The 71,545-nt window shown below is 36.2% G+C and overlaps 5 protein-coding genes and 2 long non-coding RNA genes across 11 annotated transcripts; 4 read left to right on the top strand and 3 right to left on the bottom strand.

The window, feature by feature from the left end:
* The first annotated feature begins 13,402 nt into the window (after positions 1–13,402).
* On the top strand, positions 13,403–16,241 carry LOC113329992 (terpene synthase 10-like). Its single transcript, XM_026576846.1, has 7 exons — positions 13,403–13,726; positions 13,826–14,090; positions 14,217–14,607; positions 14,690–14,908; positions 15,037–15,178; positions 15,303–15,557; positions 15,636–16,241. Exons 1-7 carry the CDS (start codon positions 13,469–13,471, stop codon positions 15,930–15,932), a joined length of 1,827 nt encoding a protein of 608 aa, XP_026432631.1. The 5' UTR covers positions 13,403–13,468; the 3' UTR covers positions 15,933–16,241.
* A 1,639-nt stretch (positions 16,242–17,880) lies between these two features.
* On the top strand, positions 17,881–20,829 carry LOC113329590 (terpene synthase 10-like). Of its 2 annotated transcripts, XM_026576450.1 has the most exons (7): positions 17,881–18,011; positions 18,157–18,421; positions 18,464–18,854; positions 18,949–19,167; positions 19,284–19,422; positions 20,092–20,349; positions 20,459–20,829. In XM_026576450.1, exons 1-7 carry the CDS (start codon positions 17,931–17,933, stop codon positions 20,753–20,755), a joined length of 1,650 nt encoding a protein of 549 aa, XP_026432235.1. In that variant the 5' UTR covers positions 17,881–17,930; the 3' UTR covers positions 20,756–20,829. The 2 variants fall into 2 exon arrangements, with proteins under 2 accessions (XP_026432235.1, XP_026432234.1); XM_026576449.1 differs by having other exon boundaries at positions 18,157–18,854.
* An 11,109-nt stretch (positions 20,830–31,938) lies between these two features.
* On the bottom strand, positions 31,939–34,737 carry LOC113329528. The gene is made up of 7 exons (XR_003349928.1): positions 34,679–34,737; positions 34,405–34,569; positions 33,228–34,278; positions 33,028–33,106; positions 32,808–32,868; positions 32,374–32,443; positions 31,939–32,221 (listed from the first exon to the last, which is right to left on the bottom strand). It is a non-coding gene; the product is annotated as an uncharacterized LOC113329528 (long non-coding RNA).
* Positions 34,738–35,320: 583 nt separating this feature from the next.
* Positions 35,321–35,783, bottom strand: LOC113329965. Its single transcript, XR_003350035.1, has 2 exons — positions 35,513–35,783; positions 35,321–35,391 (listed from the first exon to the last, which is right to left on the bottom strand). It is a non-coding gene; the product is annotated as an uncharacterized LOC113329965 (long non-coding RNA).
* A 1,669-nt stretch (positions 35,784–37,452) lies between these two features.
* LOC113330192 (tetratricopeptide repeat domain-containing protein PYG7, chloroplastic-like) lies at positions 37,453–41,430 on the top strand. Of its 2 annotated transcripts, XM_026577038.1 has the most exons (6): positions 37,453–37,795; positions 38,754–38,805; positions 39,687–39,973; positions 40,202–40,348; positions 40,519–40,825; positions 41,158–41,430. In XM_026577038.1, exons 1-5 carry the CDS (start codon positions 37,571–37,573, stop codon positions 40,801–40,803), a joined length of 996 nt encoding a protein of 331 aa, XP_026432823.1. In that variant the 5' UTR covers positions 37,453–37,570; the 3' UTR covers positions 40,804–40,825; positions 41,158–41,430. The 2 variants fall into 2 exon arrangements, with proteins under 2 accessions (XP_026432823.1, XP_026432822.1); XM_026577037.1 differs by lacking the exon at positions 41,158–41,430 and having other exon boundaries at positions 40,519–41,084.
* Positions 41,431–52,172: 10,742 nt separating this feature from the next.
* Positions 52,173–54,817, top strand: LOC113329548 (glutamate dehydrogenase 2-like). Its single transcript, XM_026576412.1, has 9 exons — positions 52,173–52,404; positions 52,496–52,609; positions 52,938–53,159; positions 53,270–53,344; positions 53,449–53,565; positions 53,670–53,920; positions 54,012–54,087; positions 54,178–54,264; positions 54,356–54,817. Exons 1-9 carry the CDS (start codon positions 52,297–52,299, stop codon positions 54,539–54,541), a joined length of 1,236 nt encoding a protein of 411 aa, XP_026432197.1. The 5' UTR covers positions 52,173–52,296; the 3' UTR covers positions 54,542–54,817.
* Positions 54,818–54,903: 86 nt separating this feature from the next.
* On the bottom strand, positions 54,904–59,290 carry LOC113329547 (putative disease resistance RPP13-like protein 1). 3 transcript variants are annotated; one of them, XM_026576409.1, is made up of 3 exons: positions 55,531–59,290; positions 55,281–55,344; positions 54,904–55,137 (listed from the first exon to the last, which is right to left on the bottom strand). In XM_026576409.1, exon 1 carries the CDS (start codon positions 59,138–59,140, stop codon positions 55,589–55,591), a length of 3,552 nt encoding a protein of 1,183 aa, XP_026432194.1. In that variant the 5' UTR covers positions 59,141–59,290; the 3' UTR covers positions 54,904–55,137; positions 55,281–55,344; positions 55,531–55,588. The 3 variants fall into 3 exon arrangements, with proteins under 3 accessions (XP_026432194.1, XP_026432195.1, XP_026432196.1); XM_026576410.1 differs by having other exon boundaries at positions 54,907–55,137; positions 55,281–55,347; XM_026576411.1 differs by having other exon boundaries at positions 54,907–55,137; positions 55,281–55,341.
* Positions 59,291–71,545: the final 12,255 nt, after the last annotated feature.

Below are 71,545 nucleotides of genomic sequence, written 5' to 3'. Positions count from 1 at the left end.
ACAAATCCGGATCAACTCTGGTCTTATTGCAGAAATTGCAATTCCTAAGGATTTGAGAAACTCCAGTTGTTCCTCTTTAAATAATAGTCGTAAATCAGATAGTAGTCAACGACCGGTTGTTGCGAAAACTGATATGACTTGGAACCACTCAGACAAACTTCAAGGTTTTGACCCGTATTGTTGTTGTGATTCTTCCAATCACCTTCAACAAGTTTGTATGTCGTTTCAAAAGAGTCTGAATGTTGCAAGTAATCTTTGTAAGAAAACTAAACAACTTTTTGATACTCTGAAAGGACATACAAAACTATCAGAAAACTCTAAACAGAGAAGTACAAATAGTATGGGTGCCTTTGCTTTAAGATCTACGTCTCCTTTTCACTGGTTTCTTGATAATGGATGTAGTAGACATATGACAGGTGATCTCACATGGTTTGTTACGTCTATTGACTATGAAGGAAGTCCTGTAACGTTTGGAGATGGGAGTTGTTGCTACATCAGCAAGAAGGGAACGATCAAACTTCCCGGTATTCCAAAAATCTATGATGTAGTATACGCAAAAGTTATGACTGTTAATCTTCTTTCTATTAGTCAAATTTGTGACAATGCCCATCGAGTTGTCTTCAATGAAAATGGATGTGACATTGTAGAAAAAACTGGGAAAGGAATTTTTCTAGGAACTCGTGCTAAAAACAATTGTTATCTACTTGATACTCAGTTTAGCAACCGTTGCAATTTGACTAAGGTGGAATCTACACATCTTTGGCATGAGTGTTTTGGTCACATCAATTATCGTCTTCTAACTAAGATCATTAACAAAGAACTTGTTAGAGGCATTCCCAAAATAATTGCAAAGATTGAAGGTGTATATGGTGCCTGTCAAAAGGGTAAGGAAACGAAAGTTTACCACAAATTATCACAAGATATTCTCACTAAAGCTCCACTTGATTTAATTCATACGGATCTCTTCGGACCAATTTAACAACCCACTGTTGCTGGTAAGAAGTATGCTTTAGTTATGTAGATGATTACACCAGATTCACTTGGGTTGCATTTTTATCTCATAAGAATGAAACTCTTGGTGAATTCAAGATTATTGTTAAAAGGATCCAAAATGAACAAGGTCGCAAACTAAACAAAATTAGAAGCGATTGGGGAACTGAATTCAAAGACACCAAGGTATTTGAATTCTGTGACGAACTGGGGATCATTCAACAATACTCACCACCTATCACTCCTTAAGCTAATAGAGTTGCTGAAAGAAAGAATAGGAATATTCAGGAAATGGCCAGGGTAATGCTCCATAAAAAAAACTTACCATTAAGATTTTGGGGAGAATCTGTTTTTACAGCATGTTACTTGATCAACCGTGTGTATTTACGGTCTAAAACCCTTAACACTCCTTATGATTTGTGGTACGGAAGGAAACCCAACCTACACTATCTCAGGGTGTTTGGGAGTAAGTGCTATATTCTGAAAGATCAAGAACAGAAAGGGAAATTCGACACCAAAAGTGATGAAGGTATCTTTCTTGGGTATGCTTCTGATAGTCGTTTTTTTCGAGTGTTTAATTTCAGAACACAAGTCATGATGGAATCTGCTAATGTTATCATCGACGACATTAGTAACTTTCCTCATGATAATCCTTCTGCTGAATTGCCTCCAATCGAGACAATTGAGAAAGTCAAAGATATTCCAGAATCAGTTGAAGTTATCCAAACGGTTACTGATCCTGACATTTCTAGTGACGAGGATAAGAGCACTAATCAATCTATTCCTGACGAACAAGAACGTGTCCCTCCATGACATCTCTGGGTTCAAAGGAATCATGATCCCAACAATATTATTGGAGGAAGAGATTTTACAGCCAAAACAAGAGGACAACTTCAAAATATGTACAATTTTGGTTGTTATCTTTCGCAAGTAGAACCAAGGAATATTGATGAAGCTCTGAACGATCCCTTTTTGATGAATGCAATGCATGAAGAGTTAAATCAATTTCAAAGACAAGATGTGTGGGAACTTGTACCTTGTCCCTCCAATATCAATATTGTTGGTACCAAATGGATATCAAGAATAAGTCTGATGAATTTGGCACGATTGTCAGAAACAAAGCTAGACTTTTCGCTCAAGGATATTCAAAGATTAAAGGGATTGACTTTGAAGAGACCTTTTCTCCTATGGCACGCCTTGAGTCCATTCGTCTTTTTTTAGCTCATGCTTGTTTTCTTAAGGTTAAGCTGTTTCAAATGGATATAAAATCCGCGTTCCTAAACGGAATTTTAAAGGAGGAAGTCTAGGTCGCTCAACCTAAGGGGTTCGAAAACCCTGATTTCCCCGATCATGTGCTAAAACCCAAAAAGGCATTGTATGGGTTGAAACAAGCACCTAGATCCTGGTTTGAAAAACTTACCACTTCTCTCATTAGAAAAGGATTTTCAAAAGGCGGAGCTGATAAGGCCATGTTTACCACATGGAGTGGGAAAGATGTGGTTATTTCTCAAATATATGTAAATGATATCATCTATGGATCAACTTCTGAAAAATTTGCGAAGGACTTCCAAGTCTCTCTTGGTAAGGAATTTGAAATGAACAATGTTGGTGAATTAAAATTCTTCTTAGGATTACAAATTCAACAACATAAGGATGGCATTTACTTATCTCAAGAGAAGTATGCTCGATACTTTGTGACATGGTTCGCTCTGGATAAGTCTTCCCCAAAATTGACACCTATGCCCACTACTGGTAAACTACATAGAGATGAGAAAGGAGCAAAAGTGGATCAAAAGTTGTATCGATCTATTATTGGAGGCCTTTTGTATCTTACAACTACTAGACCTGATATTTATTTCAGTGTTGGTTGTTGTGCCAGGTTTCAGGAAAATCCAAAGGAATCTCATCTTGCAGCTGCAAAAAGGATCATTCGATATATTAATCACACTGCCGGGTATGGTTTATCTTACGCTTTTGATACTAACACTAATTTATCTGCTTATTCAGATGCTGATTGGGTAGGATGTGTAGAACAAAGAAAAAGTACATCAGACATTGTATAACAATGATCAAGACTGATGCTTTCTCATTATTATAGCTACGGATCTTCAACAACAGTGATATTAAACTTACAAACTTTGGATCATTGGAGTACTTGGAAGTGACGAAGATTTAGAAGAATGTTGAATATTAGATATGTGGAATAGGAGCTACTAAAGTTTATTTATCTTTTTTGTATTCCATATGTATTGATAGTTTTGTCACTAAAATTGACAAAGGGGGAGATTGTTAGAGCATTGCTCGGTCGAACTCGCATGCGTTCTCAAGCATGTTTATCAATGTTAGTGACCAAAACTATAAGTCTTGATTTCAAGTCTATTATAGATAAGTCTTGGACTAGGATAGAAAGTGTAGTTGATCTCAAGGACTTCATGGCGATTCATCATACAAGTAGAAGAACTACTCAAGGAACCGGTGGAACTTCTCGACAAAAAAGTATGAGAAGACTTGAACTTATCTATCACTCAAAAGTCTATCTACTCTATCTCATACTCTTTGAGACAAGAAGTCATATGCTATAAATATAGACTTTGATTATACACATTTGGTATTTCGAGACGAGTATACCTCTCCTATCTATATCTCGAAATATGAGTTGGTAAGCTTTTCGCTTTAACCAAGTTTATCTTTACCATGTGACGAAAGTCATGATATGTTTCAGTCATCTTGAAAATTGCTTTGACGAGAAATGGTGTAACAACTGTATAACATCCTCTAAGAATGTCTCAATGATTGGAATGAGAGTTTAGATTACATAACCAATGGTGGACATAAGCATTTTTGTGGAAACACATTTATGTATAAGTCATATTCCTTGAACCAAAGTTTGCGAACTTTGTTGATCAAGAGAACCGGAAGAATGGCGTGATCCAAGTCCGCGAACTCAGTCCGGCCGAAGTTCTCAAACCCGAGAATTTCTGCTATAGTTGAAAAACTACTTGCGTGAAACTAAGTCCTCGAACTCAGTCCGCGAACCGGCGAAGTACTCATACCCGAGAATTTATGCTGGAGTTTGTAAACTCTTCCCGGTAACTTAAATCCGCAAACCTAGTCTGCGAATTTGAGAAGGTTATATATCTGAAGATGATTTTTGAACTTAAACTTAAAAAGACTAAGGAATGCAATGTGCAAACCGTGTCTATCAAAGTTCATGAACCGATTCAAGTGAATCAAATCATCTTTGCTTCAGTTATGACTTGTGTAGTACATGAGATTTCCTTGCAATTGAAAAACTCTCTAACTAGTTCATTTGAAGTCATTTGAACTAATTATGGTGAAGAAGAACATGGTTGATATTAAATTCTCATATGGCTAACCATTTGGTTAACTATTGTTGAACCACGTTTGGGTAAGGTTAACAAAGCTAGAAGCGTGCATTGTCAAGTGTGTGTAACAAGCTAAATTTTCAATCTAACGGTTGAGAAATATTAGCTTGAATCTAAATCAGGTTTTCATCTAACAGGGGATATTGATTGCTTTGTTACCAAGGTAACTTAATTGCAAACCCTGATTTGAAAGACTGTATAAGGATAACTCTATAATCTATGCAAAACTAATACCCACACCTCACGTGTGATACTAGTTTGCATACTAGAGTCGGTTCTCCTTTAACCTTTGGTTTTCTTCTTCTAAAACCAGGTTAACAACTTAAAGACTTCATAGGGATTGTAAAGCCAGACCGATACTACTTTTATCGTAGTTGTGTGATCTGATCTTGCATCTTCTATCGTACGAGTACAATCAGATTGATTGGCTTCAGATTGAAATCTCCGATAGGCAAGATATACAAAGTAATCACAAACATCTTCGTCTCATTGTTTGCGATTTTGCAACATCTTGTTTCGCTACCATACGATTAAGACTTGTCTGTGTGAGACATATTTGTTTATTGTCAAGTCTTCGACTTTGGGTCATAGCAACTGTTGGTTGTGGGTGAGATCATCTAAGGGAATCAAGTGCGAAATATCCTGATGGGATCAGAGGCATAGGGAGTACAACTGTACCTTGGATCAGTGAGAGACTGATTGGGGTTCAACTACATTCCAGTCCGAAGTTAGCTTGGAGTAGGCTAGTGTCTGTAGCGGCTTTATACAGTGTGTGTTCAATCTGGACTAGGTCCCGGGGTTTTTCTGCATTTGCGGTTTCCTCGGTAACAAAATTTCTGGTGTCTGTGTTATTTCAATTTCCGCATTATATTGTTTTATCTTTATAATTAAAATAATACAGGTTGTGCGTTAGATCATCAATTAGAGTAATCCAACCTTTGGTTGTTAATTGTCATTTATTGATCCGGATATTGGTCTTTGGTACCATTCAAGTTATTCCTTGTATTGGATTAGAACTTGCAGTTGTTGCTTGAGTAAATCAAATCAAGAAGAGAGATATAACAAATGTTGGGAAGTATTTCTTCATGTAGTTATAAAATCTTGGTAAACAAATGTTGAAATATTATATCACCAAAGCTGATGTAAAAAATTTAAAAAGGAAAGTAAACATTACTTAGTGTAACTTGCTAGATTTTCTGTAAACTGATTTATAACCAATAAAATGTATTCTCGGATTTACCTCAACGAGGCGTCATGACCTTCGATGTTTGGCGAACTTATGCATGCAATATAGCGGACCTCCGATCATAATCTGCAGCCTTTTCCATATCTTACAACGCCTCTTGCCATCCCGCTTGAGTATTTGCCCTTAAATTTGGAAAATACATGAACCAAGTACCATAAAATAAACACCCTTAGTAATTTTTATATCCTCTGTAAGGTCATATGTTGGCGACTCGGGAATTACCACCACGCAATTCGTTAATATATATGTCTTTAGACCAAAATTAGCAATTCCACCACTTCTTTAAATCCGTATGCTTTTGCTGTGTTGTTGCCTCAAAGTACAACAAAAATGAATTTTTGTATTGATCTTCTGCCAACCAACTTTCTTGGTTAAATGGAATATCATCTCCCACCCAGAAGGTATAGGAAGTACCAATCTAATGGTGTTATGCCTGTAAAAAAATTCAATTTTTAACTGAATTTGTAAATACTCGTATTGATTGCATAAAAAAAGATAAGTCAAAATAAATCACGTACCTATGTTGAAGTCATTGAAATGAAAGTGTGTCTAGTATACCCCAAGGTTCCATGAATATACCCCCACCAATTTGGGCGTATTTTTATGCGCTCACATTGTACCAACCACCTCTTCGTTTTTGATGAGTAATATCATGTTTTATTATTTTATATTGATGACCTTGACTTGATGTTAATTTTCGACCGGAAAGTAGAGTGGAATTGCTCTCTTCCATCCCCTAAGATTATTGAATTTTTGTTTAAAATATTTAGAGAGTAATAAAATTGTTGTGAGTAGAGAAGATTGAAATAGTGTTGAATTTATAAAGATAGACAAAATATGTTCGTTATTTTGCCGTTGAAATATTACTGTTTCTGCAACAACTTGGTACGGTCATATCAGATTGAGACGAGGCTCGACTTAGTTTGAGACGATGCTCGGCTCAATTCGATACGATCCCACCAATATGCAACGGTCGTCTCTGTTTGTCCCGGAAACCAATTTCTCCAATGCACAAAAGTGAGTTTGTACATCCACATGGCATGACAAACAATCAAATTAGGCTAGTCTCATTGGAGATGTTCTGAGGAAACATGGTTGCGTAAACTCTTCAGGTTCTCTTTCTATCTATCTTGATGTTGAGATTTATCTTGAGCTTAAGAAGAAATTGACCGAAGACAGTAATAATAGAGGGCGACAAGATAACTTGGAATTTTAGGCTGAAAATACCAAAATAATTGCACACAATCCTCCCAAAACTTAGTAACAAATACAAATTATTGCAATGATCTTCCAACATTACAAACTTAGTAACGTCGGCACGATGTTACAAGGAACATAACCATTACAAAGGCGACCATTATAATTTTCCTGATCTCGCATAATGAAAGGGGGTGCGTTTATTGTGAAGCACCGGTAAATAAGATGAACAAGAAGGAATGATCACTGCTCAACTTGTGTAGATGAAAAACAAATGACCAGTACTTTATCGTCTAAATCACGCGTGCTGTTTGTAGACGTATTTAACAGAAATTAACGGCCCTAGTTAAAGTAATTAATTTTTATGTTAATTTATGAATGGTCAAGCGATCAAACAATTGGTCAACCATTTGACTGGACCTAAAACCAACTCTGGTCAAAGTTGGGACTTAATCACTGAGAACATTTGGAATGCAAGGGGTCAAGGTTTTATAATTGAAGGACACATAGGATTTAAGATCTTTTTCACCAAAGTTTCATCTCCAATGCAAAGGTAAAGGTCATAAAAAAAATGACATGATTAATTGGGGGTAAAGAAAAAAGTTTTGATTAGATTTTCTTCATGATTCTGGTTAGATAAGAATTATTTTATCTAATTTTAAATAAAAACCGTTAGATAAGATTTTGGAGATTGGAAATGAACTTTAGATACAAAAATTTATCTCTAATCATTTTTGTCTTCTAGCAATGGCAACTAAAAAAAGGTGTTTATCAGATCATCGGATGACCTTGACCTCAAACATGTGGAAATGGGCTAATATAGCATTTCATGGGACCTTAAGTCAAAAAAAACCCTGGAGGAGGTAAGGGTTCGAACCCTGAATCTTGTAATTGCTAGTAGTATTTAGGGACCACTACTAATTACTGTACTAACCCATCAAAAACAAAAAAAAAAAAGTCAAAAAAAAAACCAAAAAAATTTTTACACGCAACAACGACGACCGTCATCAAGTATATACCATTAATTAGATTCATTTAAGTGACGCTTCAATCTTCAAAGGTTTAGGTGTAGTTGTTATCATTTGTACGAAATGAATCCAATTCCTAACGCAATAAACAAAATGAACGAGACAAGAAACATATTAGACCTACCAATGATAAAAGACATTCGTACCGCCTCCCACACAAAGATAAGAAAATTGTGGACGAAAGAGCTAAAGATGTGTGATACAATGCATTATTGGCCAGGGCATGTGAAGAGCTCTGATACGTCACTCCGACACTTTTGGTTGATTATGCGTAGCAACTAGCCAACTCCTACGTTACTAGTTACTTGAAGGTTTTGGCACATAGTGATGATGTGCTATGTCGTTCCTGTATTGATCCTTTCCTCTTCTTTTTTGGATTCAACTAATGTAAGTTTCACTAGAAAAATCGTGACACAATTGAAATGAATTAGTTTGTGTTTATGAAGAAAACCATGTTGGATTAACTTCAACATAGAAGTCACTAACAAGCTGGTTAGGACAAGATTAGGAAATTGATGTAATCCTAAGGAAATTAGAAGTCATCTAGTTCTAAGAAAAGGAAAGACATGTAATACGGTAATAGGACTAAGAAAAGGAATTCATAGTTCTATATATATATGATCACCAAAGTTGTGGTTGATCATATGAGCAAGATAAGAGCTTGTGTTTAGTTTTGAGAGATTTTCTAAACATCAATAAAGAGAGTTGTCTTTATATAAGCTAAGTTTCATCTTGCAGTTGCCATTAATTGGTATCAGATCTTGTTTCTGAGCCATGGAAAACGAAACCACCATTGTGGGTGCAAAACAGTTCACGCCACCATCAATACAAGTTCCAATCCTCAGCGCCACAAACTACACAGTATGGGCCATGAGAATGAAGGTACTGATGAAAATCTACAAGGTGTGGGATACAATTGATCCTGGTACATTGGACCCAGACAAAAACAATGTTGCCAATGGATTACTCTTTCAAGCAATCCCAGAATGTCTTGTTCTACAAGTTGGTGAACAAGAAACTTCAAAGAAAATTTGGGATGCAATAAAGGCACGTAATCTCGGAGCTGATCGAGTTAAAGAAGCTCGTCTGCAAAACTTAATGTCTGAATTTGAAAGAGTGAAGATGAAAGAAACAGATACCATTGATACTCTTGCTGGAAAGCTATCAGAGATAGCCTCAAAAGCTGCGTCACTTGGACAATCCATTGATGAAGATAAACTGGTAAAGAAGTTTCTCAATAGTTTACCAAGATCCAAGTATATTCATATCATAGCTTCTCTCGAACAAGTCTTAGATTTAAAGAAGACTAGTTATGAAGATATAATTGGAAGATTGAAAGCATATGAAGAGAGAATCCTTGATGAAGAAAATAATGGAGAAACTCAAGGAAAACTCTTGTACACAAACTCTTACCAACAAAACTCTGCGAGGTCGTGGAAGAGGTGGTAGAGTAAACAGAGGCCGAGGAAGGGGAGGAAGGTTTAACTCACAAGATAGAACAACAAGTCAGAATGATCAAAACCAAGGGAAAGAAAAGAAGGATAGATCAAACATTATTTGTTACAGATGTGATAAACCAGGACACTTCTCCTTTGTATGCCCTGAAAGAATACAAAAGATGGAAGAAGCAAACAAGAATGAAACAAGGGAAGCAGATACAACTCTTTTCATGCACGAAGTTGTATTCTTAAACGAATGGAAACTAATACCAAAGAACTACGAATCAAAGGATGGTTAATAAGGAATCTGGTATTTAGATAATGGAGCCAGCAATCACAGGACTGGTAAGAGACACTACTTTTCTGAACTCAATGAGAAAATCAAAAGACGAGTGAAGTATGGGGATGGATCTTCTATAGAAATTGAAGGGAAAGGATCAATTCTATTTCAGAGCAAGACCAGAGAACAGAAGCTTGTCACAAACATCTACTTCATCCCAAACTTACAAAGCAACATTCTAAGTTTATGACAAGCTACAGAAGTTGGATGTGATGTTAGAATGCGACAAGATTATCTAACAGTTCATGACCCAAGTGGAAGACTTTTAGTTAGAGTCTCACGCTCACAGAATAGACTCTACAAGATAAGTCTCATGATTGGAAGGCCATTGTGTCTGAATATGAGACTGGAAGATCAGATATGGAAGTGGCATGCAAGATTAGGACACATAAGCTTTAGAACTTTAAAGGCAATGTCTCAGAACAAGATGGTTCGAGGGCTACCACAGATAAACGATGAATCAAGGATCTTCGAATCATGTTTAGTTGGGAAACAAACGCGTCAAGGTTTTCCAAAAGCAACAACATTCAGAGCCTCAAAGCTATTAGAGCTTCTTCATGCTGATTTATGTGGTCCTATTACACCACAAACCCTTGCAAATAACAAATGCATATTTGTTATTATAGATGACTTCTTAAGATATATGTGGTCTATTCTTATGAAAGAAAAGAGTGAAGCATTTGACAGATTCAAAGCTTTCAGAAATCTGATAGAAAAAGAGGAGGTCAAAATGCTTAGAACTGATAGAGGAGGAGAGTTCACTTCCTTAGAGTTCAACAAGTTCTGTGAGTCAAATGGAATCAAAAGGCAACTCACAGCACCATATACACCACAACAAAACGGAGTGGTGGAGAGGAGAAACAGGACTCTAATGGAGATGACAAGAAGTTCTTTAAAGGCTATGCAGGTACCTAATTATCTATGTGGAGAAGCTGTACGACACTCCACATACCTAATAAACAGGATACCTACGAAAGCTCTGAAAGACATGACTCCATATGAAAGTTTGCGAAAGAGAAAACCAAACATAGATCATTTAAGAGTGTTTGGTTTCAAAGCATACGCAAAAGTTGATTCTGCAACTCTTAAGAAACTGGATGATCGATCTCAGACTCTTGTGCATCTAGGAATTGAGCCTGGATCCAAAGCTTACAAATTATTCAATCCAACAACGAAAAGAGTAATAGTGAGTCGAGATGTGGTATTCGATGAAAAAGCAAACTGGAACTGGAAAGAAACTAATGATGGACCAAGTAGGGATCCAGGAATGTTTCACATGAGATGGGGTCAAGTAATTGATGAAGGCCAAGGACCCATAATCATCAATACCAATGGAAACAATGATGTTAATCAAGAAGAAGAAGAGAATAATGAAAACACTGAGAATAACGAAGAAGAAGAAGAGGAGATCGATGAAATAACTCAACCTATTCCACTGCGAAAATCAACAAGACAGATAAAAAATCCACAGTATCTGAAGGATCATGTTCTTCAAGCTGCAGAAGAATGTGAGATTATGCTACTTTCTGTTAATGATGAACCAAGGAATTTTCAGGAAGCAAAGGTCTCGACTAAATGGACACAAGCATGTAGAGAAGAAATTATTTCAATCAACAGAAACAAGACTTGGTTTCTAGTTGATAAGCCAGGTAGGGTAAAAGTGATTAGCATCAAGTGGATCTTAAAGGTTAAAATAAATGCTGATGGAACTATTAACAAATATAAGGCAAGACTTGTAGCTAAGGGATACGTTCAAGAATCAGGCATAGACTTTGATGAAGTTTTCACACCAGTTTCTAGACTAGAGACAATTCGTCTCTTAATAGCAGAAGCTGCATCAAACTCTTGGGAAATACATCATTTAGACGTAAAGACGGCATTCTTGCATGGCGAACTAAGTGAAGATGTTTATGTTGAACAACCAGAAGGTTTCGAAGTAAAGGGACAAGAACATAGAGTTTACAAGTTGACAAAAGCTCTCTATGGTCTAAGACAAGCCCCTCGAGCCTTGAATACAAAGTTAGATCAAATCTTAAAGTGAATGAGATTCATAAAGTGTTCTAAAGAAACTTCTGTATACAGAAGAGAAGAAAAGGGAACGCTTCTTGTGATTGCAGTCTATGTAGATGATTTATTTTTGACTGGCAACTCTCTTAAGGTGATCAATGAGTTCAAGAGAGAAATGTCATCAAAGTTTGAGATGTCAGACCTCGAAAAACTCACTTATTACCTTGGCATAGAAGTCCATCAAGGAGTAGATGGGATTCAGATTAAACAAGAAGCTTATGCAAGGATAATTCTGAAAGAATCCGGACTCGAAACTTGTAATCCAACAAGAATTCCAATGGAATTTGGACTGAAAATTTCAAAAGCACAAGAGGAGCATGAGATTGATCCAACGAGTTATAAAAGAAATGTTGGATGTCTAAGATACTTATTACACACAAGACCAGATTTGGCTTTCTCTGTGGGAGTAGCAAGCCGTTATATGCATAGTCCACGCAAGTCTCATGGTGATGTAATAAAGTAGATATTGAGATATCTAAGAGGAACAATCAGCTGTGGATTGAAGTATGGTCGAGGAGGATCAAAAGAAATTGTTGGGTATAGTGACAACAGTCATAATAGTGACCAAGATGATGGAAAAGGTACAACTGGTCATATATTTTATCTAGGAGAAGCACCTATTACATGGTGTTCACAGAAGCAAGACATTGTTGCCCTCTCATCCTGTGAAGCTCAGTTTATGGATGCAACAGAAGCAGCTAAACAATCAAGATGGATTCAAGAATTATTGGGTGAAATCAAAGGAAGAGAACCTGAAAAAGTTCTCATCAAGATTGATAATAAGTCTGCAATTGTACTCACTAAAAATCCAGTGTTTCATGGGAAGACGAAACACATTCACAAAAGGTATCATTTCATACGAGAATGTATCGAGAAGGAGATCATCAACGTTGAACACATACCAGGAACTGAGCAGAAAGCAGATATATTGACAAAGGCATTAGCTCGGATCAAGTTTGAAGAAATGAGGAAATTAATAGGAATACAAGATTTCTCACAAGCACAGTTGAAGCTTAAGGGGGAGAATGTTGGACTAACTTCAACATAGAAGTCACTAACAAGCTGGTTAGGACAAGATTAGGAAATTGATGTAATCCTAAGGGAATTAGAAGTCATCTAGTTCTAAGAAAAGAAAAGACATGTAATAAGGTAATAGGACTAGGAAACGGAATTCACAGTTTTATATATATATGATCATCAAAATTGTGGTTGATCATATTAGCAAGATAAGAACTTGTGTTTAGTTTTGAGAGATTTTCTAAACATCAATAAAGAGAGTTGTCTTTATATAAGCTAAGTTTCATCTTGCAGTTGCCATTAAACCAATGGCCTTTCATCGTCCATTCCGACATCCAATACTTTCTATAATTCTTGATCAACTGCTTAATCTGCATCTATAGAATAATTAGTACTCAATGGTGATACGCACTCGTATAGGGTAGTGAAGATATAAACCGTACAAGGATCACGGTTGCGGTTGCGGTTGCGGTTGAGTAAGCATCATAATGCATTGTGGGGTTTACTTAAAACCAATCTGGACTTTTGAGATGGAGGAAAACCTGATAAATGTGTAACATATTTTTCTCCACGTATATTGGTGGAATGAAAGAGTGGAAGCTCTGGACCCAATGTAAAGGTGGAAAACGGTGGAGGACGTCATGGTATGGATAACTGGCGAAGGTTGGTTGTCAATTAAAATGTCGTAAATCCTATATATATGCAAACACCATTTAACCATTCACTTGGAATATGGTCCCTCCCTAAAATATGCAACTATGGCTTTTTATGGAAATCATCATCTCTTCATCCAAACCCAAACCGTACCCACGCTTAGAAGCTTGAAACCAGCATTACTACTACATACACAGCCTTCAAGTGTTGTTCCAAATACTCGAAGAAGTTCACATGTACATCACGTTGTGAATCCTCAAACAACCAACACCGATCCATTGTTATTGACAAGGCGGTCTGCCAACTATCACCCAAATATTTGGGATTATGAGTTTGTAGAATCTCTAACTAGTGATTATAAGGTGAGTACTGTATATCCAGCCATCGAGGCGTCAAGCTGAAATAGCAATATTTACGTATATATTTTTAATTGTTCTAATAATTACCTTGTTCATGGACAGAGTGAGATCTGTACGAATAGAGCCGAAAAGCTGAAGGAATATGTAAGAGACATGTTCGATGCAGCCAGTGGATTGCCGTATTCGTTGAAGCTGGTCGATACTATCCAAAGGCTAGGACTGGATTATCATTTCCATGCTGAGATCAAGAAAGCCCTCGACAAAATCTATATTAATAGCAAAAATTATCATGTTTCTCAGAATAACCAGACTATAGAAGCACTAAAGTTCAGGCTCTTTAGACAACATGGTTATGAAATCTCTCAAGGTTCTCTCTCTATTTATCTACATTCCACAGACTCAATTTTTATTTTTACTTTAACAATGAATGCAACTCTCTTCGGTTTCGATTTTGAATTTGTAACCGATAGTTTTGTGGAATTTATCATCTCAGATGCTTTAAAGAGATTCATAGAAGAGATAAATCAGAACAAAGGAAATGCTAAAGACTTGGAGGGTCTGCTGAGTTTATATGAAGCTTCATTCTATGCTTACCAAGGGGAAGAAGTTTTGATTGAAGCCCAACAAGTCACAAGCAAACATCTCAAGAACTGCCTAAAAGAAAGAAATGATAACAGAAGTAGCATGTCGATTTTTTTGGAAGAGGAGATTAGTCAATCCTTGGATCTTCCTTTGTTGTGTAGAGTGCCGAGAATGGAGGTTCGGCGGTACATAAATATGTATGAGATGAAACAGGATATGAATCCTACCTTGCTCGAATTTGCTAAACTCGACTTCAATATTGTGCAAGCAACATACCATGAAGATCTGAAATATGCTTCCAGGTTGTTTTTTTCTCCCCCTCACTTCAACGTTCACGTGCTTAATCATAACGTGCATTCTAATGATTTGTTTGTTATCAATTAGGTGGTGGAAGGACTTAGCCCTTGATGAGTCACTAGGTTTTGCTAGAAACAGATTAGTGGAATGTTTTCATTGGAGTATAGGGCTTAACCCTGAGCCTAAATCCGGAAATGTGAGGAGGCAAATCACAAAAATAGCTTACCTGATTACTGTAATTGATGACGTTTATGATGTTTATGGTTCTTTGAATGAACTCAAGCTATTTACGGAAGCTGTGGAAAGGTACATACAAATAATTAAATGGTCACCACATCTTCTCATCATTCATTAGGGTTCGATTTTAGAGACCGACAAAGATGCTCGCAAATGACATGAATTTAAATAACACTACACATTTGATATTTTTACAGGTGGGATATAAACACAGTGGATAACCTTCCACATTACATGAAGATATGTTTTTTTGCTCTGTATAACACCGTTAATGAAATGGGTTATGAGAATCTAAGAAGCAACATTAATCTAGACGTTATTCCGTACTTGAAGAAATCGGTATACCTTTTGTTCTATATTTACTTGTCTCATCTTCTAGCCTTCATGTTTTCACAAAGAATTCTAGTGTATGTCGATGAATGTTAATTAACTGGATATTGTATACGTATGTATGACATTTCAGTGGGAAAATATATGCAAAGCATTCTTGGTAGAGGCTACATGGTACTACAGTGGTTACATACCAACATTAGAAGAATATACAAACAACGCATGGATTTCGGTATCAGGGCCTCTGCTGAGCATCCATGCTTATTGTCAACTTGGAGAGAAGGAAAATACAAAAGAAGCATTTGAGTACATGAGCAAAAACCAATGTGATCTCATACATTGGTCATCTATGATCTTTCGACTTGCAAATGATTTGGCAACTTCAAAGGTATACACCTGCACATTTAAGTATTGCAAATTTATTGTGATAATACTAACTGCTAGATGTTTATGATGTCAAATATAGAATGAGCTAGAAAGGGGAGATGCTGCAACATCAGTACAATGTTACATGCATGAAACAGGTGTCTCGGAGTTTGTTGCTCGTGAACATATGCAGCATCTGATAAGTGCTTCATGGGGAAAAATAAATACAACTCTATCGTCTTCACAGGGTGTTTTATCAAGTTCCTTTATCAACACTGTCCAAAATTTAGCTAGAATGGGGCAGTATACGTACCAATTTGGAGATGGTCATGGCATACCAAATCGCGAATCAAAAGATCGGATAATGTCCATTATTGTTAAACCCATTCCAGTTTAAGAGATGGAAGGCTGAAATAAACTAATATTTATTTAAAGTTACACGAAAATGTAATTCTTGTTTGTTAGAGTCGTTGTAAAGAGTTCTCTAAAATTCAAAGCCGTAGAGAAATTAACCAAAAGTATACTGTACCCTATAAATAGGCATCAAGAACACTCGTTAATTTTTGAAGAAAGACCAAAAAAAGGTTTGATAACGGTGATCATTCTTTACTTCACGACCCAACATGTTATCTTACATCTGTAAGAGTTCATAATGTCTATTTTCTATATTCAATAACAGTTCCTTTTTGGCAGTGTTTTAGATTAATCTTAAGACTTCCTTCACTTCACTGGTAGCTTTACAGTTTCTCAACATTTAATGTGAAATTAGCATCCACACGACAGAAGTGCATTGTTCAATGTCAATGGTGTTTGAATTCAGTTAGTTTTGTATGAAACTGTTTAAAGCTAAATAAATTACTATTCAATTCATTTTCCCTTAATCGTATATACCACCTTCAACTTTTCTTAAGTGCTACTTCCTTTTCCGATGTACCTACTTATTTTCTATAAGACCTTGTAAAACTGATTTGGAGAGTAGCATAACTAAAGTGGTATTTGAAGCAGTTACGATTGGGAAAATTGGTACCCGAGCGTAGCAGGAATCAGGATCATAAACGGAAATTAGTGGTTCGAACCAAACATGGGAGAAATAATAAGAAAGAAACAGAAGATAAAGAAACATACACAACCACAACACAAGATATACGTGGTTCACCTTTACAGGCTACATCCATGGTCAACACCACTAGAAAACTTTCATTAAATCAAAGACCAGTACATGCTCTTTCCGCAACATAAGACAAAACCAAACAGTTAACAAGACATACCCGACAACACCATCGAAGAAACTATAGAATCAATTCTCTAACCATTCCTCAAACCATCCTCATGTCTTCTCTTCTAGACCTTCTTCACAATTGATAGTAACAGAGGAGAAACATGAAAACACTAGAAACTTGGTTTCGAGAAAAGCCCCAAACCCTAAACAGTAGAACACCAATCTCCTCTCTATAAGTTTTTTTCCCACACCAAAATTGACCTTCACGGTAGCACATGATCCTCCCTAACAAAGAGACCAAAATCCTAAGCACAAGAATTTACAACTCTTATAGGTTGGATGTCTACAAACCTGCAATTCTAGTCTTATATATAGAGAACACAAACTTGGCCATCAGGTATTAGTCTCCAATTAGGAAACTAAATTCTTTCCTAAACTCTACCAAACCTAGATTAGAAAATCCATCTCAATATGAAAACGGACTTAAACTAGGAAACCCACGGTTTTCCTAACAGTTACTTCTTCTATTCCGTAAGCAAACCGCAGAGTGCTTCAGCTAACTAGTGACCAAAGACTTTCCAGACCAATGCTGGGGGAAGACCCACGCTCAGACAGTTGAGTATCAGAATGTTGGGTTTAATATCGAAGACTTTTTAAATGTCTTGTAGGAATATTGTTAAGATTGTGGAATTTTATATTGCCTCCTATGAGCTGTGGAATTTTAGTGACATTTGAATCTCGAAAGGTTTAGTCGAATTGTTTGCTTTGGCCTTAGTTGGGTTAGTTTATTTCTTCTTTCCAGTTTGATTGGTTGTAAATTTGGTTCTTCTTTTTGCTAATATAGTTCTTTGTTGTATAGAATCTGATTCCCAAACGCAATAAACGAAATGAATGAAACAAGAAATAAACTTGACCTACAAGAAATGACATTCGTATCGTCTACTAAAGAAGATAGGAAAACTGTGGACGAAAGAGCAACATAGGTGTAAGCTCTGTTGATACTATGGTTTTGGGCAGGGCATGTGAAGAGTTATGATATATATGTCTCGGTACACAATGATGAAGTGATATGTCGTGCCTGTATTGATTCTTTCTTTTTGTGGATAGAACTAATGTATGGTGCATGCGCAAATATGCTTTATCCAAAATCGCAACACATTTAAAATGGAATAGTTTATGTGTATGAATATCAATGGCCTTTCATGCGCAAATATACTTTATCCAAAATCGCAACACATTCAAAATGAAATAGTTTATGTATGGATATCAATGGCCTTTCCTTGTCCATTCGGACATCTGATTACTCAATTAAATGTGCTAACGTCAAGCTGAAATAGCATTATTTACGTGTAATATACGATAGATTTTTAATTGAGCTAATAATTACCTTGTTGATGGACAGAGTGAAATCTGTACAAATAGCGCTGAAAAGCTGAAGGAAATTGTAAGAGGCATGTTTGATGGGGCTAGTGGATTGCCTGATTCGTTGAAGCTGATAAATACCATCCAAAGGCTAGGACTGGATTACCATTTCCATGATGAGATCAAGAGCGCCCTCGAAAAAACTTATATTCATAGCAGAAATTGCCATGTTTCTCAGAATGACCTGACCATTGAAGCACTAAAGTTCAGGCTCTTTAGGCAACATGGTTATGAAATCTCTCAAGGTTCGCTCTCTATCTGTACAGATGCCACAACTTTTTTTATAAATGTCTTAAAGAGCTTTACAGAAAAGACTAATGATAACAAAGGCAAGGCTAAAGACTTGGAGGGCCTGCTGAGTTTATATGAAGCTTCATTCTATGCTTACGAAGGGGAGGAAATCTTGAATGAAGCTCAACAAGTCACAATCAAACATCTCAAGAATTGCCTAAAAGAAATAATTAACAACAGAAGTAGCATGTCGATTTTTCTAGAAGAAGAGATTAGTCATTCCTTGGAGCTTCCTTTGTTATGGAGAGTTCCGAGAATGGAGGTCCGATGGTACATAAACATGTCTGAGTTGAAACAAGATATGCACCCTTGCTTGCTTGAATTTGCTAAACTCGACTTCAATATGGTGCAAGCAAAATATCATGAAGATCTAAAATATGCATCAAGGTATACAAAAACTTCATGTTATTTAATGTTTTTTATTCGTGCACTTAATTATAAGAAAGAAGTTAAACGTACATTTTTGTTTGCTATCAATTAGGTGGTGGAGGGAATTGGCCCTTGATAAATCGCTGGGATTTGCTAGAAACAGACTAGTAGAAAGTTTTCTTTGGATTGTAGGGTTTAACTCTGAGCCTAAATTCGGAAATGTGAGGAAACAAGTCACCAAAACTGCTTATCTCGCGACAGTCATTGATGACGTTTATGATGTCTATGGTTCACTGGATGAACTCAAGCTATTTACAGAAGCTGTCCAAAGGTACTTATTGTATTATCGACTTTCCATCTGTCAAGTTTAGGATCCGCTGTCCAGCAACCAAAAAGAGGTGCAAGCAAAATAACCACAATCATGCAAAATATTTTTTTTTGTTACAGGTGGGATATAAAAACAGTGGAAAACCTTCCAGGTTACATGAAGATATGTTTCTTTGCTCTCTATAACACTGTCAACGAAATGGGCTATGAGGTTCTGAGAAACAACAATTTAGACGTTATGCCATACTTAAAGAAATCGGTAATTTCCGTCATATGCATACAGCCATAGTTTTTAAAATCTTACGATTTATGTTTTGAATCTTATGATTCGCTTCAAAATTTTCCAAAATGATTCAAACCTTAATTATGAATCAATTTGACTTTAAAATCTTATGATTCACATTTTGACGCGTGCGATTTGCACCCATTCACAAGTCAGACAAATCTAAATCTGTTCTTTCTATGTAATTTTTATTGTAAATAATTGTTTGAGACATTTTGACTGGCACTAGAGCACACATTGAACTCAAGAGCCATGTCCGCCTAATTAAGTGCCCAACCATTGATCTGAACACTAAATTGTGTTATGTATTCTTCATTATTCATATTTATAATACTAATAACATATATTTAAGCTTATTAATTTATAACTCTAATATGTATATATGTATTTAGAGATTTATTATGAATTTTCGATTCACGATTCCACATATCATTTGATTTTTAAAAATGAAAAACGATTCATGATGCAATTCACGATTTCAGAACCGCCTTTTAATTCTTTAATTTATAATAGGTTCAGTCAAAAAAAATATAAAATGTTTTCACACGAAATGAATACATATGTATTAACATTTGTATCTTAATACATATGTATAAAATGTTCATGAATCTTAACAGGGCACTATACATGTGTATAATATTTCAGTGGGTAGATTTATGCAATGCGTACTTGCTAGAAGCAACATGGTACTATAGTGAATACATACCAACACTTGAAGAATATACAGATATCGCATGGATTACCGTAGGAGGGCCTCTGCTGAGCATTCATGCTTATTGTCTACTTGGAGACCATGAAAATATTACAAAAGAAGCATTAGAATGCATGACCAACAACCAATCTGATCTCATTCGCTGGTCATCCATGATTCTCCGACTTGCAGATGATTTAGTAACCTCGAAGGTAAAAATGGTAGCACATTTAAGTACATATTGTGTTAAATTGGTACTATTTTTCTCTGTTTTGTGATAGTAATAACTCGTAGATGTATATGCATGATAATCAAATATAGGATGAGCTAAAAAGGGGGGATGTTGCAAAATCAGTACAGTGTTACATGCATGAAACTGGCGTCTCAGAGTCTATTGCCCGTGTACATATGCAACATCTGATTCGTGCTTCATGGGAAAAAATGAATACAAGTCTATCTTCTTCACGGGATGTTTTCCCGAGTTCGTTTATCAACACTGTCCAAAATGTAGCTAGAATGGGACAGTATATGTACCAAATCGGAGATGGTCATGGTATACCAAATCGCGAAACAAAAGACAGGATTATGTCCATTATTGTTAAGCCCATCATAGTTTAGGAGATGGGAGGCTTAATGAGCCTACTATTTATGTAACAAAAGGAAATCAATTACACGATTTATTTTTATTTTTATTTTTTGTAAAGAAATGTAATTCCAAAATTCTAGAGAATTATTGCCATAAAACCAATTGAAGAGTGAATTAATGAATTATTGCCGTAGAACCAATTGGCCCATTTGTATGTTGCAGTCGCAGTCGTAGCGCTGGACAGTAGATATCCTACAACACACTTACCAGCTACGAAGACATGATGATGCATATTAAACAAAACCAACAATTAATGAAGCGGTATTTCTTTTATTCTGTGACGTCCAGCCTGGGTTCAATAATGTAAGTTTGTGTTTAGACAAAATTCACACCGTAAATTACATCGCAAAATCTAATGTGTATACCAATCAATTTCTATAACTAAAGTGATCGGGTTTTGAGTCTACAGATATCAATAAGCAGTTCCGTTGTAACGACCAATAAGCATCGATTGAAACATGGCAAATAAGAAGAATTGTGGTCTCATTTCTTCTCGTTTGGCAAGCAGTTTGGTTTTATTGGTTTTGATCATTCTCAATATCAAGTAAGTACAAGCACGTTCTTTTCTTTTGCTTTAAATTTTTGTAATGTTTTTTTTTTAATTTCTCTTGGTTAATCTGGCTAATGAGATCGTATAATAATGATGTAGAGAAGTTCATGTCGTTAATGGTGCTGGTGGTGCATGTGGTGGGGCCAAAGGTCTTCTTCCAATAACGCCGTATGCCCCAGACCAGGATTGCGGAACCTACAATTGTGGGTGTGATGGTGCCTGTGCAGATATATATGGCAACACATATGGAAGATGGACTGCTGGGCAGTTTACTGACGGAACAATAGAGGGTTATTATTGGTGTATGTGTTGTAATGTTGATCCTAACTTATGATAATCTGGATGGATAGAATGATTGTATATCGTTCATCAATGGCCGACTCTCTCACAGGTGTGGGATGTTGTACTCCAGATACAGGAGTATCGTAGTAGAAGTTGAGCCGTATTAAGGCTAGAAGAGAGACGTGAAGATTATCTTCACAGAGCCGTATCAACGGCTAGATAGTTAGATGTGCAGATGATATGCACAGAACTTAAGTGGCGTGAAGATTATATTCACATAAGCAAATAACAGAAGCAGAGGGACAGCTAAGGCTGCCAGATGAGGCTAATAATTATCCTAGGTTTAATTGAGCCATATTACGGCTAGAGAGTATCTAGAAGGTATTAGAAGAGGTGGAAGTTTGATAACTGAGCCTAGAAGTTTGAGGTTTTCTACTTTAGATAGGATTCCTAGTTTAGATGAGTTCTAAAACTCATAGCTTTATTTTCTTTTTCAGCAAGTTTACACCCATATAAAAGGAGGTGACTTGTAGGCTAGAAAGGTAGAGAAAAACGAGAGAGAGTGCAGCCATATATTTGGTTTGTAATAGAGTTTTTATTTCAAAGCAATAGAAGAAGAAGAAGAAGTTAGAAGAATCAATCATGTTCTTTTCTTTGTATTCTGTTATTTTTCTTTGTGTTCTTCCTAAACTTCCTATTAAGCAACACTGACTCTAGGTACCCTAGAATTTTGTAAATACATCCTGAAAAAGTTGATATATTTGCTTGAAAGATTCACTTTATTAATGACATAACACAAAAACTACAAAATATTTACATCACACAGATACGAGACCGAAACTAAAACTCAAACCCTGACAATTAAAATATAAAAACACTAAATTTGAAGACATTAAACCATAGACTCTTTTACGGCAGCGTGATAATAGGATACTCCAGCCAACGAGTGTCTTTCGATTTACGAGATGAATTATTAGTAGAATCATGAAAATCAACATCACTGTTAGAGCATTGCTCGGTATAACTCGCATGCGTTGCTATCTCAAGCATGTTTGTCAATGTTAGTGATCAAAACTATAAGTCTTGATTTCTAGTCTACTATAGCTAAGTCTCGGACTAGGATAGAAAGTGTCGTTGAGCTCAAGGACTTCATGGCGACTCACCATACAAGAAGAAAAACTACTCAAGGAACCGGTGGAACTTCTCGACAAAAAGGTATGTGAAGACTTGAACTTATCTGTCACTCAAAAGTCATTCTACTCTATCTCCTACTTCATGAGACAAAAAGTCGTATGCTATATATAGACTTAGATTTACACATTTGGTATTTCGAGCCGAGTATACCTCGTCTATCTATATCTCGAAATATGTGTTGGTAAGCGTTTCGATTTGACCACGTTTATCTTTACCTAGTGACGAAAGTCATGATATGTTTCAATCACTTTGAAAATTTCTTTGACGAGAAATGGTGTAACAACTGTATAACGTCCTCTAAGAATGATTCAATGGTTGGAATGAGAGTTTAGATTACATAACCAATGATGGACATAAGTATTGTTGTGGAAACACATATGTGCATATGTCCTATCCCTTGAACCAAAGTTTGTGAACTTTGTTGATCAAGAGAAACCGGAAGAATGGCTTGTTTCCAAGTCCGCGAACTGCCGAACTTCTCATCCCGAGAAATTCTGTTGGAGTTGACAAACTTGTTGCATGAGTAGCATTCCGAGAAACCAGTCCGCGAACCGGCGAAAAGTCTTTGCCGAGATTTTGTGCAGGAGTTTGTAAACTCCGCCCGGTTGCTTAAGTCCGCGAACCTAGTGTGCGAACTTAAGAAGGTTATATATCTGAAGATGATTTATGAACTTAAACTTATAAAGACTAAGGAATGCAATTTGCAAACCGTGGCTATAAATTTCATGAACCGATTCGAGTGAATCAAATCATCTTTGCTTCAATTGTGTCTTGTGTAGTACATAAGACTTCCTTGAAATTGAACAACTCTCTAACTAGTTCATTTGAGTCATTTGAACTAGTTATGGTGAAGAAGAATATGGTTGGTATGAAATGATCATATGGCTAACATTTTGGTTAACTATTGTTGAACCAACAATGCACACGTTTGGGTACGGTTAACAAGTCTAGAAGCGTGCATTTCATTTGTGTATAACAAGCTAAGTTTTCGATCTAACATTTGAGAAATAAGCAGCTTGAATCTAAATCAGGTTTTAATCTAACGGTGGATATTGTTTGCTTTGTGACCAAGGCGAAACCCTAATTTGAAAGACTATATAAGGGAACATCTAGCAACTCTGCAAAACTAATCCCCACACTTCACGTGTGATACTAGTTTGCGTGATAGAGTCGTTTCTCCTTTAACCTTTGGTTTTCTTCTTCTAAAACCGGGTTAACGACTTAAGGACTTCATTGGGATTGTGAAGCCAGACCGATACTACTTTTATAGTAGTTGTGTGATCTGATCTTGCATCTTCTATCGTACGAGTGAAATCAGATTGATTGTCTTGAGATTAATATCTCCGATAGGCAAGATATAAAAAGTAGTCACAAACATCTTCGTCTCATTGTTTGTGATTCCGCAACATCTTTTTTCGCTACCATACGATTAAGATTGTTGCGAGGTGATTGATTATCTAGGATGTTCTTCGGGAATATAAGATTGGATTATCAATTGGTTCCTGTTCACCTTGATTATTATCAAAACACAGAACAAAAAATTTAGGGTTTTTCTATGGAGACAGATTGATCCTTTGATATACTTGTCTGTGGGAGACAGATTTGTTTATTGTCAAAGCCTGCGATTTTTGACCGTAGAAACTCTTAGTTATGGGCGAGATCAGCTAAGGGAATCAAGTGCGCAGTATCCTGCTGGGATCAGAGGAGTAGGGAGTACAACTGTACCTTGGATCAGTGGGGGACTGATTAAGGTTAAACTAAAGTCCAGTCCAAAGTTAGGTTGGAGTAGGATAGTGTCTGTAGCGGTTTAATATAGTGTGTATTCAATCTGGACTAGGTTCCGGGGATTTTCTACATTTTCGGTTTCCTCGTTAACAAAATTTTTGGTGTCTGTGTTATTTCAGTTTCCGCATTATATTGCTTTATATTTATAATTGAAATAATACAGGTTGTGTGTTAGATCATCAATTAGAGTAATCCAACCTTTGGTTGTTGATTGTCATTGATTGATCCTTGGATATTGGTCTTTGGTACCATCCAAGTTATTCCTTGTATTTGATTAGTACTCGCAGTTTCTGTTTGAGGAAATCAAATCAAGAGAGAGATATAAACCCGTTAATTTACTTTTAATTGATTGAGTCTTGTTGATTCTCTTAAAAGTATATTTGAGTTTGTCCATAAGATTGCTAAGCGAAATATTGGGTGGTGTTGTTAGACCCCCGCTTTTTCAATTAGTATCAGAGCAGGCAAACACGTTCAAGACCTTACAAGTCTGTGTTTGTAGCGATCTGACTCTATGGACAGAGGTGTTATCTCTATTAATGTACCACCAGTCTTCGATGGCTCTAATTACTTATGGTGGAAAATTGCTATGCGATCTTTTCTTCAAGCGCGTGATTTTCAATCATGGGTATATGTTTTTAATGGTTATGATGCTCTGTTTGTGGCAGTTGGAGATGTAAACGTTCCCAAGAATATTGGTGAATATAATCCTGCCGAGATACTTGATGCAAAGAAAAATTCCGACGGTTTGAATGCCATCATACATGCCATTACTCCAAATCTTCAGGACCATGTGTCAAATTGCACTAGGTCTAAATATGCTTGGGATATCTTAGAAACCGTATTTGAAGGAAACTCCAGTGAAAAGGAAACTAGTCTTCAAAACCTTAATTCTGATTGGGAGAACCTTCGTATGGAATATGAAGATACATTTGATGAGTTTAATCACAGAGTGTCTGAAATTGTTAATGCATCTTTTGCATTGGGTAAGACTATTCCTGAAAAGGACATTGTGATGAAAATTCTGAGATCGCTGCCATCTAGATACGAGTCTAAGAAGCATGCCATCATTGAGGGAAATAACCTTGATAATCTTACTAGAAATACATTGGTTGGAAAGCTAAAGATCTTTGATCATGAGCATACATCCAAAATCGAAAAGGATGTTGCCTTTAAAGCACAAAAGAACACTAAGTTACTTGATAAAAGTAAAAGTGTTTATGTCTCTGAGGATGATCAGTCTGAGGGTGATTTTTCGGGTGAAGATCTTGAAATATCAGTCTCCTTGATCACAAGACATTTTAGGGATCTTCTATTGAAGAGAAGTAAACGGTTTTCAAAATACAAACCTAGGTCGTCCGATAAACCTCACAATCGCGTTCCTCTTAAAAACAGGGATGCCGACGAGGCTGATGATGAGGATATGCCACAGTGATTTAAGTGTAAAGGTTTTGGTCATTTTGAAAACGAATGCCCAAATCGTAGAAAATACACTGGGAACAAAGGTCTTGCTGTAACACTTGATGAGATGTATGAGGTCTATGATTCTGATGAATATAGGAAATCAATTGTTGGTCTTCTATGTGAAAACATTGATTTTGATAATTTTAGCAATACATATATCAACATTGATGGTTTCGGTGAATAAGAGAATCCAAACAAGCTGGAAGAATCAATTGACCCATCCTTTGGAAACTCTGGTTGTAATGTTTCAGGATCTACTATGTGTCTGGCTGCTTTCTCACCACAGATGCCTGAATACTATCCAAGTTTGATGTGCTCATTTTGTTCTGGAAGGGTCATGAACTATCAATATGTTACAAGTACAAACATCAAGTGAGGCACTCCAACAAACTTCAACGAATATCAAATCGATTGGCAAGGAAGCTTAAACTTTCTCAGAAGACTGCTGAGGTATGTAGGATTTTATCTTCGTCTAAGAAGTTGGCTTCCAAAGAAAAAATAAGACCATTAGAGAAGAAGGTATGGTAAAATCGCTTTGATAGACAGAAGTCTGAGGATTCCTCTCAAGAGGAAAATAGTGGAAAAATTGTTGTTCACCACAGTACAAATTAATTGTGTTGTTTGGTAAATCTTGTCTCATGTGCCTGATCAAAAAGAGATAAAATTGTGTACCGCTCAGGCTTTAGGAAAAGATTTTTTCTTAGGATTGTTTTTCCTGTCTATCAAATAAATTAAAAGGTTATTTTCGACAATTATACTCTTTATAGGGTTTAGAATTGGGCTTCCACGAACCTGTTTAAAGGTTTCGAACCCTACATTCCTTTTTCCTCTCTAATATCTTTTATATCTTAAGACTGCTTGATGAGATTGTGAATTCTACTTACGAAAACCAGTTGTTTATAACTGTTCTCTAAGCATCATGTCTTTGGATGGAAAAGATGTCAATATGATTGTTAAGCCATCTATTAAGAAAAAAGAGAAATCTCCAGTAACTCCTTCCTTGAAAAGAAAGAGGAGGAATACAAGAAAGCCAAGGGTTGTCCCTTCTAACTCTCAGAAGTTTTCTGATGTTCTTGATGAGTTGAAGGAAGTAAGAAAGGAGATTAGTGAAATAAAGGCTTGCGTTTTTAAGATCTTTGGAAATTCAAAAGGCCCTGGTTCGACATCATCAGCCAAGACGGTTTGTTGGTATTGACTCCTTCCTCCACAAACCTTATATTCTGATGGCTGTTGACGACAAGGATTTCAGAAATGATAAGGAATTTCTCAAAGATATTGTTTCCTAGTATGTCTTCTTTTTGGTTTAGTTGGAAGAATAAATAGTGCTTGAATAGAAATTATTGTGACTACACATAGCTATTATTTTTCATCTTCTTGTTCTTTTTTAGGTTTATTGGTTTAAATTCTAAAAATATTTGGAGGATGATGGTTTGCAGTATTTAATCTTTATGATTTGTTATATTGCAATTTGTTATGGGATATTGGTGTTTACGTCCGTGAACTATGTTGTCCTATATTTTGTCAAAAGTAAAATCGTTCATAATCGGTATTCATGTAATGATTTAAGGATGAAAAGAATTTTGAAATATACAAAAGTTAAGCATATATTGTCAATTAATTGATGGAAGATAGGTTAAAATATTTTGTGTTCAAGAATTATGTCTATTAAATATCGTTATGCAAATAGTGATGGAAGATAGAAATATCCTTGTGTATTCCACAGTATTGATCTTCACTGATCCATATTTGATGTATTACTGTGAGGCTCCGTAATGTGTCTTATGTTGAGCACGATACAACCAAGTTTATTAATTTTTGATTAGCTTTGTTGGTTGTTCCGTAAGGTACTTTATGTTGAGGATTCTTGAACTAAATTAATCATTTTGTTTGGTTATTTAGTTATTACTCCATAAGTCTTTTTATATCGAGCAAAACAAATGACAATTAAATTGATTAATTTTGTACTTAGTTTGGTTGTGTATTCCAATTAGATTAATTATGGGTCCTCTTGTAATTAATCTAGTTGAGTCTTTTCATACTCCGTAAGATTCCTCTTATGTTGAGTATATGAACGACTATCCTATTCATTTTCTAATGGTTATGTTAGTCGAATGCTCCGTAAGTTCTCTTATGTCGAGCATAATCAATTAAGTTGATCACTTTTGTGTTTAATTTGATTGCGTATTCCGATTAAATTAATCATGGGCTTACTTGTAATTAATTTGATTGAGTTTTTGGATATAGAAAATCATTCTTTTTGGTGTCCAATAAAAATCCTTCTTTTCTCTTGAAATTAAGGTCGCTCTTGTTGTTCCCTTGGGAATGACATCAAATGGGGGAGAGTTCTTTTGAACTTGTGCTTAATGGTCATATCTTGAGGGGTGTGCGGCTGTGGAATTTTAAAGGGGTTATCTTGTATCTTTAAACTATTTGATGAATGCTATTAGCTTCGGCTATATGATTGCATCTAAATTAGATGGTATGTATTTTATTTTAGTCATGAAATGTCTCTTACGGAAATTTCATTATGATCCCGTTCTTGTACCTTTGCTAATTTTATTGACAAAAAGGGGGAGAATTAATATGTAGTCCACACTACAAATACATATGGTTTTCGGATCATTATGTAAGGGGGAGTGGTTTCCATGTGAGATATAGTATTGACTAAGGGGGAGTGATACATATCACCATAGTATTATTGTTGAAGTTGTGATACAATTGGACTTCGACACTGTGTAATAATAATACTATGACACTGTATAACAATGATCGAGACCGATGATTTCTCATTGTTATAGCTACGGATCTTCAACAACGGTGATGCTAAACTTACAACCTTTGGGATCACTGGAGTACTTGGAAGTGACGAAGATTTCGAGGTATGTTGAAGATTAGACATGTGGAATAGGAGCTACTAAAGTTTCTTTATCTTTTTTGTATTTCATATGTATTGATAGTTTTGTCACTAAAATTGACAAAGGGGGAGATTGTTAGAGCATTGCTCGGTCGAACTCGCATGCGTTGCTATCTTAAGCATGTTTGTTAATGTTAGTGATCAAAACTATAAGTCTTGATTTCTAGTCTACTATAGCTAAGTCCCGGACTATGATAGAAAGTGTAGTTGAGCTCAAGGACTTCATGGCGACTCATCATACAAGAACAACGGTCATATAAGACATTTACTCCCGATTCCCAAGAAATCATTTATCATTAATGAGTCGACTAAGAAGGAAAGGATAAAAAGAGGCGGTTATTAAAGACGTGTCAAATAGCCAGTGGTTGAAAAGACACGCGTAGAATATCATGCCGAAATCACGAGAATATGTCGACAGGTGAGAATATGAAAAGGTGAACGGGTGCGGCAGATCAAATTAAAGTTTCTCATAACGCTCTCTTTACCAAAAGAACGATATGAGAAGAGGCAAAATGTGGGTACAAAATACCGCACACCTATCAGTTATGCGGAATAATGTCCATAATGATTGAGCGAAGACAACCGCGTTATACTTATTAAGAATGACGAATCATGACGTCACCCGAATCACGAGTAAAGTGTGAAGAGTCGTGTGGTAGTAAGGAAACCGTGCGTCAATAATAAAGTCTACGCGACATTGACGCACGTAAGATCCGAAATTAGAGGCTTTATTAGTTGTCATCCACTATGTAAACTCCTATATAAGGAGCCGAGCGACCTTATATTGGAGAGATATTTTTGAGAGTTTAGACAAGATATTTAGGAGAGAGAAAGATTATTTGCTTCCCAAGTTAGGGTTTTCTCATAACTTTGTATCTTGATTGAAGATTTGAATGAAAATTCTTATGATTCTTATGATGATATCTTATATTGTTCTATAGATCTTACTAAGGGTGTGGTTGTAGGATTTCCTGCAACTACATTTTGGCGCTAGAAAACGACTCGGAATGAGATATCCTGTTGGTGAATTTCTTTACAAACAAGTTCAAAAATATTTGAGAATTTTAAAAAACTAGATCTGAAAGTTTCGACCAAGGATTTTATCTCAGAAAAAAAAATTCCTTAGTTAAGATTTAATTCCTTAGAAAGTACCTTTTCCTTCGTCAAGAGAAAACATCATTCACAGATAAACAAATGGTGAGACCTATATCTACAACAGAACAAGCGGCAACAATCAGGAGGAGCAGAAGAATCGTTGGAAGAACAAGAAGTGAAATTGTTGAATCATCAAGGATGGGAGAAAGAAACAATCAAGGAAATCAAATCCAAACTCAGCCTCAGCGTGAACCAGAGCAGAATAACACTATCGACTACGATAGAGTAAGTGTTCATACCGCACATACAGATCCAATAGAAGAGGATAAGCAAAGAACTGGATATGAAGGATTAATAGAAGGAAATGAAGAGAACATGATAATCGAGGAACTTCGACAAAGGTTGGTTGCAGAAAGAAGGCAAGAAGACGAATATCATATTACAAGAGAGAAGATCAAGAAGCGCAACACGTGCAAGTTCAAGGTCAACGACAAGTAGGAGTACATCAAGACGTAGCCAATCTAGTCGAAGAGATACCAGACAAGAACAACCTTTAGACAACATTGTTGAAAATTTTCAGGAAGATGATAACATACAGGGTCAACGCGGTAGACATCGCATTGAGTATCAACAAAATGGTGATCGACACATACAACAAGGCGAAAACTACCGCATGCGATAAGATGATAGAGTTGAACGACATGAACAACAAGGCGAACGTTATCGCACTCATCAGGACCAGAATGATGATGAAATTGATGAGGAACAAGGAAGAATGATATTGCAAGGAAGAGAAATGTTAAGAAATCAACGTGAACGCGAAGATGAAGCTGAGAGATATAATGACACACATAACAACGCGAGGAGCGAAGGAGAAAGAAGAAGGAGAAGAAGAGAAGAAGCTGAGAGAAAGAGAGATACAAGAGGCTATGCGTCAAAATAGACATGACAACAGAGTAAGGCAAGCAAGATTGAAGAGACCCATGCGCAAGATGCAGACCAAATCATGAGTGAAGAAATCCTTAGAGAATTGGCGGAGGTGAGAGAAATGATGGCTGCACGAAGAGATGGTGGTAGGCGACAGTTGGATGAAACAATAGAAGAAACGGAGAAAACGCCATTCGCAAGACAGATACAACTCGCAGCAGTACCAGCTAAATGCACCTTACCTGTATTTACTAACATCTTTGATGGAAGCACATGTACAATACAACATATAAGAGCGTATAGCCGGTGTCTATTACGGTGGGAAGAAAATGACGCAGTGATGTGTAAATATTTCCTGGAAAGCTTAACAGGAGAAGCTTTGCAATGGTTTGACACAGTTCCAATTTTGATTTCTTCCCATTTCACATTAATTTGTTGAGGAAAAAAAAGTCAGTTTCTTCAAAATACATCTAGTGAGTAGTGGCTTCAAATTTTCCAAATTTCTACTAAATTTATTAAAATCGGATCAATTTTGCAAAAAATAATGAAAAATGAAATTTTAAAATCTATGCGTATATTAGATTTTAGATTGAAATAACTTCCACCAGATAACCACATTATTTCTTGTTAAATTACACTCTCACAGGAAACTAACGCAAGCTAAATGTTGGGAGCATTCTTGCAGATCTTTTAAAGTATACAAGCAAGATAAAAAAATCATGGTAGTAATATTTTTAACTCTTTTGATTGTTATGTACCACGATAGAGTTCTGTGAATTGAGGTTTAAAATCCTATATCGCATTAAAAAACAAGAAGAAAGATTTCATAGCTATTGCGCAGATGCTCTCACAAGAAATCAGATAAGGAGAGACGATGAAGCTGACAACATTTATATGGGAGCTAGAAAAGTATTTACATATCTTCAACCATTAGTGTTCGTCTACAGACTCTACAGTCTACACTATGCATTGTTAGGAGAACAGTAGGACAAATGATCAACCATTTTGGTATCGTATTTAAAACCACAAAAAGAACCCTGTAGGATGCAATCCGTCCCTCTTAGAAGCTTATGTAGATCAAGTATCGTCATCAGATATGCAAATAACATCAAGGTCTGCGGGTATGCAAATTACATTTGCAGGAGAGCCAACACGAAGCCCTGGTGCTGTAACAGGATCCCACCAATGACTTGTTCTTTCAACCCCAAACTGGTCATATGGGTCAAGACTCTGTACAAGATACAAAAGATTTTGAGGATTAGCACCAGCACCACAACCATCAACAAATGTGCACCAATGTACCAAATGTGAAGAAAAGTTTGTTTTCTTTTGTTCTGAAATGTCAATACTTTACTATATGAAATGGGCTACAATGTGTATACCTTCTCTAGTTTTACTTTCACATTACTCGAATCTTCTGTTCCAACGGGTAGTCCAGTCTGATCAACTTTTCTGAAACAGAAAAAATGTACTATCTTAGGAGGACAGAAACAAGATACCATTGAACTAACCAACAAAGAAGCATCGAACTAATCTATGAATCACACAAGCCACTTCTAGATATAGTTACAATTTAAGCAACTGATCATGTAGACTATGTAGACACCAAGTTACAATACAGACAGTTGATATTTGCACTAGTACCATACGTAAACACTAAAACACATGTCTCCCAACTTTCACCAAATTGAACACCTTCACAATTTTTTATCAATAAGCAGGTACTGCGGTGGTTGTGCGCATTGTGTGTAAAATGTAGATGAACCCTTACAAGCCAACGCCAATGAGTAAAAGAAATTTAAGAGAAATGTTATACCTTTCCAGTTTAACATTGGAGCATGGGGTTGGTTCTCCTCTAACTTTGAGCTGCACTTTATCTAACAAAAATACCAGAAATGAGATTATGAAAACAAATTGTTTCCCAAGCAAATCAAACTTGCTATCAATCATGGAAGTTCCAATATTAGCAAGCAGACAAACAAATTTAAAAAAGAAGGTTTAAACTTGAGGGCAGGGGTCGCAGACAAAGTACATACCTCGATTGAAACTTGTGCCGACTGCTCGTTTCTTCTGAGCTGATGCAGTATCCACAAAATCAGTATTGATACACACTTTCTGCACAACAAAGAAGAAAGAACAAAAGATGAGAAAAAAGATTATCTTTTCAAACTAGCTGATTTCAGGAGTATAACCCGCTAGAATTATGTCATTCTGGGAAAATATTGTATACACTAACCAATTCTTCACGGAATTTCACTGGTTGAACTCCATCCAGACTACCAATTCTTTGTTGAAATTCAGAATTGGAACCTGATTCTCCTCCTTAATCGGCTGACACAGCCTTGAATTTTCTGATACACGTGTACCATTTCCAGGTTCAGAGGGTGCATTTGTGGGTAGAGAACTTTGTAATTGCACAACAAGTGGAGTGCAGCCTTCAGATTCATTTGTTAGAACGGGCTCGGTGACTGAATCCATAGCTGTGGGCAGCTCTATTTGCAGGGCATGTGGGAGAACTGAATTCGCATTATTGGAACTGTTAAGCAATAGGCGTTCAGAAGGATTCTTCAGACCATCCAGATTGAGATAGGAATATAAGAATTGTGGGAGAATCGAAAACACATCCACCGTCCTTCCAGATTTCGCCTCTTGCAACCAGTGATACTTCAGATCTTTCTCTTCGTTTTTAGCAGCTTTAAGCATGGTTTTGAGCTTTTTTTGCTCTGTATCCAAATAATTTTCGAGAATCTGTACTTTCCTTATGAACTCCTTATCCACTAACTTCGTTCAGCAATTCTCACTTGAATTTGGGTATGCATCGTACGTACAAGAGCTGATAAAAGTAAGTGTTCCTTTCTTAAGTTTGCTATCAATTCCTCCTTAACTCCGTCTCTATCTTTCTTGAATTGTGTACAATTCATTGACTGATACGACAAGAGCTTCTTCATCCTCTTTAAATAAATAGTTTCAACCAGACTAATGTTCCTAGAGATCTCAGTGCCTGGAGATTCAGTGGCTTCTCCTGAATCACTCACCTGTTGTTTGGTACAGACAACTACATTGTTTGGTGATAAATTAGCCTCTTCAGAATCAAATGTCTGTTGTCTGGTTAAGACGTCTTTGCCGGAACTGTGTTGACTACGAGGAATTCCTTTGATCTCCCTTTGGAGCTCTTTCTGAACAGCCATTACCGATTGACCCCTTGCACACACTTGGGATATTGCATTGTCTATCATTCTTGCAGGTTTTACATCCATGTGGCATGACACTTTAAGAGACCCTCCTTCCTGTTGTAAATCAAGTAAGAAGACAATCAAATCCAGAATGTAGAGTTCCCAACATGAGTAATTTCACAATCAGATGAAATTAGATCTGAAACAACTACAAATGTGCAAATGAACAATTTTACTAACCTTTTTTACTTCTGGAGGAACTGGGATGTCTGTTTTACTAGGTAAACCAGGCTGACAACCTTCTTCAACATGAATATCTTGCTCAGCCCCATCCTTCGGGATGCAACTTTCAGATGATTTGCCATTCTGAGGACATCTGGCGATGGGTGCTTGCACACGAATCTCCTAAAAAAAAAGATCAACAAAAGAAGAAAACTGTAAGCACTTTGTAAAGGAATTTCGAATTTCTCTTATTTTGAACTGTGAACATTCAATTGATCAAATTGCACATTACCTTGTCCAATTCTGGAAAACTTGCAATTTCTGTTTTAGCTGGTAGTCCAGGCTGACCATGTGTGACCCTTTTGAAAGACAAAAATGATATGATTCAACAAATGTGCTTATGCCGCCTCTAGTTCAAGTCACAGACTAAACAATCAGCTTCAAAATAGCTACTAAATCACAACTCTACTACATGGTAAACACAATTCTCCCCACATTATACTACATGTCCACATTATTCACCAAATCTGAGCACCTTTGAAATTTGAACCCTAGAAGTCTACCAGCAACATTGCATCAAATAAGCATAAGTGAAGAGAGTTATGTATACCTTGGTCTTTTAAACTTCCTATCTGAGCAAGGGTTTTGCACATACCCCCTTCTGCTGTCCTGGAGAACTTGAAATTTGTGTATTAGCAGGTTGTCCAGTCTGATCATGTATAACCCTCCTGAAATAGAAAAAAGATCAACAAATGCTACCAAATCAAAAAAAATTGATTTTGAAAACTCAATCTAGACAACCAAGTAACAATGCACACCATTGGTAAACACAGTTCTCCCCACATTCTACTACATTATTCAAGCCAAATTGAGCACCTTTGAAAATTGAACCCTAAAATTCTACCCAAAGCAATGCATCAGAAAAACACAGGGGAAGAGAATCTGAGCAAGGGTTTTGTTCTGCTTTTACTTCCATGGCCTCAAATGACATTTTCAGCTTCTTATCTGACAAAAACAACAGAAATTTGATTAGAAACCCCCAAAATTAAGTCCGCCATTGTCCTCAAATCAATGAAATAGCTGAAAAATCAGGTTAAGAAAACACTGAAATCAGAATAGAGCAAACCTGGATTCTTATATTTGTTTATGCTGCTGCTACGTTCGACTAAATCTCTAACTGGAGGAGCTCTAAACTTGAAACCACTTCTTAATTCGTGAACCATCTTTCTGAATACTTGATTCTAATCAAACCCTTTTGAGCTAATTTTAAGAATTTCTCCACTCAGTGAAATATCTTGAAAAAAAGCAGGGGAGTGAGAAGATGAAAGAAAATAGCAGCAGCTTTAATGGGTACGGTCTTGTCTCCAGGTAAGTGACACTGAAGTGCATTATGGTTACAGTCTTTCTCCGTTGGATTTTCAGTTTTGATCTTTTCTGTGATTAATAAAAAAAAATGCCAGTACTATAGTCAGTAAAAAATTGTTTTTATTTATAAGAATTCAATTTCAGCCACAAATTCGGTATCTGCACTGAGTCAGATATCAAATCGTTCATTTTTTTCAATTTCAGATGTCTGACTCGGCTAATGATTTTGTACCTCGTTGGGCACATATTTAATTTAGAAAGCAAAAGGAGAAACAAGAACAGGAATCAAACTAGCTACATATTCATCTTTCTACTCTAAGAAAATGAGTTGCAGCAATATTACATATGATTTTAGTTCAAGAACAGCCGAACAGGAATCAAACTACCCCTGGAAATTCATATAAGCATCACCAGGTGGATGCAATTACAAGATTTCAAGAAGGAAATAATCCATTGTGTCTGAATCGGACTCAAAAGGAAACTTCATCAACTAAAGGTACAACAAGACTAGATGATGAGGCTAGAAATGAAGCGTGATTTTCCTTACAATTCACGCGCTGCCTTTGAGTTGTCATTATTTGAGAAATGTTAGTTTCCAAGGCAGAAAGTTGCTCTTTTGCAAAGACAAACTGCTGCTCAGCCTCAACAACTCGTGCATGTACCTGAACGCGTTCCATTAAAAAAGGTCCTGAAGCTTCTTCCCCTCAGCAAAATCTCTCTTAATATCTTTCAAGCGCTCACAAAGCCAGACGATGTTGAATTCAAGTTTCTCTGCTACTTTTATTGCGTTCTCCCAAGACTCGATTGCTTTCGAAGAAACCTCCTCGAGATTCATATCCACAATAGAAGTCATTATCTCAGAGACAACAGCTACTTGACAAGAATAGATTACATATGACCGGTCCTAACTCTGAATGTTGAAGACTAGATTACATATGACCGGTCCTTAGAATTATTGCCCGTTGGAATTTTTGGAGTTATTTATAAGTAGACATTGTGGTACAAACCATGTTCAGTGAAAGGGTTCAAACTTTTTAGTTCGAACAAGAAACCAACGAGAAATTAACTTACCCACGTAATTTCGAAATGATTTTTAGAAGTTAAATAAAAAACGGTAATGTTATTTGACTCTCTTTTTTTCGCCTTCTTATTTACTTCACTCCAATCTCAACCACACATTTAGATTTAGACTCACATTCAGATACTGATAGGGTTCACCATTCTTCAGATATAGGGTTTAGATTGTAGGGAGGTAGAAAAGAGTGAGCCAAATAGCAGTGTTTCAAACAAAAAAAACAACAAAAAAAAACAAACTTTTCTCACACTAACCCTTTAAACACTAAATAAGATTCAAATCACAAATGAAAATGATTTATTCACCCAAAAATTTGCAGGGGATTCTGGTGATGGATGGGGCCCATTTCTGTCCTAGATCTGTACGATCACCTTGAACGCGTTCACGGTGCAAATTCTTCGGTAGATATAACAAAGCTCAATGCCAAATCAGATCCAAGTATCCAATCAAACAAATGAAATTTTTTTATGGAAGATTAGAATGATTTTTATTTGCCTTGGGGGAATTCATTGTTTGCCTTTATCCTAAAAAAAACATTTTTGTTAAAAGCACCCATGTACTCAACCAAGGGTAAATTTGTAAATTTGCAACCTTGAGGATAAACCCATCTATCTTCCTGCAAAAAGATCATGTTTTTTTCTCTCCAACCCAAGCAGAGTAAGTGTATCCAAATACAGAGGAAGAACATGCTTGGAATTCCATTACCAACAACTACTCACTAATTCTTAATTTCTTCCTTGAAAAATGATTAGTACAAGCATTAACCCAGACATTCATCCCAGGATTATCTTATGCTCATCTTTCTCAAGAACTCATAGTACTAATACTACATCATCATCATCATCAATGTTATCTTCATCTTCATCATTTCTTTCTGGAAAGCTGCTTTCGTTCTCTCCACTCAGAAAAAAACTCCTCTACTCCATTAATCATCATCATGAACACATCTCTGCTGCTCTTCATAATAATGTAAGTAGACTCCTAGCACTGAAATTTTCTTCATTTTTATTTCAAAATTGATTTTTTTTTTCATGGAATTTAGGGGATTTTGAACACGGGTTGATTTAATTTTTCTAATCTAAGGCTAAATTGAGATTCTGGATACTTAAAGGGAGTGTGGGGGCAGTTGTCCCCATGCCTATGGTAGCAGTTGAATGAGTTTTCAGTTCTTTGATTGAGATTGGAGTCGCTGTTTTGTGATGATTTTATGGGTAACTTGAGATTTTGTAGTCTTGGCTGGGGGCAATTGTCCCCTATGGTGGTTTGCAATGAGCTGTTCAGATGCATATCTGAGACTTTCTTATCCACTCACACTGTAGTTGTATAATGTTGATGCTAACCAGTGTTTGATTTTAAGAAATATTACATCGGAATGTAGGATTTGTACCATTGAAAAATATTGCGTCGGAATGTTGATGCTAAAGTAAAATTTGTTCTTCTTGTAAAAGAGTACTCCTTGAAATCCTGGTAAGAAACGATTGTTAGATTGAAATTGTGGGTATTTAGATTTTAGTGTAAATCTGGGGCAATTGCCCCATGGCCTGTGGTGCCACTTCGCCTGGATAGTTTTTCAGTTCTTCGTTATCTACTAAATTAGAGTTGTGATAACTGATAATGTTGAATATTGATGCTAAATACTGTTTGGAGTACATTTTGGTAAAGCATTTGAGAAAGTTTAAGAAATACGGTGCCATAATCTGGAAATTTTCGGTGACATTATTATTATTATTTTTGTAAAGTCAGTATTGCTAAATTTTGTTCAAAATGATGGAGATTTGGTGATTCTGAGTCAGGACCCTCCACTTTGTGTCAATTTGTCTTCCGTGCGTGCGTGTGTGTGTGTGTTCGTAGAAGAAATAGAGAGATTGCTTTGGTGGTTTGACGTCTATGCAGTTGTTAATTTTTCCTTCTTTTTGGAGTGAGACAGATATTCCGATTGGAGAAGATGAAATGTTTAGTTTCAACCAGTCATCGTGGAGGTAATTTCTTAGATATCTGTTCTATTCACTTAAAATTTAAATCTAGTGTACTAGATTAGGCTGATTATCTGTTTACGTTGTTGTTTCTAGTGCTTAGTTCGTCAGATAAATGTGAAACCTAAGAGTTTGTTTTCCTCATCCATTTGAGGTTCTGAAGACTTATTGGAACTCAAACCATGAATACGGATTCGGTAATTGTTAGAAATTGAAATATTTTAAAGCTATGATACCATGTTAGAAATTCTTATATTTTTTCTAAAGAACATGGAACACTCAGAACAATATTTGAGGAGATATACGAGCATAGTGGTGTTGCTCGTATATAGCTCCTAGAACTCTAGTAGTGAAGGTGGTGAAGCAAGGCTTTGTAACTTGAACTTTCTTGTATTAATCTGTTGCTTGCTTTACAATTGGTGTAGGATCTGCCTATTTATAGGCAATACAAACCGACTACAGACTCTCTAGAATTCTCTCTAGTATTCTAGTATAAGACCCTCTCCAGAATACTCTAGCTACTAACAATCCTTTTTATAATGAGGACTTTGACTTACCTCACATTCTCTAGAACATTCTATTAGTGCTTGATCAAATGACTTTACTAACTTAGCCAACTGTAGCACATTCTAGAGTGCTTGTGTTCGACAATTTTCTACACTTATTTGGAACATTATAGACTATTACAAATTACATGTTCCAACACAAACTACACCTAAAGGCTACGGATGATATCCACTATCAAGAGTTTCAACATCTCAATGCTCACAAGTCACAAACATTGCTTTCCTTCTCTCTACAAAGATTCATTTTTCTAAACATTTTTTCTCGAGAAATGTTATATGGAGCAAGTCATCCCTAGATTGAATTTCATCGAATTTTTGCAGATTTCTCTCAGGACTTTGTAGTCAACGAGGATAATGGAAGTACCAATATACCATTGACGTGGACACCTGCATGTGCCGCAATATCATGGTTGGGTTCTGCAGAAGCAGCACACTCCAGTGAAGAGATGAGATTCAACTCAGTGTACGAGGTTGGGGAGCTATTTGAATTGGGAATTCAGTTATCGTACTTGCTATTACTATTAGGTTTACTTGGGGCTGGTACGTTCTTTGTGATTCGTCAAGTCATTGTTCGTAGAGAGCTGGATCTTTCCGCCAAAGAATTGCAGGTAAATGGTGTTCCCTTGTATCCCTTTTCAAGTTCCCATAAAATCCTTCTGTTGTTGCTTAGTCTCCTGTTTACTGTGAACTTGAATTCATTTTATAACCACCCGATAATTTAATCTATCCAACAAAGTTTCGAAGTAGAGTAAGCAAGATTTTCTGTATGAGTTCAGTCTATTTGAAAGGTTGTGTATGTTTCTGATTACTTGCTTAATCTTGTAATAAACATTCAGGAGCAAATACGAAGTGGTGATGCTAGTGCTACTGAGCTCTTTGAACTTGGTGCAGTGATGTTGAGAAGGAAGTTCTACCCAGCTGCAATAAAATATTTGCAACAAGCAATCTCGAAATGGGATGGAGACGATCAGGATCTTGCACAGGTGTGGTACCATGTCCATTATTTTCTCTTCCCTCGTTAGTTTGTCTGGGATACATGTACGAGTTTGGTGGTCATTTACTAGTACCTCTGAAAAGGCATTTACTTAACGATTTTTTTTTTCTTCATGTCATCTGCACTGTATATGGCTGTGTCTAACGCTCTATTCTGCAGGTTCACAATGCCCTTGGTGTTAGCTACATCCGTGATGAAAAGCTCGAGAAGGGAATCAATCAGTTTGAGACTGCTGTAAGGATACAACCTGGTTATGTTACAGCATGGAACAACCTGGGTGATGCATACGAGAAGAAGAAAGACTTGAAAGCTGCTCTTAAGGCTTTTGAAGAAGTTTTACTTTTCGATCCTAACAACAAGCTGGCACGGCCTAGGAGAGATGCTTTGAAGGAACGCGTGCAAATGTACAAGGGAATTCCAATGAAATCATCCAAAAAGAAGTAAATATTGTCTCGCACTCTCAAGTGTAAGTTCCTGTATTTTTGTTAATTCTAATTTTTGAGTTCAAATTTGCTTTAAAACATTTAAGAATTTAAAACCCACAATGATGATAGCTAAGAAACAGATGGATTGATTGGCATGAAAACCATACAGTCTTTCAGATTAACGTTAGGTTCTATGAGCTGTCATTGAAAGGTTACAGGAAATTTCTATGCAATATCACCAGTGTACGAAGTTGACGTACTGTTTGGATTATGTTTGAAATGTATTTCGATTAAGATGAATCTGTCAGGTCATCGACTACACTTATCAGTGTGTGGTTAAAGTCAGATATGATCAATATATATGCGTTGCCAGGTACGATTGTGTCCATCAATCATAATGTAGCACGTCTGTTTTACTCTGCATTTGGGAGAATTCATCTAGGCACCATTCTTGTGGATGATGCAGCTCTACCTCACAACCGAAACCTGCAATCTGAAGCTACAAGTTTTTTTTTCCTTTTCTCGGGTCGGCTGTGTGTGTTTTTCATTCTATCAGAAAACAATAATTATTGTCGGGTAATTCCGACCGGCACAGAATAAAATATGTTGGTTTTCTGATTTTGGGATACTTTTCGATAAACAGTCATCTATCATGAAACCTAAAGTAACTTGAATTCTAATCAGATTATTATGAAAAGATCGTCTCTGATATGGTTAATACTTAAGATGGAATAAGAATCATTTTAGAAATTTCGTAAAATCCTGCAAGTTTCGTGATCTATTTTTAATTATAGTGATGAACAATCATACAAGCATCCTAACAAAAATCTATTTGTGCACATCAAAGAAAAATATTTATTTTTACCATAGATCCCTATGGAAGTGGGATTAGAAGTGTTCTGAGACATCATAAAATCAATATGTTAATCGGTAAACAACCGTAACCCTTAGTCCCTAAGTCATTACTTAATCTTCATCTCCGTACTCGATTCACGCGTTTTAGTGGAAGTTTACGGCAATAACTTGAAACCCCACTATTCAAGAAAAATGAGTTCCGATGATTTAGACCTGAGTTTTCTTGTTTGTTTTTTATTTTTTTTGATCATCACAACTTTAAATTATGGAAGAGGGTCACATAACAATTAACATAAGCTGTACGGGTATTGAAAGATAAACTAAAACATATAACCAATATATAATATCGGAGATGGCACATCCGATGGCCATAAGGTGCGTGGTCATTTTGTGCGTGACTCAGTTTGAGGTTCAAGATTGAATTGTTCTGATGATATTCGATTTAGGTTCAAAAAGAAAAATGATATAATTTTCACTTTAACTTTTCGCAAATCGCACAGCATAAAATTTCGTAAAATAAAATTCTAATTTTTTCTTTAGATGTAGAAATTTTTAAGATTTTAGTAATACAGATGAAACGAACAATCAGATTTGATTTAACATGACAAAAATCCAAATTATATGATGGGACGGATTTTATAAAATAATAATTGGGAATCATTCAAACTTTCCATTTACAATTAGGTTGAAAGATCATGCTTATCATGCCTAATAAAGTACTCCATCATCAAGGATTTGTTGTTAAAAATGAAAAGGCCATGTAAGAAATTCCGTAACTAGCGGCTTCAGGTTTCCGCACTTCAAACAGTAATTAGTGAAAGATTACACATAGATGATTATTACACTCATTCATCAGAAAAATTATTATACTAATTAATTTTGATTAATCCCAAACTTATCAAGGTTTCATATCATCCCTGTAGCGCCCCCTAAGCTAGCAGCTAACTAAAACAAAAGATTAACTAAATAAAGTGGCACTAAGAATCTAAATCATTTGTTTAGACATTCAATCAAGAAAAATCTGCTAAAAAAACTTAACCCCAAAATAGCCCGCTCAGAAATATATATATATATATAAGAACTTCTTTCAAATGATACACATACAATAATCATTTGGTTTACAAATATAATATGCAACATAATAAACATAGCAGAAGTTAAACAATTAACGGACGCAACTCCTCGAAACTTTTGCTGCGCAATTCTGATCTGTCTCTGAAACTGAAAGTGGGAATGGATGAGCACATCATCCCTAAAAGGGGTGCCCAGTAGGAATATAACATTTAACTTTCAAGACATCATGGCAAGACATGGAAAACAATACATGTTTTCCCAAACATTAAAAAGTGACCAAGTCACTGTAATAAACAATCATGTATATGGACAAACTCCTTCATCAAACAATATATAATATGGTTGCAATTCCGAACTCTCAAATCACACCTAATAGCTATTGATGTCCCCAATTCCGAACTCGCAAACTGATGACCAATAATAAGCATAAAAGCTCGAATTCATTTAGATATAAATGTGACACCACAGGTGGAAATTATTATTTCCCATAACAATTCATAATGACATTCAAAACATTACAAGTCATTTCCAAAACATGGAAAGATTAAAAGAATCAACAAAACAATCATAATATAAATGAACAATGCATGGAAAGCACAAACGGTCAAAGCATGAGTTCACTAAAATAAACTTTTCTAAAAGAAACAACAATGATTTCAAAAGAGTTAAATATAGATTCCCACCTCTTTTGATGACAATCTACGCCTACCTCGAGATCCGAGATCCACTGATTCATCCTTTGCATCGATCATTGTTAATGAAGAATAATTGTTAATCACACAAGAACTCTAAGAATCTAACCAATAGGCTCACACAAAAATCATACAATTCTATGTATTGGTTCTAAACCCATTTATGATTCTACACCTTTTAATTATTTATCATTAACATGGCTAAGATTTACTAATCCAATTAGGTTGGTTCTATAGTCCATTAAATATGCTTATGAATATCTACAACTTTGTAGAAGAAACTAAAGCTAATTCGGACCATAAAAGTTACAAACATTAAATCAGGAAACCTAGTCCTAAGCCCAAGTCTATTAATCCAGCCCATTAATCAAAGGCCCAGTCCATACACTCATCTAACCCCATCCCAATACTTCAGTCAGATAACTTCTCATGTTGGGTCATTATCAGTTCTAATTCATTTCATTCATGTTCATCTCAACTTGTAATCCTTAATATCACAGCTACAGAAAACCCAATTCAAACACTCTAACAGTAGCACATAAAGCTTTTTACCACTATTATCTGATTAACACTCAACTGCATCACATACCACCTGCCTCAGTCTCAATCCCAAAATCACAAACTCAACACATTTCAAGACGATCTCCACTTCACAATTCAACTTGTTACAACTGTAACTCAACTTATTCTATCAACATTACCAGCAATCCAATCCATCTGCACATTATCACTTTACAATTCTAATTCTAAACACTGGTTGCAAATCTTATCAACTTGTGTCGATTCTTCAATTCAGAACACAGACTTCAACTTATCACTTGCACTTACAACAACTCCCAAAACGGCAACAACACCACCAGATTATCTCAAACTCCAACTGCAGCTTACTAGACTGCAATGGCAACACCAAACCACTAATTCCATCACAGCACCTACACCATCTGGTTCAACTTCATATCCTTCATCATTTCCAATTCAGTAATCTTCCTCACCACAACAACATCCACCAATGTACAATCACTCTGAATCTCTACCAATTCAATTCTCATAATCTCCTAACAACTGCATTCAAGCTATAACTCTCATCTGCACCATTAATCCATTTAGAACCATTAACTACAACATTCATATTCATATCTTCTCTGCATACTTATATACCCATCATCAATTGATCATATCCTAACAAATACTCATCACAAGATTTAATTCAATAAATCCTAATTTATAATTTGGGAAAGAACACAACTCCTAATTTCCTTTAAAATCAAAATTAAACTTCACAGGAACATCCCAACTTCATGATCAAATGAAACCCACCTCTAATTATTCACTTAATAAATCAATTTCAAATAACTTAATCCTCAAATCAAAAGAACCCTAATTTACCTTTCTCCTTTCGATTCACTTTCAGAAAAGCATCACTTCATCAATTCAATAATAACCCCTCGACTCTTCATCCAGTAACGACTCAGTTCACCTTTCAATTTCAATCAACACCCTAATTTCTAATTTACTTCCTCCTTCGAATTTGAATCAACAACATACAACAACACCATCACCTCCTTTCTCGAATCACAAATCTCACAATGTTTTTATGAAATACTCACACAAAAGAACTCAAATCTCTGCGGTAGAACTCAACAGAGAGGAGAAGTAGAAAAGAAGAAGAACGAAGAAGAGCGAAGAAGCAGCAAGAACAAGGAAAAGAGAATGAGAGTGATCCTCTAGATCGGGTATGGATAAGACCAACAAAGTTACTAAGGCGCCCGAAAATGGATAAGGGCAGCCAGGTAGGTCAAAAGTCAAAAGACTGCTTTGTCTTTCTTACGAATTTGGTATTTCTCCCTTCTTTCGATATCCGAATAACACGTTCGAGTAGTCCATTCTACGTATCTTTTCGAGATCTATTCAACGGTACTAGTTTCGTATCTAAATCGTTGTTATATTAATTTATATTAACTAATGTTCGTGTTAAACTAATCGAGTTCTTAGTGGCTAAATCGTCTCTTGACTAATCTAATAGCGGTGACGAGCTTGAAGGTCTTTACAATCCCATACACCGGACAGTAACTTGATAAACTACACTGATCATAATCTCATCCCACGTGATATTCAATTCTCAAATATCAAGTCAACTAATAAATCACAACCGTTGGATCAATACTGAATTATATTTTGATGAGGTGGCATGACTTTAAAATTCTACTGCAAGCCATATAATTTTTTTTTTTGACGCCCTATACTAGCAATGTAATTTACCAGAGCAAATTAAAGAGGAAAAATTAGGTTTTTAAAGGGGATGGTAACCCCTTTACCCAGAACCATCTCAACCAATTGATAACTAGTGACAAACCAGAAATTTTGTTTATTTCTTAAACCAAATCCAAGAGGTCCTTAGTCAAAAAACTTCTTAAAAAATATCCTAATACTCATATTGTTGATCGTAAAGGGATAGCTGGAGGATTAGTATGGGTAGATGGATTTTACTTTGAAATCGTTCAATGGAACTTAAACATGATCAACATTCTAGTACAAACTAACCCTGCATCAGGAATGTGGTTGTTAACATGTTTTTATGGTAGACCTTACCCCCACATTAGAAAAGAAGCTTGAAATTTTTTAACTGACATTTCTGAACAAATTGACAAAACTTTTATGCCATGGATCCTTTAAGGTGACCTGAATATGATATTCAGTCAGGAGGACAAAATAGGAGGGTTACCATTTAAATTTTTTGATTGTGAATTCTATCATAATGTTCTATCAAATGCTGGTCCGTTAAATTTAGGCTTTAAAGTTTGTGCTTTTACTTGGAATAATCATAGAGAAAAAGAAGCTAATATACAAGAGAGGATCGACAGAGCTGTAGCTAATTTGGAATGGAGCACTAAGTTCCCTAATGCGGAACTTACTCATATAGTGGCAGCTGGCTCTGACCACTGCCCTATAGATTTAAACCTAGATACTTCCAGTAGTATAAAATCTTATACATTTAAATTCTATGACACTTGGCAAAAGGAGAGCTCTTGTGTGCAAACTATAAAAAATTCTTGGGATCATATCATTAGAGAAAACCCTACTAATTCCCTAATTCTAAATCTCTAGGCCTTACAAATTAACTAAGATCACTGGAGGAAAAATATCTTTGGTCTTCCATCAAAACATATTAAGCAAACTTTGTCCCAAATTACCAATCTAAACAACTCCATTTTTGTGCATAGAAAGGAAGAGAAAATAAAGGCCAAACTTACTCAACTAGAAAGTCTGTATGCAACACAAGAGGCCATAGCAAAACAGCAATCTAGAGACAACTTAGTTCAATTAGGAGAAAAAAACACAAAATTCTTTCATACTAAAACTATGAAAAGAAGAAAACGGAATCATATTGAATGTTTAAAAAGATGTGACGAGACATTAACTTTTAACAGAGAGGAAATGCAAAAATCTCTCTTTGATTTCTTCCTTAACCTTTTTTCTGCTCTTTCACCACATCCATCTCCTAACCCTTTACTTTTCCAGAATATTTTGCCTTGTATTTCCTCTGCTGAGAATTTAGCTGTTAATTCTATTCCATCTCCTGATGAAATTTGGTCAGTTGTTAAAATGCTAAAACCAAATAAATCTCCAAGGCCTGATGGATTCCCTGCCAGTTTCTTTAAACTTAATTGGGAAACTTGGAGAACAAGTAGTTGCCTCCATTCAACATTTTTTTGAATCAGGTGAGTTGCACCATGATTTTAATAAAACTTTCTTATTCCTTATTCCTAAGAATATACACCCCACTGATCCTAGTGGCTTTAGGCCAATTGGATTATGTAACACCATATACAAAATCATAGCAATTTTTTTTATCAAATAGGATAAAGCCTCTTCTCAACACTATCATCTCCCTATTCCAGGAAGATTTCCTTTCTAAAAGGAAAATCTCTGACAATATTATAATTGCTCAAGAGATAGTTCACTCCTTTAAGAAAAAGAAAGTGAAACATGCTGGGATGGGCATTAAGATTGATATGTCTAAGGCTTTTGATAGAGTGGATTGAGACTTTTTAAATTCTGCCATGAAAGCTTTTGGTTTTGATAATAAGTTTTGTAACCTCATCCATCAATGCATTTCAACTTCCTCTATTGTTGTCTTTCTTAATGGTAGTCCTGGTAATTACTTTAAACCCACTAGAGGCCTTAAGCAAGGAGATCCTCTTTCTCCTTCTTAATTCAATATTTGTATGGAAATTTTTTCTAGACTTCTTTTATCTAGTGAAGAGGAAAAACTCATTAATGGAGTAAAATTACACCCAAGAATAGTCCAATCTCACACCTCCTTTTTGCTGATGATTGCCTTCTTTTTATTAGAGCTGATTTTAGAGAATGTCATAATATCCTCTCTCTTATTGATTCATTTGTAAAAGCATCAGGACAGGTTATTAACTTTGAGAAATATGGAAATTTTTTTAGTAAAAAAGTTCAACCAAAACATCAGAGAATGATTAGTAAAATTTTAAAAATTAAGAAAATTAATCCTCAGGATACCTACTTAGGAACTCCTCTTTTCATTAGTAAGGCCAAAATTAAGCTTTTTGAAGGATTAGTGAAAAAAAATGGAACATAAAATTCAAGGATGGATGGGAATTTTTTAGCCCAAACTAGTAAACTGATTCTCAATAAGTCTACCTTGGCTAGTATAGCCAGCTTTTAAATGAGCTGCTTCATTTAAAAGAAAATCATAAGAAAGATTGACTCTTTACAAAGAGATTTTTGGTGGGGAAGGAAACAGATTATAAGGGTCATTACCCTAAATCTTATTCCTGTCTTTGCAAGCCAAAAAGTACGGGAGGACTAGGGTTTAAAAATGCTCACTTTTTTAACTTAGCTATGATAACTAAGTTGGCTTGGAGACTTCTAACTGAGCCTACTGCTCTATGGGCTACCCAACTAAAACCTAGATACTTCAGAAATAGCTATGTTTTTAAATCCAAAATAGTATTTGGGAAATAAGAGATGGGAATAGTACCAATATTTGGGATGACTGATGGATTTTTGTATTGGAACATAACCTTAGTAGTCTTAGAAACACTACTAACTCTCACTTAACACCTGTGAAGGATCTGATTGATCCAATCACTAAGAAGTGAACTCTACTTTAATTTTTGATTTATTTCCTTAGCCAATAGCTAAGAAGATTATTAACACTAGAATAGCTAGAGATAAACCTGACACTCTCAGATGACTTCTTACTAAATCTGGTGTTTTCTCAGTGAAATATATGTACACCAAGTAAACTGAGAGATCTGTGAACCATTACAACTTAGGGAAGCCAGACTCTTTCTGGAAAAGCTTATGGAATCTTAATGTGTCACAAAGAATAAAAATATTTGCTTGGAAGTGTTTACAAGGAGCTCTTTCAACAAACCTTAAACTGTCCAAGTTTATGGATGACATTCAACCCAACTGCTCTTTTGGATGTAATGCTGCTGAGTCTGTAGAATACCTATTTATTTCATGTCCTTATGCTAAGACAGTATGGGCTCAAGAGCCATCCCCTGTTATTTTGAATTTTAATAGCACAACATCTTTTTTAGACATTTTGCAAGAAGGGATGAGAAATAAAAACACTAAATTTCCTATAGAAATCATGTTGACAAAGACTTGGTTTATTTGGAAGGAAAGATGCAATAGAGCTTTTGAACAAAAACAACAATCCAGTATACAAATAAGTTTAGAAATACAAAGATTCCTTGACTTTTGGTATAAAGACAATATCTCATCTAGAAGTTTACCTTTAGATGAAAATAACTTACATAAATGGACTCTACCTAGGAAATCTCATTCTAAACTCAATGTAGATGCAGCTTGGGTTTCCTTGAACTTGTCTGCAGGTTTTTCTTTAATTTTTAGGAATGATGCAGGAGAATTTGAACTTGGAAAAGCAGGACCAATCTCAGCAATTACCCCTAAAGAAGCAGAAGCCTTAGGATTGCTTCAAGGAGCGCAATGGGCAGTGGAAGAAGGAATGACAGATTTCACAGTGGAAGGTGACTGCAAGAACTTGTTTGACTACTTGAATGTGAAAGCTTCTCAATTGGAATGGCAGAATCAATCTATTTTGGATGAAGAACTTTTAATTTATGTCATAATTTTTTGGGTTTTATTTCGTTCCTAGAACTGCATAGAATGTGGCGGATATTTTGGAAAAGGAAGCCAAGTCTTTTAGGGATATTCTCACTTAGAGGAAGACTCCATCTTTTTGTATTAACAATGTCCTAGAAGTAGATAAATCAAATTAGATGGCTCTACTCTTACTGATGTAAGGGTTACTAACTCCCAACATTAATTGGTCTGAAATGCAAGTAACTTTCAAAAAAAAGAACAAAAAAAAAAAGACGCCCCATACTAGTGGTCCCTAAACTACATCCAAACTACTTAAATTGGAGTGGATTTCAGAGTTCGAACTCCTACCTTTGCAGTGAGAGGGAGCATATCAACCACCAGATCACTTGGTGATTGGCCATATAAATGTTTGGACAAACGCCTAAGGGTGACTTTTTTTTTTTTCCTGAAATAAAATCATCTTGCATTTTAACATACAAAAATTTCAACCGAAAAATTCAATGAAGTTTTAGCATTATGGTCACTGATCGGTGACATTTCCAACTTAAACAAACTATGTCCTCAAAAGATAGTAAAACAAAATTTTATAAGTTTCAGTAGTTCAAAATCTTTATATGAACATATGCTCAAATCCAAATTTTAAAAACTAACAAGGGTAAAAATTTAAATTAATTTATGTTAAAACTAAAACTAGAAGATTCAAAAACAATTGTTCTTTTTTTTTTTTTTTTGGAAATCAGACAACAAAACTCTTTTAAATTCCAAGGCAATGTCTTTATTCTTAGTAAGCAGAATTCAAAATGGTTTGACTGCAAACATTTTTATTTATTTTTTGTAACAAATCAATCACTAATGATAAAATGGAAGAATGAGCAATTAGATCAACTGATTAATCATCTTAACATGAAAAATGATATAATGGCGCAGATTTCTCTTCTTATTTTTGGTATTGAGAAAGAAATAAATATGATAGGATGAATTTATATAATATGAAATATGAATCATCCAAAGTTTCCGTCTACAATTAAGTGGAAAGATCATGCCTATCATTCCAAATAAAGTAGCATTATCAAAGATTTGTTCGTTGTTAAAAATGAAAAGGACATAGGTAGAAAGAAATTCAGTAACTAGCGGCTTCAGGGTTCCGCACCAGTCAAACAGTAATTAGTGAAACATTAGACTCATTAATCACAAAATAAATTATCCTGATTTTCTCAAAAGTATTCTCACTTTAAATGAATCACCGCCACATGAGACTACTAAGATATATACTCTGCGACTGTGAGGAAGGAGGTCACCAGGGAAGGTGGCATTGTTTAATTATCACCGACTTATTCCAGTCAACATGTAAGAGGCTGTTTTCTTTTTGCTTGTCCAGCTGATGAACGCCAAGAAATGCATTTTTGAATTTCAAACTATTTCTTGTGTCGGTTCCCGCACCAATACAAAAATGAATTAATGTCGGATATGTTTGGAAATTAGTTTAAGATATCAAATGTGACTAAACATAGACGCGGCACCACGTATGTTAGCATAGCATGCTTCTTGCTGGCTGGGCTGCTATCCATGGATAGATAATGACTCTTAGACTTTTCTATTCGCACACCTTTATCATGCAAAACAAAAATTCAAAACGTGGGCAGCACAAATGTTTCTCAGGAAGGCGGAACTTTCGCATAACATTTGTGAATGGCCAAATTAAAGAACATAATTATTACAGACTCGTTAAGGCCAAGTCTAATGGCTGCTAATCTAGCTGCTAGATTAGCCGACCATGTCGGTTAGGACTACCTCCTAAATTTTATGCGAGTGCTAATCTAGCAATTAAAAACTGAATAGAACAGCGTTAAACGCTGATTAGATCAGCGCGCCCAGGTGAACGCCACATAGAACGACGCTTGACTCAGTTAACTCAGTTGACAACGCTGAATAGTTCAGCGCAGATGCTACGGAATATTCATTTAGCGCTGAACCATTCAGCATAAATGTCACTTTTTGAGCGCCGCACCATTCAGGCTTCAATCTCGCTGCTAGTGCACCTGCGAGCACATGCTAGGAGAGAGAACTAATGTTAATTTTTAGGCCACACTTTCTTTTTTGAATTACAACACTTAACTGTTAATCTAACAACTCAATCTAGCCGATAGGACTTAGTCTAAAGATAAAATGAAAACGGACGTATTAGGCAATTAAATGACTATCGGTTTCGAGTCTCCTCACCATTTAAACAGTAATTAAGTGAAAGATTACAAATTCATTATCACACTAATTAACTAAGATTTTACATTATCCCATAGACCAAATAGTAACTTAATAAACTACACTGATCTTAATCCGCTTCCACGAGGTAGTCAATTCTCAGATATCAAGTCAATCAATGAATATTATCCGTTGGATTAATCTTGAATCCAGCCTTCCCCTGTAAATGCTTCGTTTCTCTCATTAGAAAATTCACACAGTCCACCCATGACTCATACTCCTCCTGCTTTCTCTCTCTCCAGATCATCATCTGTCGTCTTCAATTCATCAGAGTAAGTTGAATGCACACACAATCTTTTCTTTAATTTGACCATTTATGACTCTTTTATCCTTTCCATCTCTGTTTATTTTTTCATTATAAAAACAATCTCATTTCTCATTCTAATCGATTCATTTTTCATTCTTCATCTTCATTTTGAGTTTCCAATAATCTGGGTTTTCTAATTTTTTTTGTATTGAAAACTGGGCTGTTCTTTCCTTATTTCAATTTCAGAGAGGGGTTTTTGATTCCAAATAAAAAAAAAATGAATGCATTAGCAGCTACTAATAGGAATTTCAGAAGGGCTGCTAGAATCCTTGGATTAGATTCTAAACTTGAAAAGAGTCTTTTGATTCCTTACAGAGAGATCAAAGTAATTAAACAATTTCTACAAATTGATTTTGATTTTTTCTTCTTGTTGTTGAGATGATCAAAATTTTGATGGTTTTTTGTTGTTGTTACAGGTGGAATGTACAATTCCTAAAGATGATGGAAGTTTAGCTACATTTGTTGGGTTCAGGGTTCAACATGATAATGCTCGTGGTCCAATGAAAGGAGGGATTCGTTACCATCCTGAGGTGATCTTAATCATTTTGATTCAGAATTTTGGGTTTTTCTTGATTTTTTTTTTTTGTTTGTTTGATAAACTGTTCAGATTTAGATTAGTTGACTTAGATTTTCCGATCGTGGCCGTTGATTGTGGGACCCACTATCCGTATCACCATCAAAAGGCTCCCTTTTTCGTTTTGCCTACTGGCAATCTAACATCACTGCACTTGTGATTACTGTAGTTGAATAATGATCCAAGTTTGAGATTTACTGTAGTTTTCCGTGGTCTGTTGTCTCCTTATTGAAATGCGTTGTATTATGTATTGAAGAGAAGATGTGATTCATTGTCGTATGTAGGTTGATCCGGATGAGGTTAATGCTCTAGCTCAACTTATGACATGGAAAACAGCCGTAGCAGATATTCCATATGGTGGAGCAAAGGGTGGAATTGGTTGTTCACCAAAGGAATTGAGTTTAAGTGAATTGGAACGTCTTACGCGTGTTTTCACTCAAAAGATTCATGATCTTATTGGGGTTCACACGGACATTCCTGCACCTGACATGGGAACTAATGCACAGGTATATCCTTGTATGATCACTGCTTGTTAGGCACATGATTTACGATGATTATGTAGTATTTTTCGCATTCTTGATTTTGAAATTTGTAAAATTATTCATGGTTTGTGCAGACAATGGCATGGATTTTGGATGAGTACTCTAAATTTCATGGTCACTCTCCGGCAATTGTTACAGGAAAGCCAATTGTAAGTACATATTCATGATTAGGAAAAATGGAACGGTTTATTGAGATTTGAATGAGATTTTTATGTTCATAAGTGTTAACCTACATTGTTGTTTGAGGCTGTAGGACCTCGGCGGATCACTAGGCAGAGAAGCTGCCACAGGACGAGGGGTTGTATTTGCAACAGAGGCTTTGCTCAATGAATATGGACAGACTATTACAGATTTGAAATTCGCCATCCAGGTAAATAGAAAGATACTCTAATCTTTCTGTTCAAACTGTAAATCGAGTTTGCGTTTCGAATTCTCTTTAAATTTGTTTCTAAACTAGTTGTCGAACTATTTCAGGGGTTCGGTAATGTGGGTTACTGGGCTGCAAAGCTTATTCATGAGCGAGGTGGTAAGGTTGTTGCTGTAAGTGACATCACTGGTGCAGTTCAAAATCCAAACGGCCTTGATATATCCGCTTTGATTAAGCACAAAGAGGCTACGGGTAGTCTAAAGGATTTCCAAGGTGGAGATTCTATGGATGCTAATGAATTGCTTGTCCATGACTGTGATGTTCTCATTCCCTGTGCTCTTGGCGGTGTTCTTCACAAGTTAGTGTCTTTCATTCTCAAGGTTTGTTTTTGTGGAGTGTATTAAAAACCTTACCAGCAAGTTCATACCATTTTATTCCTTTTCTTAAAGGGGCAATGCTGGAGATGTGAAGGCCAAGTACATCATAGAAGCGGCAAATCACCCTACTGATCCTGATGCGGACGAGGTAATTTATGAGTCATTTTGTCAACTGTGATGCGGACGTATATTGGATTTTCATCTAGTTGAGATTTTTAACTCTGACATTTATTTTCAGATTCTAAGCAAGAAAGGAGTTATCATACTTCCTGACATATATGCAAATGGTGGAGGTGTGACTGTCAGCTATTTTGAATGGGTTCAGGTACATCTTCATATGATAACTGATTCTGTCTGTGTCAATTGACTACTCATGTGCGAATGATACTTAACATATAAAATGTTATGTGCCTCAGAACATTCAAGGCTTCATGTGGGATGAAGAAAAGGTTAACAACGAGCTTCAAAGGTACATGACAAGATCTTTCCGCGACATCAAGGCAATGTGCCAAACCCACAATTGCGATTTCCGAATGGGTGCCTTCACATTAGGAGTAAATCGGGTTGCACGTGCCACTGTCTTAAGAGGTTGGGAAGCCTAATAAGATCAAGAACAAACTCATAATTTTCTCTTCGTTCGTACAACTCAATTTGTCACGGTAAGAAGATGAAGTAGCTAGTTTGATTCCTGTTCTTTTCATTCCTTTCATTTCTCTATATCTCTTGTTATTTTAGCTTCATTTTCATTTCTACTCGAAATACGGATTGATTGTTTAGAGTGATGTGAAATTGTTTTGCAAGTATAATGCAAAACCAAAATCGGGAACACCGAAGAAAATAATGTATGATTGTTGAAAATAAATTTAGCGATTTCATTAGTTTTGTGTTGAGTTCTGGACATGGCTGTTTCCAAATAAATCTGAATTGTGCAGTCCTATCACCGTAAAGTAAAAGCAGGAGAATAGCAGAAACCAAATAATACAAATATATTATTCACTCAATTTACTTTATTCCACAACGAATCTTGATTTCGAGACACTTGAATGAATGTTTAGTTAAGATTTTAAACAAGAAAGGAGTTGTCATAATTTCGATAAATTTGCAAATGATCATGCCACATATCCAGTAGCCTATAATCTCTATCTTGAGCAATTCAATCCTTTTCAAGTCATGAACTTGCTTCTCCATATGCCGGCTCCTGCTTTATGAGACATATATGTTATTTCGGTTTTTTCATGAAATCCGGTTATTATACGTCAAAATGCAAATGGAAGCAATAGCATGAATCGCATGGAGGAAGAACATAAAGATAGGAAAACAAAATTTTGGAAATGAAATTACCTGCAGCAGGCTGAAGAAGTTTTGACTTAAATATTTCATCCTTAAAGGTGATGAATCGGCTCTGCTGCTTCACAAATAACATAACCAAACGAAATCAGACGCAATTCGGGAAAAACAACATTCAAAGAATAAATCGTAACAATTGCTTCCAAAACAATACTAAAATCTGGGCTACAATAGGGAAATTCATTCATGGAAACAAATGATCATTTACATCAATGGTGGAGAATGAATTCAAGTCTGAATCTACCTGTTAAATTCTCCAACAATGTAATAGAATTTCACAATTGAGGACACAAAATTTGAAACTATAAGTAGGACTTATCCAGCAAATTAATCAAGTCCTCCCAAGTAGATGGATCTCCGAGCTGCTCGTCTCTTTGAATAAAATCAACACGCAATGTTTGAAGAAAGGAGAGGGATTTGAGATCATAGGTTAAAGATTCCTTCACTTGGGGGCAATTGAAGATGAGTAATACCCGAAGAGAAGTCCATCCTCGAAAATCTGGAAGAAACTTAAGATCTGGACAATCAATCAAAACCAATATCTGAAGAGAGCCAAGAATTGTGTTTTTGAAGAGAAGTCCATTCTCATTTACACCAAAGCCTTTTAACTGATTGCACTCTTTAAATACCAGATTACGAAGATTAGAATTGTTTTCGAGTATGCTTACTGGGAAGTATATAAGATCCTCAATATTAAACAATTGTAGCTCCGTGAGAGATGTCTGGCTTCTCCCAACTGAGCATACTAACTTGAGGTCGACCTTATCTAATAGCAATTTCGCCAGAGAAGGAAACGAAGGGATTTCTGTTAAACTTTTGCAGTCTCTAATCGTCAGATCCTGAAGAGAAGCACATGAATAACGAAATTCTTCTAGAAGGAACATATTAATGATACGCAGTTCAATCAAGGAAGGAAATCCACCAATATCTGGAAGTGTTTTTATTCCTGCGCAATTAAAAAGAGCCAACAGCACCAAATTTGGAAGACCAGATGGAACACACATCCAATCGGGAAAGACCTGCCCCCTGAAGTTCATTATATTCAACTTCCTCAAACAAGTGGGAGGTTGGAGAGCTTCAAATACTTCAGCAGGACGTTGAGAAGAATTCGACGACCAATGTAGAAATAATTCATGAAGATTCTGTTTTCCTTTCAAATTTGCGCTCTCAGCATCAGCTGGGTCTTCCACATTTTCAAGATTATAAATAGATAACTCCTGAAGAAAGTTTAGATTACTCAACTCTTCAATACCGACGTTACGTTCAGCTTCATTTATAGTATATTTTTTCGGCACCGAGTAAACCAACCTTTCAAGGAAAATCAGGTCGCCTGCACCCAATATATTTCCCGATTCGGAAGAAAATTCTCTAAGATTTGTCCAATTTTTGACATATATGGGAACCTCACACTCGGAAAGATTCACATACTCAATATTGTTGAGGTTAACACAAGACTCTGGTAATACTCTGATCTGAGTACCCTCTAAGCTAAGGTATCTTAACTGAGTTAACGTTCCAAGATCTTCGGGTAATTCTTTAAGTAATGGACAGTTTTTGAGAACAAATATCCTCAATCTAGAAAGACCTTTCACTGACTCTGGTAAGGCTTTTAATTTTTTGCAGCTGTTGACATCTAATGTTTCCAAATTGGAGAGGGTGATGATAGAAATAGGTAATTCCTCAATACGATTGAATGACAAATTTAGAAATCTTAGATTTTTCAGACCAGAAATTGAGTCAGGAATAACTTTCAAATAGCAATTATTGAGATCCAATGTCTGCAAATTAGAAAGACTTGTTACGGAATCAGGTAGTTCTACCATATCCGTCTGTGAGACTTCAAGATATCTTAGTTTTTTTAGTGATTGAATGTTTGACAGAGGACTTTGAACATCGGAAATGATATTCAATACCAATGTCTCCAGATTATAAAGCTTACTAATGGACTGATCATTCTTTACTTCCCTAAGACTAAGACAGGAAAGGCGGAGGTACCTTAAATGTTTTAGCACACTCAAGGAACGCCACTCTAGACGACCAATAGCAATTGGTGAACCACGTTCCACATGTAAGATACGCAAGTACTGATTATTTTCTGACAACATAAAAGGATCCAGCTTTGAACCTTCAGGGATAAATACTGTCCGCAACTTCTCCGAGTTGCTTAAGCTTTTCAGAGATGTTGCTGATAAATCTACATCCAATATTAACTGTAACCGACGTATTTTAGAAGTATTATCATTCAGCTCACTCACCTTGAGAGACGCCACTTCCTGATTCCCAGCAACATCTTTTGCAAGATCATGGACGAGATCGTGCATCTTACACGTCTTTATGTTACCCAGTAAACTCTTTTCCGCAGCATCCAGAAATGAGCTCCCTACCAAATTCTCAAAGTACGCATCTGCTACGTCTTCAATATATCTTCCTTTTCCCACATTACAAGAGTCTAGAAAACCTTCAGCCATCCATAGATGAATCAGAGTTTCCCTTTTAATCACCCAACCTTTGGGGAAAATTGAGCAATAAGAGAAACATTGCTTCAAGTGAGGCGACAAGTTATCATAACTCAATTTCAGTATAGGTCGGATTTCGTTTTGACCTTCTTGTGCGTTCCAGACATCAGTTTCTCTAATCGACAACCAATCGCTTTCTTTATTCTTCGAGTGCATCAGACTTCCGAGGAATTTTGCTGCAAGGGGTAAACCGCTGCATTTCTTTGATATCTCTTTTCCAATGCTTGTCATGTTTGATGTCTTTTCGGCTCCACCGGGAGAAAATGCTCTTTTCTCAATGATACACCAACATTTATCTTCTTGTAATCCTTCCAATCTGTAAGGAGGAATACCCCCCTTTACAACATGTGCAACCTGCATGTTACGTGTGGTGATTAATATTTTACTCCCTTGAGCACCAACGAGCAAAGGATCTTTGAGCCTCTCCCACTGCTGAATATCCTCGCTCCACAGATCGTCCAATACTAACAAAAACTTCTTCCCCTGGAGATTTTCTCGAACCCTATTTACCAACAGATCGTAATTTGATAAATTATCAAATTTCTCAAGAGTGATGGATTCCATAATTTTCATTAAGATTTTTTCGACATCAAAATCTGTAGATACACAGATCCATATTCTTTGATCGAAGTATTTCTTTACCGACTCATCTTTGTAAACGAGTTGCGCAAGGGTAGTCTTCCCAAGCCCACCCATCCCCACAATGGAGATTACTGAAACCTTCTCTGAAGAATGGTAATTCACATCTGACGATGATGATTTGTTCGCCTTCGTTAATACGTCTACTATTTTAATCACATCATCCTTCCTTCCCACAGTCTCAGAATCGTTTATAAAGGATGCAGTTTGCCGGCTCCGTTGCTCACTACTTTCACCACGAACCACAGAAGTATTAACTGCTGCAGCTTGCAGGCCAAACCTGTTCATTTCTTTGCTAATTTCATCTAATCTTCCGTTAATATCCTTAATTTTCTTAACCATTTTGAAAGAAAAACCAAGAGGATTGTTGGAAGGCGAAACGAAATCGAGTAATTTATGCCTGGATCGGTCCCCTCTTTGACCCCGACGTAAGGTTTCATAAGCGAACTCGCCCATAACATCATCAGCATCGTAAGCCACATCTTTGAGCCATATCAACCAAACTCTCACAGCATCTTCCTTCACCTGCCTACTTTCTGCATCTGCTAAGACGGCAAGAATCATCTGCAAAGATTTTTGAAGCTTTTCCAATTCATCTTTGACACCCCATGCCAGCCTTATTTCTTGAGCAATAACAGGAATTAATTTCTTTAATATTTCTGTTACACCATTAGCGACAATCCCTTCCACAATTGCCATAGTAAGATACTTGATATTTATTTAATTTTTTCTGAAGATTTAGAAATCAATAAGAGCACAAATTGCAGAAATAATAATACTTGAAATTGATGTTAAAGAGTTGAGTTCAGCGATATGCATATAGATATGATATATGTAATGAATGAATACTGATCACAAGTCGTGGTCAATAGCTGTAAATTTCGTGGAAGTTTCTCAGTCAATAATTCATTCACATGTAGATAAGACCCACGATGCTCGATAGCGTATCCTTACCCAAGATATTTTGTACGCTAAGGTCTTTCTTACTCTACTAAGTCCACATCTGTTGGCAATGAATTTTGAAGGACAAGTAACTGCCTAGTGGTAAAAAAGTGCATGAAGCAGCTAACAACCAGTATCGGTAGTACCGAAGATGGTTGAATTATTACCTTAAAAAAAAGTTTATATGAAAAAACTTCAGTTATCATTTTCTGATTTTCAAATCAAATGGTGAAGTTTGATTGGATTGACAAATCAAACGTTACACGTATTTAGCATGGAAATGTTGTGTAACATTCCCGTTTCTTAGTTACTCCTTTCGTCCCCAATATATGTGTTTGTACCCAAAATTAATTTGGGCACTAAATGCGATTTTTTGATGATGATGATGGGATTAGAGTTAGAAGACGAATTAAAGATGGACAAAGAGACGAATTTAATGTGGTTCAGTAAGTTGTGCATATATCCACGGAGGAACATAGAAATATATTATTGATTGGAGGATACAATAGTTTTCCCTAGGTTAGCTAACCTAAAATTAGAATAATTGGTGTTTGGTATTCAGGTTTAGACCGAAACTATTGTTTGGTCTAACATTTGTCCAACATTGGAGTTTGGTACCTGGACTAGATATTGACAGTAATTGACCGTGTATGACGTGATTTTAATTAATTTGATAAAATAAAAATATTATAAAATTATTAGTTTACAAATATACCCCTAAATATTACTCCCTAAACAAAACAAGGTCGAGGAGAACTCATTTCTCTTCTATTCCTTTTTCCTTCTCACAGCGTCCAGTATCTTCCCTGTTTTTTCCCCACCACCTCAACCGCTGTAACACCACTCCACCACCATAATCACCAGCACCAGTTCGAACAAACAACAATATCGAGAGCGGAGCTGATGCTGCTAATTGATGATGTTATATTCTCGATTTAGTGTAAGGTTTCATGATTCTGAATCTAGGGTTTGAGAAGATGCTGCTGGTAAACCTATAGAAGATTAAATCTGAGAGGTATGAGGTATTAAGGTTGAATCGGAGATGAAATTGAAGACGGGTATTCATTTAAAGGTTCAGAAGGAGTTGCTAGTGAAGATTTAGATAATGGAGAAACCGATGTTGTTGTGATTGGGTTCGGTTTGATTATGGAGATGAAGATTCGAAAGCTGGTTATGTAATAAAGAGTGAGTTTAGGTTGAATTAGTTGTTGGTTGTGTCAAATGGAGATATGTGTTTGTTGCTGGGTGCAGTAGTGGCGGATTTGCAGTCATGTTTGTCAAGGATATAAGAAAGAAGAGAGAGTTGCAATTGCAGGAATGGAGTGCAATAAATGAATTTGCTTCAGTAGTTTGTTGTTCTGGTGGAATGAATGGTGGTGCAGAAAAGAAATAAGAAGTTGGAAGTGATGTTTTGAAGCTACATCACTTAGGGTTTATTCAGGGAAGTGGAGGTGGTTATGCAGTAGTCAGGTGCAGCTGTAATGTGTTGGTGGTCCCAGTTTTGTGAAACAGGTGCAAAACCAGATGATGTTGGAAGAAATTTATTGTTAACGGGAAGAAATTGGAAGTTACAGGAAAGAATGGTGGTCTTGAACTGAAGCAAGGAGTGGTTTATGGGTTTTGTTGCTTTAGATGAATGCTTAGGAGGTTTCAGACCAAGCTGTGTTGGGGTTGATCTCTTGAGGGTGATGCAGCTGAAGTTAAAGCAATTGCAGGAGATGGAGTTGTTGTCGGTGGTGCAGAACAATGGAGTTAGGAATGAAGAAGATAATTTCAGAATTTTGTAAATATTAAGAAAAGTGAAGGGTACTATAGTAAACTCCTTAATAAATACATTTTATATAATTTTTTTAATTATTATTAAACAAACGTTAATACTTAACCTAGTCAATTTGGGTCAACATCCAGTCCAGGTACCAAACACCAACGTTGGACAAATGTTAGACTAAACATTGGTTTTGGTCTAAACCTGAGTACCAAACACCAATTATCCCCCTAAAATTCCATATCCTTTTAGGGTTTAGGATATATGTATTTATAGAGTTTATATAACCTTAATTATGAGATAAACTTCATGTGCAAGCAACTTAGGCAACAAGACTTCTGGAATCTTCTTTCACGGGCTAGACGTAACGTGCTTTATTAGCGGGTCACGATCATTTATTGATGGTACAAACATCGCCCCCTCAACAAGTTGGGGGTTAAGAAGCTTGTTTTTCTTTCTACGTCGGCCGTTGATGACGTAACTCGCCCCCGAGCGTTTGTAGAGATATTACGAAGACGCCCCCAACTGTGATAACCTGTAATGAAATTTGCTCACGTGTTAGGCGAGACTTTTTGTCACGTGGTGGACTTGTGATACTCGAGATCTAGTCGAGACTTGAGTGGAATTTAGTGTGCTTGCGGCTGGGGAAAGGATTTTTGCTCGCAACGCAACAAGGATGAAGCGCTCGCTGCTCGAGCAGGCTGGTTGTTGCTTGTGTTGAGTACGAGTCTTTGGGCCAATATCGGGCATTGGGATCGTGGTCGAGACGAGACTTTATGTTTTCCAAGGTGAAAGTCTTTCATACTCGCATGCAAGATGAGATTTTATGCTTGCGAAAGCAAGACTTAAGTGCTCACGTGCAAGGTGAGGCTTTAGCTGCTTGCGATGTGATGCAAGGATAAATATTGAAGGGTCTAAGCAATCCTCATCTCGACTCGATCATGTTGCTATCCACGAACCTCGAACTCGATCATGTTGTTATCCAAGAACCTCGAACTCGATCATGTTGCTGCTCCAAGTGCACATCAAAGTTTTTCGAACAGTGGAGTTTTTTCTTCCATGTTGTAGGGAATTGAAAGGCGATTCTAACGAGCCAAAAATCACTAAATTCAGACTTAAACCGAAGAAGTTATTGACGAAACAAGATTTTCACGAAGCGTGCGTGTTGTAATGATGTGGCACTGCTGACTGGACCAACACGCTGACGTGTTGGTGATGCAGCATAAATTCATTGATGCGATATCGATTTTGCTAACGTGGCAGTTGACGTGGACCATCTTTTGAGGTGGCTTCGCTGACTGGACAACCATCACTGACATGTGATGGCGTGGCAGTTGCACTGATGAGGTATTGCTGACTGGACAATATTTGCTGACGTGTCAGTTCTAGTCAGATGTTTGGACCGGATTGGTCTGGTGAGGCTGAACCGTAGCTGAACCGACCCGGTTGGACAGGTTCCACGTGTATGTTTCTGATTCACTTGGATGTGTTGAACCAGTTCTGGTGAACCTTGGATGAACAGATGATATGGTCCAGATTCGATGGATCTGACGGATCAGGTTTGTTGGATCTGGAGCAGTATAGGAGGCTGGATGAAACTTAGGTTTTCGCAACGCTTTCTGTAACATCCATATCTGTTACAGTTTCTGCTAAATTCCTAACACCTCTATAACTATTTTGCAACACTATTCTGCCGTAACACTATAAATACTACTCTATATATCCTTCCTTTAATTTGAAAATTTCCAAGTAAACCACAAAAACCTAGATATCTAAAAACTAGGAACCTTAAACACTAACCTAGGGTAATTGTGAAAAAAACTATTCTCTTTGTGTTTCTTAATCTTTGTGCAAAATCTTATTTAGGCATTTAAACTAGGACGGAGGGAGGATACTAAAGGATCAAGGTTGTTTTAGTTTATCTAAAGATATGAAAAGATGAATCTAATCTAGGACTAATATTCTTAACCCACATATTTTATAATTTGGGCTGCCCGTATACATCATTTTAATGATGGGTTCACGAAAGAAAGAAGAATCAAACACGGGTTCCTCAGATATTTTCACGTTAAATTAGTTAAAATTTGGGTAACATTAAAATTGTTGAATTATTAGAGACTTTTAGTTGACAATTTAGTTTCATCATAAAATTTGATGAAAACAATTTTCTTTGGGGTTTTTGTATCTACTTTTAAAAATTGAAATTTTTGTATCAATTTTGTTTAATATGGATTTTTAATGGATCCCAACATTTGAACGGGATTTTTGTACTCCAAATTTGGTCACCTTGGTATTTTACTACTAATTCTGAATATTAATACTAGTAATATATACGATCAAAAGAGAAGCATCGAGTTTTCCTTAATGGTGGAATACATATTTTCTTTAAAAAATTGCAGAACTGGGGTTTGTAGTTGCTCGGCACTACAGTTAGAGCGAAGCAACCGCAATACAGTCAGCAGATGTTGTTCCTCCCCATCACAAATTTCCCCTTCTCCCCTTAACGTTTTTTTTTTAATACGCGAAGACCCAGGTCCTTACCCGAACCAGTCGGTTGTACTAACCCCACACCCAATATTATCAAACCCACTATACAACTAATCTATTACAAACTTTTAAACCTTTATGATTGGATACACTGAGCTATACTCTTGGAACCAAAAGAAAATGTTAAAATCACTAGTATACATTTTTTGAGCATGAAACCGTCAAGTCGTCTACTGAACATCTTATGAAAGTTGAATTGACTTCATATAATACGTGAGCTAAAATACTTAAAACTTAAATAATACCCCTTCAATTAAACAAATATAATTTTGGGACTTTCCAAACTTTGAAAGATGTCCCTAAGAGCAACTGCAGTGGTGCGAGTATAACCAAAGATCAAAGACCAAAAAAAACGACTAAATTTGAGTTTAGTCTGGTGTGTGACGCTACGGGTGGAAGACTAAATTTGATCGAGCGTAACACTGTGCATCCGTCCGTTGTTTTATAAAAAAAAAAAAAAAAATTGGGGCGGACGATTAAATCTCCGCCCGTCCCACTAAAGACTCAAAGTAATCTTATGGGGCGGAGGTGTAAACGTCCGCCCCATACAAAATTGAAAAACAAAAAAATGGCGCGGAGATTAAAAACACGCCTGGTGTGGGGCGTAAACTAAATGTACGCCTGGTGTGGGGCGTAGCCTTCAGGTCCCGCGCGATCAAATTTGGATGTAGTCTTGGTCCCAGACCAAATATAGTCTGAAATATAGTCGATGGTCAGGATTTAATCGATAGTCCGTCCCACTACGTCTCGTTAATAAACCAAATATTTGGGTTTAGTCGCCCACTGTGGATGCTCTAAGAACGTAGACAACATAGGCCCTTTAGAATTTAGATATTTGAGGTTCCAATTTTTTGAAAAATGTATGTATGGGGGAATAGTTCAACTAGTCATATCCATCAATAGCTGTGAGTGCCTACCTTATGCAAATTGCATAATTATCTTTAGTCAATTTCTCATCATGGCCACATGCATAGTCCTTGTTTTTGTAGGCCAGTCTCTTTTGCTTTAACTGTGCTTTCCTTGTAACTTCCGTGCGCATCCTGCTTAATATTCATACCGATTGCTTTAGATATTACATTGCTAAACTTAACCGATTTTTCTTTGAAAATCATAACGGCGTGGCTATGGACATCAATTTTTATCTTGCTGTCCTATCAATAAATTCTCATACCAAACTAGGATTATGTGGTTGATGGTTTAATTAGACGTGGTCACAGTTGATACAGCTATTCACCTTACAATAATGCATCCATAATCTTGTCTAAAGTCATCTTCACCATAAACACCAGAAAATGACATGAATTTCTTTGGGCACATAATAATCAGGCAATATTATGTCCGAACTGCAAGCCTTTATCCGTGAATTTTTTTTACATATCAGTTCGCTACATAAAATTGGTGTTTATATGTCAGTTAAAGTTCACATGTAAAAAATGAATATTTTGGTCATATGCTTACACAGCTAATATAAAATTTCAGATGTTAAGGCTAAGCCAACTTTCATCTCAGCTAATTTACCAGACTAGAAGAATTATACATATGAGCAAATTTTGTCGTGTCTGAGTCGTCGTCCGGGACAGTATAGTTGCCAATGTTTACTAGCTAAAGAAATTTTGGGTAACACAGGTTTTGGTATACTAATTGTTATTACATAACAAGATTAAAGATACTAATATTATAAATATATCAAAGGAATTAAATATAATTACAACATATTCTTAATCACATATAATCTTCTCTGTATGCATTTGATTTGCTTTCCATATTCTTCTTTGCATGACATTAATCACGTAATATCTTGCATGTATTAATCTTCCTTCTATGTTTAGGTTGCATGTACTAATCTCCTTTCCCTGTTTAGAACATTGAGTAATGGTAGTGATTTGATATTATCTTTCTTTCTGTAACTATGTATCGTGACCAAATTTATCAAGGGACTGATAAATCTAATACCCCCCTCAAGTTGGAGCGGGAGAGCCTGAACGGACGCCCAACTTGCCAACTATCCACCCAAACTGTTGTGCTCCTAGTGGCTTGGTGAAAACGTCAGCGAGTTGATCAGAAGATGGGAGATACTTTGGCAAAATCAACCCGTTCAGTAACTTCTCACAAACAAAGTAACAATCAATTTCTATGTGTTTCGCACGTTCGTGGAAAACAGGATTTTGAGCAATGTGAATTGCAGCTTGATTATCACAGCAGATGGTGATAGGTAAAGGACAAGGAATATGCAAGTCCTTGAAAATATAGCATAACCATTGAAGTTCAGCCGTAAGATTAGCCATGGCACGGTATTCAGCTTCAGCGGAAGAGCGAGCAACAGTGGGTTTTTTCTTTGATTTCCATGAAATAGGACTAGAACCTATGGAAACAAAATAGCATGTAGTAGATCGTCTAGTAAGTGGACATCCTGCCCAATCCGAATCAGTGTATCCATGTAATGAGAGTGCACTGGAAGAAGACAGAAAAATACCATGTCCAATTGTACCTTTGAGATAACGAAGTACACGGTGAGCAGCCTCAAGATGAGTTGTACGTGGATGCTGCATAAATTGACTTAAGTAATTGACCGCGTATGTAATATCAGGACGAGTGATAGTGAGATATAAAAGGCGACCAATTAGACGACTACAAGAGCTTGGATCAGTTAAAGATTTTCCATCTGTAGGGAGCAATTTAATATGCGTGTCCATGGGAAAAGATGCAACACGAGCTCCAGTGAGACCTGAGTCCTTTAGAATATCTAGGAAATATTTTCTTTGACAGAGAAAAAAACCTTTAGGAGATCGAGAGACTTCAATTCCTAAGAAATATTGTAAGCAACCGAGATCCTTAATGGAAAAATGAGAGGCAAGACGTGATTTAAGAGAACAAGTGAAGTTATCATCTGTGCCAGTGATGATGATATCGTCAACATAGACAAGAACGAAAATAGAGGTAGAACCCCGATGATATATATGTGAAGAGAGAATTATCACATAGAGATTTTGTAAAGCCTTCAGCTAACAGAACCGAAGAAAGTTTGGCAAACCATTGGCTAAAGGCTTGTTTAAGGCCATAGAGAGATTTATTAAGGAGGAAAACTTTAGACTCACCTTTGCGAGCTAAACCAGGAGGTATTTTCATGTAAATTTCTTCATCCAAATCGCCTTGAAGAAATGCATTTTTGACATCCAACTGATGGGGGGACCAACCTTTGATTGCTGCAATTGACAATAAAACACGAACAATGACAAGCTTAGCGACAGGTGCAAAAGTATCATAATAATCAATACCTTCTTGTTGAGTGTAACCCTTTGCAACAAGTCGAGCCTTGTAACGTTCAACGGTGCCATCAGAATTAAACTTGATTTTGAAGATTCACTTTTATCCAATTGCCGTCTTACCAGGTGGTAAATCAACCTCAACCCAAGTATTATTTGCTTGTAAAGCAAGGATTTCTTTGGCCATAGCTGCGCGCCATTTAGGGCATTGAATGGCCTGAGAAAAGGATTTTGGTTCAGCTGTGAGGACAACAGCAGCCAAAAATGCTTTATGAGTTGGATTGAAAGTATCAAATGATAGATAATCAGTCATAGGATGGATAATCAGTCATAGAATTTGACTGCGCAGGGCTGAAAACCTATCATGCAAACCCTGCAAAAACTCCATGGAGCGATCCTGACTGTGATGACTCATATAGTTCTTACCTGCTCCACATATGCAAGGTTCAATGGGTCGAAAAGCATCTAATTGATCCCAGAGTGATTTGAGTCGGGTATAATACATAGCAACACTCAGATTCTCTTGTTTCAACAAAGCAATAGATTGTTGGATAGCATATAACTTCGGTGCATTATGATGAGAAAAACGAGATTTGATTTCCAACCATTGTTCATATGCTGAGGGAAAGTTCTGAGTACTTGAACGGATTTCTGGATCCACGGAATTAGATATCCAGCTACCTACTAAGTCATCACATCTCGTCCAGTGAGCGAGATCTGATGCATTAGTTGGCCTTATTGTTCCATCAATGTATCCTAGTTTTCTTTTCGCACTTAGTGCCTTCATCATACCTCGACCCCAGGTGCATTGGTTTTCACTTGTCAGTAAGGGAGAATAATGACTGATGTGGGATTATCAGAAGGGTGCACATAATAGGGACTGGTAGGAGATAAACCACTATCCTTCTCTGGAATGACATTCAAAGGGGGAGATTGATCGCCCCCGTTAGTCATGACGATGATGTTGTAGAAAAAAAATAAACCTAGCTCAAGATTACCATAAAGAAATTTTGGGTAACACAGGTTTTGGTTTCTCACACAACAGTGTGAAGGTTGATGATTTTATTATGTATATATACTAATTGTTATTACATAACAAGATTAAAGATACTAATACTATAAATATATCAAAGGAATTAAATATAATTACAACATATTCTTAATCACATATAATCTTCTCTGCATGCATTTGATTTGCTTTCCATATTCTTCTACAACACCAGGCGTATAGTCCACGCCCCACACCAGGCGAACGTATAATGTACGTCTGACCAAATTTAGTTTTTCCACCGTAACTTCACGCACCAGACTAAACCCAAAATTTGGTTTTTTTTCCCTCTTTGATCTTTGGTTATACTCGCACCACTGCAGTTGCTCTAAGAACATAACATAGACAACATAGGCCCTTTAGAATTTAGATATTTGAGGTTACAATTTTTTGAAAAATGTATTTATGGGGGAATAGTTCAACTGGTCATATCCATCAATAGCTGTGAGTGCCTACCTTATGCAAATTGCATAATTATCTTTAGTCAATTTCTCATCATGGCCACATGCATAGTCCTTGTTTTTGTAGGCCAGTCTCTTTTGCTTTAACTGTGCTTTCTTTGTAACTTCCGCGGGCATCCCTGCTTAATATTCATACGAGGCAAAAAAGTAATAATTCCTTCATTTTATAATGAGAAAAATTAGACATACCGATTGCTTTAGATATTACATAGCTAAACTTAACCGATTTTTCTTTGAAAATCATAACGGCGTGGCTATGGACATCAATTTTTATTTTGCTGTCCTATCAATAAATTCTCATACCAAACTAGGATTATGTGGTTGATGGTTTAATTAGACGTGGTCACAGTTGATACAGCTATTCACCTTACAATAATGCATCCATAATCTTGTCTAAGTCATCTTCACCGTAAACACCAGAAAATGACATGAATTTCTTTGGGCACATAATAATCAGGCAATATTATGTTCGAACTGCAAGCCTTTATCCGTGAATTTTTTTTACATATCAGTTCGCTACATAAAATTGGTGTTTATATGTCAGTTAAAGTTCACATGTAAAAAATGAATATTTTGGTCATATGCATACACAACTAATATAAAATTTCAGATGTTAAGGCTAAGTCAACTTTCATCTCAGCTAATTTACCAGACTAGAAGAATTATACATATGAGCAAATTTAGTCGTCGTCCGGGTCAGTATAGCTGCCATTGTTTACAAGCATACATCAATAATGCAAATTAGGTAGTCATTTGTCGTCCATCACCCTTCCACTTTCACAATATGTGGGTTACAAATCTCAACCAGTCTATTTTCATTTTCTTATCCAAGACATCTCAACGGATCTATGTGTCTGGTTGCAGATTACATTGCATACACTGTAATGTTAGGATTCTGTGGGCATTAATGAACAAGGAGGTTAAAGCAGAAACCAAATAATACATTGCATACATTGTAACTAATGTTAAATCAGAGCAGCCAAAAAGAACACTTCAGGAAGCACCATACCCTAAATTGCTCGAACCTGTTAATGAAATCTTGAAAAGTAATTTGCTTAAAGGAGTGATGTATGTTAACGAGTATACCGATCAACAGAAATAAAATGGGCTCTAACGGATTTATTCTAGTGGCTACTTCCCAAAGGCTAATTTCACTTCAATATAAATTTTTCACCGCTCTTCTCTCAAAGTGTATCCTTCTTAATTTCACGTGATTTGTTTTACTCAACTGATAAATTTTTCTCTCAAATTCACTCGATTTACTATTTTCCACGATGAATTGTGATTTTTTGAGTTTTCTATAAAGGAAATGGATATGGCTTGATTAGTTAACAATTCAGATGTTAACTATGGTTCTGGAAGAGATTTAGATGTACTGTTGTTATGTCATTTTCGATCGTAGCAGCAGTACAGAACGCATATCCCACACTCTCCTCTTTGTCTCAACTCGATTAGTCGATGGCAACTAAAAATAAGTATTAAATTTTCTTTTTCACAAATTTGATCCATCGATATGGTATACCAGCTCTTCGACAGTTTTATAGAATACGTTTTTATCGACTGTGTGGGTTAGTTTACAATATTGCATAAAAATTTTAGTTGATTATCCATCCAACTCAGAAACTCTTTCTTCACGTTTCAGTTGCCAATGATGCATACACTAGCTGTCCAAGATATTTTGGGTACCAACTATAATTGAAAAAGTTTCGATCATATCTATTGTTGCATCAAATTTCATACGTTTGCACCTAACTCTGACTAGAAGAATTATGTGGGCATAATACAGCGGTCCTGGACAAATATAATTGCCATTGTTTAAAGTTTTTTTTGCATCCAATCTCCACTTGCACAACCTGTGGGTTTCAATCTGTAGTTGCAGGATTTCCTACAACATACACCCATATTCAATAATCCGAAATATAATTAAGGCATGATGAATAGAATTTGATTTTGTTTCATTAAAAGATAGAACAAGAATAAGAATTAATCTGTAAATCCTAACCTGGAGGATAAATTAAATTTCTCTCTCTTAAATTCGAAGATAAATTAACTTTCTCTCTGATAAATTCTATATTTAGTTTTCAAAAAGATCTTTTCCTCGTACAATGACCTCTCATCCCTTTTATAGAAAAGTTATATAGTGGAGGACAACTAATAAAGTCATGCTTTTAGGATCTAGGAGCGTGCCAATCTTCTCCCTGTACTATAACTACCGCCTAGTCATAATAACTGCCGCGCTGATCTTCACGCTTTTGGTGTGACTTTGGTGACGTCATCTCCTTCGTCATCACTGATGTGTTGGACGTGTCATTATCCACTTGATAACAAATGTACTTCTTCGCGCTAACATACTGTTTATGCCTGTGCGATATCTGATATCTACATTTTGCCCTTTTTCTTATCGTTCTTGGGAAGAAAGCGCGTTAAGAGATGCCTTAATATATTATCTTACAGTACTTCCTTATCTCTTCGTATTCTTTCAACCGACAACTTTCCGAAATTCATGCATAACTGTCTACACATATTGACTTTTCCCTTCTGACCGACACGTCTCCTCATTTGACCGGTCATCTATTTCTCATGAGTTTCCCTATTTAATGGTTATAACGGTTGAAGAATTTTCCTTTTTTTTACTTTCCTTTTTTCCCTGCAAATTTTATTCATCTTCTTCTTCTTGAAATACTCATTTTCTCCATATCTTCATCTTCTCAGAGTCTACATCTGTAATAGTTTTTTCTTGATATTATGGATCCACTCAATAGGTTAGTTTATTTTCTCCTACTTGTTGCTATCATGTGCTCTGTTATAGATACTTTCTTCATCATCTTTTGTTCTTGGAAACAACCTTCTAAGATCCGAAAAACACTCGCAAAAAATAATCTTCCTGAGATGAAATTTTTTGTTTTGTTTAACATAATTTAACTTTCGATTCTTTAATTATGACAAACCAACAACAAATTTTTTTTGATTTGAAGATAAAAATAATATCTACTTAGAAACTGCTCTAAAAACTTTCACCATCTATCAACATCTTCTTCACATGTCCAAAGTGTTTCTAGCGCCAAAATATAGTTGCAG

The sequence above is a fragment of the Papaver somniferum genome, unplaced genomic scaffold (genome assembly GCF_003573695.1).
Source record: "Papaver somniferum cultivar HN1 unplaced genomic scaffold, ASM357369v1 unplaced-scaffold_117, whole genome shotgun sequence".
Lineage (NCBI taxonomy): Eukaryota > Viridiplantae > Streptophyta > Magnoliopsida > Ranunculales > Papaveraceae > Papaver > Papaver somniferum.
This window is presented reverse-complemented; position numbering and strand designations above follow the sequence as displayed.

Bases quoted from the DNA above. Each gene is read 5' to 3' on its own strand.
- LOC113330192 (XM_026577038.1), top strand. From the start codon at position 37,571: ATGATTAGTACAAGCATTAACCCAGACATTCATCCCAGGATTATCTTA. The intron at 38,806-39,686 runs GTAATTTCTTAG...GAATTTTTGCAG, and splicing joins TTCAACCAGTCATCGTGGAG to ATTTCTCTCAGGACTTTGTA. The intron at 40,349-40,518 runs GTGTGGTACCAT...TCTATTCTGCAG, and splicing joins ACGATCAGGATCTTGCACAG to GTTCACAATGCCCTTGGTGT.
- LOC113329548 (XM_026576412.1), top strand. From the start codon at position 52,297: ATGAATGCATTAGCAGCTACTAATAGGAATTTCAGAAGGGCTGCTAGA. The intron at 54,088-54,177 runs GTAATTTATGAG...ATTTATTTTCAG, and splicing joins CTGATCCTGATGCGGACGAG to ATTCTAAGCAAGAAAGGAGT. The intron at 54,265-54,355 runs GTACATCTTCAT...TATGTGCCTCAG, and splicing joins GCTATTTTGAATGGGTTCAG to AACATTCAAGGCTTCATGTG.
- LOC113329590 (XM_026576449.1), top strand. From the start codon at position 17,931: ATGTGTATGAATATCAATGGCCTTTCATGCGCAAATATACTTTATCCA. The intron at 18,855-18,948 runs GTATACAAAAAC...GCTATCAATTAG, and splicing joins GATCTAAAATATGCATCAAG to GTGGTGGAGGGAATTGGCCC. The intron at 19,423-20,091 runs GTAATTTCCGTC...ATAATATTTCAG, and splicing joins TGCCATACTTAAAGAAATCG to TGGGTAGATTTATGCAATGC.
- LOC113329547 (XM_026576409.1), bottom strand. From the start codon at position 59,140: ATGGCAATTGTGGAAGGGATTGTCGCTAATGGTGTAACAGAAATATTA.
- LOC113329992 (XM_026576846.1), top strand. From the start codon at position 13,469: ATGGCTTTTTATGGAAATCATCATCTCTTCATCCAAACCCAAACCGTA. The intron at 14,091-14,216 runs GTTCTCTCTCTA...TTATCATCTCAG, and splicing joins TGGTTATGAAATCTCTCAAG to ATGCTTTAAAGAGATTCATA. The intron at 15,558-15,635 runs GTATACACCTGC...TGTCAAATATAG, and splicing joins ATGATTTGGCAACTTCAAAG to AATGAGCTAGAAAGGGGAGA.